Source organism: Mercenaria mercenaria, chromosome 13 (assembly GCF_021730395.1).
Source record: "Mercenaria mercenaria strain notata chromosome 13, MADL_Memer_1, whole genome shotgun sequence".
Taxonomy (NCBI): domain Eukaryota; kingdom Metazoa; phylum Mollusca; class Bivalvia; order Venerida; family Veneridae; genus Mercenaria; species Mercenaria mercenaria.
The window spans coordinates 52,408,527-52,480,615 of NC_069373.1; the positions used below are offsets into that span (position 1 = coordinate 52,408,527).

At 34.8% G+C, this 72,089-nt stretch overlaps 1 protein-coding gene across 1 annotated transcript; it reads left to right on the forward strand.

Annotated features, from left to right (window-relative positions):
* Nucleotides 1-8,883: 8,883 nt before the first annotated feature.
* Nucleotides 8,884-27,694, forward strand: LOC123530320 (NXPE family member 4-like). Its single transcript, XM_053520897.1, has 7 exons — nucleotides 8,884-8,927; nucleotides 9,885-10,064; nucleotides 12,452-12,597; nucleotides 12,903-13,180; nucleotides 21,342-21,616; nucleotides 24,883-25,067; nucleotides 26,114-27,694. The coding sequence occupies exons 1-7, from the start codon at nucleotides 8,884-8,886 to the stop codon at nucleotides 26,761-26,763; spliced, it is 1,758 nt and encodes a 585-aa protein (XP_053376872.1). The 3' UTR covers nucleotides 26,764-27,694.
* The last annotated feature ends 44,395 nt before the right edge of the window (nucleotides 27,695-72,089 follow it).

Here is a 72,089-nt window from a genome sequence, read left to right on the forward strand (position 1 = left end):
TATAGCATTTCTCTGCAGTGTGTCCACTTATTTCCCAGCTGATTCTTATTATGTCTACCATATATATACCATAACTGTGTCTCATATATAATTATATTATATGTGGGCCGGTAGTCTAGTGTTAACACACTTGACTGTCAATCCAGAGACACTGGACATTTCTGAGATTCTCTTGAGTGTCTCCCACCTAACTAAGACGCCTGTACTGGATCTTCGCAGGGAAGACGGCTTCGCGTGTATCGGTGCTGTACACCGGGCACGTCAAAGTACTTGACTGTCTATTCGCAAAGAGCTAGGCAGGCATGTATCTAGAAATGATTTCTCTCTGTCTGTTCTGGGGGCTTTATCTCACTCTCTCTGTCCCTCTGTCAGATCGCTCTGTGTCTGTGCTAGTATAGCATAATTTCGCGCTATGTGCGGCTACGTTTTTTTATGTAAAGCGCCTTTGAACGAGTTTATCATGAAAAGGGCGTTATATAAATGTAGTATTTTATAATAACATCGTTTTCAGTCATTTCCTAGATGATTCTTATTATGTCTAGAAATACCGCATTTATCTTTCATAGTAGATTATCTATTATGTCCGCTTATTTTTCATGGGATTCTTGGTATGTCTATTAATTACTATGCTGTGGCTTTTATATGTCAATATGTATATTTCATATCCTTGTATATGCCTGTTGCATGCCATTCTTAGACACTAAAAAATGGATTCTAACACGATCCGATTCATTTTCCTATTAAACAAAGAAGGCAGAAAGCAGTGAATTATCATACAACAAATCACTGTTCTGACGTCACAATTATTACGTCATGGCGTCGGACGGCATAGCGGCGCGCTGGGAAAGAAACCGATTGAAAACGGCCAAATATTTAATGACTGTCGTCAAGGATGTACTTAAAAATGCTTGGTAACGTGTTAGAATCGAAATAATATATCTCATTTAGTGATTTGCTCTTGAATAAATCATTGTTTGTCGTTCAGATGCGTATTATTATATCACTCGGGCTACGCCCTCGTGATATAATTCCTTCGCATCTGAACTCCAAACAATGATTTATTCAACGACAAATCACTGGCTGAGATATATTATTTCTTAAATATAGCTCTTAATGAACACCTGATACCCACTGGGCAAAATCACCATTGTTTGAAATAAAAAATGCTGTAAATGTCATGCAAAATGCCAGCGCTCTAGTAGACCACTCAATCACAAAGAGTATGTAAAATGCAATGTCGATAAGAAAATATGTCCCGAAACAAAAACAAACAGAAACTATTTTTAGTCAGTCATACTAGTATATTAGCCCAATTTATTCAAGGAAGCTTAGATAAATATCATAAATCCAGTGCAGATTTAGTCGTTACTGGGCGTATTATCAATCGGCGAACTAGTCAATTTAGGTTTTGAGATGTACCCTGAGGTTATATTAAGCTCGCTCCGTCCATTAGCTATATATAGGTTTGCGCATGCGCATATGACCGTCTGTCCACTTTTTTCATGGGTCCACTTATTTCACCCCACACCGGACACGATCAGTTCTGCCTTTGCGACCAATGTAGATCATGATCAGCCTGCACATCCGTGCAGTGTGATCAAGACCTGCACTGCTCGCCATTTATACAGTATCTTTTTGGTAAACACCCCTTTTAATAGTTAATGGCACTGTCCAAATTTGAAAGATGGACAAGTTCATGATAGACATTTAGCAGGGTAAGGGTTAACATTTTATCCCTTTATATGCCAGGCATTTTCGAGATTCTTATATTTTTATCTATGTTGAGTCAAAAAGCAGTTGGATACAGACTTCAGAAGTAAGAAAAGCCTCTTTCTTATATTTAGCAAGAGATTTTTAGTTTAAATAAGTATATATATATAAATATAGGCCTACGTATGATAAACGTAATCATCTGGCTAGTAAGATCAAAGTGTAGTATCATAAGCTTCATTTATTCCCCAATCGAATGTGTATAGTAGCTAGGTAGAATATCTTTTCACTATAGACATTTATTTGATGTTATAAGATACTGCATGAAAAGTTTAGGTGGTAAAGAGAATAAGTACATAAGTAGAATGTACAATGTATCAGTTATTGCAAAATGATTTTAAAAATAATCCAGGAAGAAAAACATTGAGACAAAAATGTTTAATGTTCAACTACATAGACAAGAAATCACTCTCAAAAGTGTTGAATACTGGATCTATGGTGGCATCAAACTGCCACAAATTAACTGTTAGTTTTCACTTTTCGTGAACATTAGTTTGTTTCTTTTTATCGTAAAACTGTTATATGGCTTTGGGATCATGGAGTCCATTCAATATAAGTGATAGAGTTCCGCTTAAGCCGGTGTTAGGGGGCGTGAGAGGTGTTGCCCATTACATTGACTTAAGGAGGTAGGTTACCTTGTTACAAGGGTAAATTCAATTTAGTTGAACCGCAGCATTTTTTGTATTTCGTGTAATATGAAGTTTTAACTGCTACAATCTCAATTTCGTTTGTCTCTGTCTCTTCAAGTTCAGTTTTTATCCAGGTTTGAAGAACATGACCCTCCAAAGGTATTTCATATTGAAAGAAGAAGGAAAATACGGATATTTAACACTTTTCAGTGTATTTTAGTTTCATTGATATCCGTAAAAGTCTGCATAATTGATAATTTTACTAGTATGCACGTTAGCTTTCTAATATAAGCTTAAACTGTACATGTCGCGGGGCTCGTGTTTCCATGGTAACGCATTTTCTCTCATTTTTAAACAACTTTGTATAAAAATACGAGTTTTCGACGGCTTCAGTGCCATTCTGTTAATGACCAACATGGAATATTTGGGTAATATTATCAGCAAAATACCAAGCACTTTACATGATACTCTATTTTTCTCAAAGTTTAAAGTAACCATGGCAACAGAGATGTTTAAAATAGCTTATATCTTGCTTTTTGTAGTAATTTCTTATAAAAAATATTGAATAAGATTATCTTTCTAGTTAATCTAGCTTTAAAACATATTATTTTTAACGTAAATTATATTTGCGTGTTATCTGCATTTATTCAAACAAATTTCACAGCTTACTTACAGCAGTACCCCTCGTCTGGCATTTTTCATGGAAAAATCGTTCAGCATGCTGTTATTATTCTCATGGATATTGTTGAAAATAAAAAGCCGAAGCTGTGTTTCTTAAATAGACCAATGTCAACGCTATTGAATTTCACATTTAGATATATAGATCACGGGCTTCGTTTCCATGGTAACATCAATTTAATTCAAGAAACCACAATTTTCTACTGAAATTTGAACAATTTTAGATCTTAAGGACGGCGTACGATAAGATATGCGAAATAGCCCCCTAAATAATTAGAATATGAAAACTCCATAATTGAAATTTTAACTGTCTAAAACAAAAAAGAAGATCATAATCGTTAAAACTATGGCTTTTAAAAACTTCAAAACCAAGTTATTTGTACGACTCAGACCTTTAAAATACTCGAGGTCCGTGACTTTTACCGTTTTTACACGCGATTTACACACTGCATGCTCGAATTTCATTGTGAGCCGGAGCTGGTGTCAAGCTGAAGTTTTGCTGAGAAAATAAGGTTACTAAAATGTACATTTTCAGAAAAAATCAGCTTCACACTCGGTCCGGCTCATATTGAATTTCCACTTTTTTCGCAATTTTTAGCCTCATTTTTCTTTGAAGGAAACAGGATAACGTGTTCATCTCTAAGCAACCGAGCGCCAAACAGATACGCGGGAGTTTTGTTCTAATTATGAAACTGATAACCAAGAGTTGTTTTTATAAGAAAATTAAATGTTTAGAGACGAGTTTTATGCAAAAGTGAAACTGAAAGTAGATCTAGACATTTTAATGATCAGTTACATGTTTTAGATCTACTTGAACTGTATTTCGGGATTATATTCAAGTTGATTTTGTTTAAGCGACATTTTAAAAGAAAGAATAAAGTGTAGTTAAAAAGAAAATTGTTATTGTTTACATAAATGTTATAGAGACAAGAAAGATAACTCCTGCACACCGCAACTAGAAGACATATAAAGATAGTTCTTTTATGTAAAAATTATATTATAACAAGTCTCAGTGACGCAATCGGTACGCACGACGGTTAAAATGAAATTCTATGCCTAGTGCCAGTGGTATGCAAGATCGATTCCCAACAAATCCTGTAAAACTTTTTTTTCTGTCAAAACGACAGAAAGTACTATTCTTTGATGGTGAGTTGCAAACCATATTTAGATTATATATTTTTAGCCGCGAGTTAAAATATTTTAAACTATTTAACTGCGTTATTTCTATAATTAGTCAATTATTCTTTTACTGTATGTCTGTTATAAAGTTATAAACATGTGTTTTTATACTACTTCTTTAATGACGTATGAAAAATAGTAAGTCAACAACTCAGAATTGTTTCATCAATTTTAAAATACTCCGTTTCATCGCCGTACGATATAGTGTTTCATTAATATGAATGTATTGGTTGAATCAATTAATGTACATCATGAATTACGTCACAATGATATTTTCCGGTGCGAGCGTGAAATATTTTTTACATGATTATGATATAATATAAATTATGAAACTCCTTTGATTATAATCGATTTATTTAAAACATCAAAGACGTATAAGCTATCGATATCAGTTGGTGTTGTAAAATTCTAAATATTCGAAAGACGCGTCACATTGTATTAAAAAATTTTTTATAATATAATATTAATATGAGGTTATATGTTAAAGATTGTTGTTTGGTTTTGTGCGTTTTAACGCAGTTTTTCAACAATATTTAACGGACAATTAACTTAAGCAGAGTTCCTGTATTCCGTACCAGTAAAAACCTGTTCTCCGCAAGTAGTTGTCAACTTCCCCACATGATTATGAGATGGAGGACGAATGATTATAGTCACAATATCCCCTATCAAATCGTCACGGAGAAGAAAAGCCTCGACCGGGGATCGCACTCGCGATCCTGCGATCCGCAAATCTGCGGTGTCCTTATTGAGCTTGCGAAGCAAGTTCTTCAACTTATATAAATCAATTTCGACATTTCATTCCTGATGAATCCATTCATCGAAGCGGGCCCGGACTAGCTAGGCTCTCTGCACTGTTAATGAATACGCTTTTGAATGAAGGCACATATACAGGTGTTGTGTTTTTTCTCTTTCTTTTCTAGAATAACAGTAATGATTTTTAAAAAACCGAGGAATGTATATACATGTAGTTAAGGTATCACAGAGAGGGACATCGATGTTTTTGTCATGCTAAAACGTGCGCACGTATTAGTTACTTCGTGCTCACGTAATATCTATTACTTGCGCACGTAATAAGAATTACGTTACGTGTTACGTGCGCACGTAATTGTATTAAACATCTGCGCACGTATTATTATAAAAAATACCTCTGCGCACATATCATTCGGCATGATGGAAAGCTTACTATAGACATCACTTATTAGCTTATACGTGGGCACGTGCGCAGATGTTTCTTAGACTAACACGTGCGTACTGAGCAACTATGCCGGTTCTTTATCGCTGCAGCCGTTTCGTCTTGGAATATAACAAAATGGACTAAATTAAATAATTTTCTTTCATCTATAATCCAAAATCTTTTGCAGGAAATCGTAAGCATTTTACGTTACATATATAAGGGCATTTTGGCGGGAAACTGCACGTGTCTTTCATGTCACTCCTTCGTAATGATCTTACATACGCTAATGTATACAGTCTAACCTGTCTTAAGCAGCCAGCCTGGGGGAGCAGACAATTTGGCCGCTGAAGCCAGGTGACCGCTGATCGGAGGTGCAGCCAGTATATGTATTTTTCAGACTTCCGACCAGTTTAGCCTTTAGGCCCATTTCTTTTTCAGTTTCCATCATTTTTTTACCAAGATACCTTGACGCGCATTTGCCTTCGTAATACGAATTGTCTTCTAAGCAATCTAAAAATCCAGTGTGATTTTTTTAACAACAAAAATTGTTACAGACAATTTTTTAACATTAAAACAAGTTTGCTTACAATTTTCGCCATTTTGGTAAGGGAAACTACTCTCCGCGCTTACTGTCTACGCTAAAATGTAATATCGCCGTTATGTTCCGTAAAAGGTCGAGGTTTTTTTTTCAAAACGCACAATATTGTGCTCAGTAATATTATATCTTTGAGTGAAAGAATTATTAAAGTAATGCACAATTAATATTTGGCATATCTTATTAGGTATCGAGTATTATCTTTAACCGAGAATCAAACTGTAGAACAACAAAATTGACACGAGGTGACACGCTAATGCTCGATAATTACTGACATTTGATCGGACAAAAGGGATCACACCTTTGGTTATCATTTAATTGATAAGCTACATGTCATTTTGCGTCGTGTGGTCACGCGAGACTTTCAATCAGTGTTTCTCAAACAATCGGTATCAGTTCGGATATCGCCTAAAAATAAATTTGTTTGAAGAAACATGCCGCGAAAGGGGTCAATACGGTGTCACAATTTTGTGCCATGGTCGGACGAGTGGCCGCTGAATAAAGTGATAAAATAAGAAAATCCTGTCAGGGGCGTCATAAATGATAACGGGTGACGTGTCGGAGTGCGTTTTACAGTACTTATTCGCTTCCATATCGATATTATGTTTGTGTCAAAGGAAACGTTTTTGTTATCCAAGAATTAATTTGAATAAATACATAGATATGCTTCAATATTTGTAATACGATCTAATCGTCGCGACATTTACGGGTACGTGTTTTAATTAGTTTCAAGTTTCAAACTTTAATGACTTTATATAAAAATGATCGTTATTATAGTGATGTAATAGGTAACAATTTATAGTACAAACTATAAGTTATCAAACCTTGTGATCTTACTAAAGGTTATTATGCAGTGGTATAGTATGATTACATTTATAGATTTTATAAATGCTCAATAGTTCTGTTGTTGCAACATAATATGTATACTGTTCGACAAATTGTGCTGTAACGTTACAAGTATCAGTATACTAGGTTTACTGCAAATTTTGATGTATGTCATATTGTGACAACTAATGTTTCATACAATTATATTTAGTAGAATTGTAAAATTCAGTGCAAATATGAAATTACATTATATGTACATGTCCGTCATATTTGTATTATTTGTATGTACAATGTACTAAAATTGCCACATGGGTCTATGACCTAATGGATATATGAAATAAACTTTGAAACTTTGAAACTATGCTTCAATAATTGTAATACCGATCTAACTCGTTTCCGGCGACATTTCTACGGGTACATGTTTTAATTATGTGGTAAGGATTTAATAATATTTAACTCGTATATTATTTATTCAAGTAAAATAAACACTGTCGTTTTTTCAACTTACTTGATGAAAATACTTCATTACATATTTAAATAAAAAATCACCGAAAATATTAAAAATGTAAACTTGTAAGACAAAGTCCTGCCTCCTGATTTATTCGACGAAGGTTTTGTTTTATACGAATGTCACACTAGAAGAACATTCCGTATACGAAACAAAAAACACACAAAAAAAAAAACACTGAATTTGTAAGGAGATATAGAACAGAAATGTTTTTTAATATTGTGACGACATACAATTTATTGGGTTCAGCAATATAAAACAAAATATATTGCAAAATACCCCCATTCTAAATGATCAAATATCTTTTCAGCGTAAGTCTTAGGTAGGTGCAATAATCAATTATTTTTGGTACATTACCGACGTCAGGTCATTATATTTTATTGGATTTTGAAAAATATAGTTAATTACCAATGGAATGGTGTTGTTTTAAATGCATATTTAGTGGGGGCCATTTTTGGTCCTTATCATATCCCGTCCTTTAAGTATATAAGTAACAAATTATCAACGGAACCTGAAAAATAGGTATTACAAATCAAACTGCTAGATTTTTTATTTGAAAATGGCCGTAACAAGTAACCTTTCACCCAACTATATTCCAAATAACATTGGTTACCATCGTCCATTTTCTTACATTCCTCATAACATTTCAATATAACTACACAAAAGAAGCAAAATATTGATTATTATTCAGAGCAATAGACTCATAAAAATATTTCAGCAAATAATGGTTATTTGAAAATAGTTGAAATAAAGTAAATGCACAGAATTACGTACTTTCAAGATAAAAGCTATTAATTTTGCGCGGTAACTGACACGTAACGTCATGACGTCAATGACGCCATTTTAAAGCAACATTGTTTTGCAGCGTTTCTGCGGCAATTTATTCATCATTTCTGCATTATTAAGCCATAAAGCATCAAATCGAAGACAGGTTCGTGATTTGTTTTCAGAAGAATGAATATACAAACACATTTAGTTTGTCGTAAACGTCGTCGTAAATCGTCACGTAAGCTTCCGGTTGGACATGCGCACATACAAATATGAAGGTAACCTACCTCCTTAATCAAACCGAGTGCTCTATTATTCTGCTTGGTTGCATTCTATGCTTCCAAAGGATCTTTTTACAGATTTTATTCAGTGTTTTATTTCAGTTATTATCAAAACCACCATTTATTTTCATTAAAACTTGTAAGTGGTGTTAGTCCAGAACATCAAAATAGAATAACACATGTAGTTGTAAGGATTGTTACAGTGATAAAATATTGACCACGGTTTGTGCGTCTGAGCCGCCATGTACAATAACATTCATAACGATCAACGAGGACTTCAAATGCTGTTCCACACAAGCGTCTAATCGCTTGGGAACTAAGGTAAAATGTTCAAGATGCCTGACAACATTGGCGTAATTATTTTAAGGAAAAGCCAGGATTCCTTATAAAACCACTTTCTGGGTTATTTCAAAGTTATTATAATGTCAAGTGCTGTAATAATAACTTAAATTATTAGCATACCACTTAGATAATAAATGGGAAAAATCAACACATGTGTAAAATTACATGAGACACGACAGTAAGTCCAGTTTTATAAATCTATTAAATCTAAAGTCCACTCTTAATCACACATGCACCACTACAAACGTCTAAATTATGTCTACGAATAAACTTCCACAACTATCCGAAATAAAATGCACATAAAATTCAGTAATTTTTAAGGAAATAAATTGCACATAGAACTACACCCTATCAGGATATTTCAAATTAAATATAATAATTTAAAAGTCCTTACATTAAGTGTCAAAGAACTGACACACAAATTCTCCCTAAAATATCAAATCAGGTGTTCGCATCTAAGGATTACAAGATAACACGGCTTTTAAAAATCTACAAAATTCAATATAAGTAAAACTTCAGACCTGAAAAATATCTCTGTTAAAAAATATATCTTTGTAATAAATTAGTTTAATTGGTCAGCAGCTCCAGCCGCGCAAGTAATTGACCAGCAAAATGTAAACAAATGGACATTTTTCAAGATTTCTCTAAAACTACAAAATGTCATGTTCTCAAACTTTACAAAAATGTTAAGAAATCTATTTACAATATATTAATATCATCTTGTAAAATAAAAATATGCATTTAGGAACATGTAATAATTTTGGTTTTTACAGCAACAGTGTTTCCGAGCCGGGAAAAATATGCAATATGTTTTTGCCTATAACTTTATCAGTACCAGCCCGATTTACTTGAAACTTACAGTAAATTTGTGTAATAAGATGCTCTCAAAGCTACTGTCCTTTAAACAATGCAAAACAGTGACTTCATAAAAAAAATTCACTGAAAGCAAAATATTTCTTTGCCAAAACACAGGTTTACCACAATCAGTACGTTCTGTCACACGCCTCATTTTTTAAAAATAGTTCCTTTGGTGTCTAGCTATGTTGTAGTAATAATCAGTACTGCAAAATAACCTAACTCTTGTGGCTAAAGTGCTTTATATGTGGACAGTAACAATTGCTTTCTATAATTTCAGAATATCAACAAAGAGAGCTTTGTTCATTTTCATCGCAACCACTCTTGTATTAATACTCACACTGGTAATTGACAACAGAGACAGCTCAGGCTCAAGCTTTTCAATTCATCAAATATCATCATCAACAACAAAAACAACAACAATACCAAGAAGACCAGAAGCGACCGGACGGCTTATAAGGCAAGTATTTGTTCTTTCATGAAGAGATTAATCCTGACCTTCATATATTAGGTTTCTTTGCACATTAGTCGTTAAAAACTAAGGAATGTTTTACTGAAACGTTTTGTTAATTTCTTATCATACTTTTTATCTCACAACTGAATGAAACTTCACACAGATTTCCGCTTTTAGAATTTAAACGCAATGACGTACATATATAACATATAGTATATAAAATAGGGTTATAATTTTACCAAAGCCATTTTTAAAACCATATACATTGTATATGTATATGAAACCCTTTTTGTATGTACACTGATGAGCCGATAGGCGAAACTAGTTTGTATTTTTATAATTAAATACTGTTGGAAAGGCATGTGAAGTGATTTTATTTATTTGATTTATAGACTTCCATCTGGTGCCGAGTCTTTTCATTGTCCCTTATTGATGCCTATAGGTTTTAACATTTGAACATTTTAACATGGAGGGTCACACCTTTACGGATATCCTACTATGTTGCATTGAATTCAATGACAGATGGACGGATAAGCAAAGAAAGGAAAGAGAAACCTACTGGATCCGCCGTCTCAACACCTTACAACCTATAGGCATCAATAAGGGAGACTAGATTAGCCTGCTGAAGCATTATTTTCCCCACTAAGATTAAAAACACAGATACTAGTAGTTCATTTTAGCAGATATTAAATCACTTTAGGCAATCGGACACAGTTTTTAATTAACATCGACCACAACATAGATTTTCTTTTTCCGCTACCTTCTCTGTTGAAAACGGCGTTAAACACAAAACCAATGAACGAAATCCTCAGGAAAAATACAGGGAACCAATCAAAAACGCTCTATTTTTATAAAACCGCTATTTTTATTTATCACTCATTCTGTTGATCGATATGTTCATTGAGCATTTATATATCGAACTATACAGGCGGTATTTACGCCGTTGCTGTGTTGTTTTGATTTATGCTACCCTTGAAAAAGGCTTTTTTAAAAAGCCGAAAGCGCTCGGGTTTATAATTAAACTTTTGACACTGTTTGAACATATATTTTTTCTCATACTCTCTCTCTCTCTCTCTCTCTCTCTCTCTCTCTCTCTCTCTCTCTCTCTCTCTCTATATATTTTTTTTTTTTTTTTTTTTTTTTTAATTATATATATTTTTATTATATATATATATATGCTCTTTTAAGTTGTGATAGTTGTCTATACTCATTTTTATCAAAAATCTGTTCACAAAGAACAAGCCAGTATCTATATCTTCACCTATCTTATATGACACTAACGCCATTACTCTGGAATCATTTTTCATTTTTGAATTTCACGTTAAATTATTTATGCACTTCCACTCTATTTCGGTTAATACTAAATGGAATCACATCACCAGTAGCGTCGAGGGTATCAACTAGTTTGTTTGTTTGTGTGTTCGGGTTTATCGTCTTTTTCAACAATTTTTCAGTCATATGAACGACGGTGTCTACTTGTATCAGTGAGCACAATGCCCAACTTTATAGTATCAGTGAGCACAATGCCCAACTTTATAGTGCTGCCTCACTGGAATAACACGCCGTAGACACATGACATGATACCCCACACAGTCACATTATACTGACACCGGGCTGACCAGTCCTAGCGAGCGCCAAGCGAGGAATCTACCAGTACCATTTTTACGTCTTTGGTATGACGCGGTCAGGGATCGAACCCACGACCTCCCGCACCCGAAGCGGACGCTCTACCACTAGGCTACCGAGGGGGTTAATTAGTTTTCTCAAATATGCCCAATATTATAATCAGGCATCGAAATAATCGAGCGCACTGTCTCCTCTGACTGTTCTTGTTTGTTTTGTTTTTGAGGTTTAAATGGTCTTTAAAATACAGAAGCTATGTTATGTTCCGTCCGTCGCACCGTGTTTTCGCGTATTAGCACAGTATCATCGCAATATCTTCCTTTTCGCTTAAGAACGATATATTACACTTTCGTATCGTTATATCACAAAGAAAGTATTATAGATTATTTTCTATACATAAAAACTTTTACGCTTAAATAGAATTGTGGTATTTATCGTATATCGCAAAAAATATTACAAATGTATTCATAAACAACGTCAAAGCCTTTATGTAAAGGAAATTATCAGGAATTCTACTTAATTCTTGTAATACATAAATATTGTATTTCGCCTTCTTCGCGATAATACGATGCGAAAGTGTGATATTGATATCAGGTCGTCGCATCATGTTTTCGCATTTTCGGATCGTAATATCATGCCATTTCACCGTATCTCCGCGTCTTTGCATCGTATCATCACAGTGTCATTCTTACTAATATACAAAATAACTATGGCTCTAATGGAACCCCGTATGAAACGTCTTAGTAAAAACTGTCTTTATTTTCATTTAGATCACAACCGTTCTACTATGGCGTTGATGGCCCACGTGATCCAAGGTTTTACAATATCATACCTGAGGAGGAAGCATTGACGTTTCCACCATGCAAAGATATAAATCAAGCGGCTTCAACACAGTACTCAAAAGTATCACTAGCAGGTATTGTTTCATTTTCGCTTTTGGTTGATTGAATTGGAGACTGAAGGAGGCGGAGGTGGGATATTGTCATTTCTCATTAGTACATCATAAAAATCTATTGGTCAGTTAACGCGAGCTGTTTATTTTTTATATATTTTTTTTCTTTAGTTTGTGTCCTCTGCAAGCAGATGACAACCTTCCACATAAGATTTTCATTAAATACTGTTAGTTGAAATTTTCATTGGCCTTTCGATAATTCAAAATAAATATATGAATGTAATTTTCGCTCAAATCAGATGCCATTCTAGTCTCGTTTATTTTTCAAGACCATTCCAAAGACACGTACGCTATTGGTGAAACAATACGAGCTGTTGTCACTTTGTTCAACGGCTATGGTAAACGCAAATATTCCGGAGGAGATCAGATTAGAGCTACAATCGAAAGCAACATGTTCTTGGCGTCGGCTCCTTGCGTGATTACAGACAACAGAGACGGGACTCATGCGGTATTTTGTGAAGCACTGTGGAGTGGCGATTCAAAAATAAACGTTTCACTAGCATATACAAGAGAGGTGATAACACGGCTTTATGACAGAAAACTTAAGGTAAGTGGTAAAAGGGACATAATTATGTAACTAGAATTTACGTTCGGTGAAATGATGTTAATGTAAGTGACCTTTATAGAGATTTTTGTCTGATATGTGAACACTGTTGAACTTCTTCAAAAATGAAAGCTCAAATATGTGCATTAATTAAAAATGAGTAATACATTTTATCTACGTGTCTTAAAATGCAAAAACTCCGCTTTGAAAATGCAACCAGATTTTTCTGATATAGACTCACCACGACAAAATATCAACTGGTCTACATAAAACATGAAAGTCCAATTTTAAATGGGAGGTCTGAGGACTATTTTCCGTGCGCAGTTATATATCTGACTAGTCAGGAAGTGCTGCTCGATTAGCTATTTACTACCATGAATAAAATAAGGCTAAATTGGGATATAGGCTATTTACCGTATTTATTTTATTTCATACCACATTTAAATAGCACTCTTTTCATACACATGTACACGTTCAAAAGTGTTTTACAGAATAAATTGCAAACAATACAAACAAATAAGCATACAAAAATAATGCATTCCATATTAACAAAGATCACGAATGTAAAACATAAAGATAAAACAAGACAAATACCGTGTTCAGACTACGTTTTTAATCCTATATTAACTTGGGTTTATTTTTTAAACTTGTTAGCGTCCACACTATATGTGGTGTAAAATGTGAATTATGTAAAGGTCAAGTGGTTTTTGTAATATAGCATGAAAACTACCTCGGGAGGTGGTTTTAATACTATATTAAAAAGTAATACTGCATTATTTTACAAGTATGAACGCAAATGGGAGTTATAACTGGTTTTACAATCCTAAATTCCCAGATTTTACCTTTTGGCGGAAGAATACCATGTGTTTCTCTTTTGTATCAAACAATTGATGCTATGGCTTGCAAAAGTAATTGGAGTGTTGATGAAACAAAAACATTAAATTGCGATATGGAGTCATGCTGGTGCTCAAAATGGACTATAGATGGATGGACAGAAATTCTTAGATGAACACAGAAGTTTAAACATTGATGACTCCTTCTTGTTTCTGTCAGCCTCCTTCTTTGTAACCTTTTTTGCTTATTGCAAAATATTTGTTTACTTGTAACATTGCAAGTATATATTTAAACCACATTTCTTTGCCTAGTGTGGAGGCAAACTAGATTATATTTTGATGGGTTATTAAATGTCAAATACCAATTATAGCCAATTAGCGCCTTATAAAAATAAAACCGATCTGCTAATGTGAACACGGTAGACATACATACATAATATTATTTAAAAGTATTTAAGTGACCCTATGATAAAATACTTTTCTACGATGTTTTATGAAGAAGAAAAAAAGCATCAATGTATCGGTCAGTTAACGAAATATTGTACAAAGAAATGGGTTTTTAGCAGGCTTTAGAAAGCAGCTAGCGTGTGAGCTTCCCTGATCTTGACGGGAAGGGAGTTCCAAAGCTTTGGAGCAGTGAACGAAAAACTGCGATTGCTATACACCATGGTTTTAGTTTTTAGCTCGACTATTCGAAGAATAAGTAGAGCTATCCTACTCACCACGGCGTCGGCGTCGGCGTCATACCTTGGTTAAGTTTTTCGTACCAGTCCACTTTTTGACAAAGTCTTTTGAGATAAAGCTTCGAAACTTTCAACACTTGTTAACCATCACCATGGCCAGTTGTAGACAAGAGCACATAACTCTATCAAGGATTTTGGCTGAATTATGGCCCCTTTTGACTTAGAAATCATTGTTAAGTTTTTCGTACCAGTTCATATTTTGGCAAAGTCTTCTGAGATAAAGCTTTGAAACTTTCAACACTTGTTTAGCATCACCGTGTCTAGTTATAGGCAAGAGTACATAACTCCATCAAGGATTTTGGCTGAATTATGGCCCCTTTTGACTTTGAAATCTTGGTTAAGTTTTTCGTACCAGTTCATATTTTGACAAAGTCTTTTGAGATAAAGCTTTGAAACTTTCAACACTTGTTTACCATCACCATGACCAGTTATAGGCAAATGTACATAACTCTATCAAGGATTTTGGCTGAATTATGGCCCCTTTGTACTTAGAAATCTTGGTTAAGTTTTCGTACCAGTTCATATTTTGTGTAAAGTGTTTGACATATGGCTTTGAAAGTTTTATCACTTATTTATTATAATAGTCTTTATCTGTAGGAAAGAGTACATAACTCTATCATCTATTTTGGCTGAATTACGGCCCTTTTTGGAGTTGGAAATCTGTTCTGTTTTCATACAAGTCCATGTTTTGTCAAAACTATTTGACATATAGCTTTTAAACTTTGAACACTTGTTTATCATTATGATTTCCATCTGTAGGCAAGAGTACATAACTCTGACAACTATTTTGGCAGAATTATGGCCCTTTTTGGACTTTAAAATTGGTTCACACATTGCCATTTAGTGCAAGACTTATTGAAATCCACAAATACTGGAACATTGTTTGTTTAATCTATTTTTTCTTTTGTCTGAATATCTATGTTAATATTTTGACCCCATTCTTCAATCAATTCTTCGAATAGTCGAGCGCGCTGTCATCAGACAGCTCTTGTTGGCATAACCAGTGACAGCGTGTCTTGTGATCTTAAGTTTCTGGCCGGTTTATACACTTCTATCATATCCCTTATATAGGCAGTGGACAGATTGTGTAAAGCCTTAAAGGTGTGGGTCAGAACCTTGTACTGCACCCTGTATTTACTGGCAACCAATGAAGCTCCTTCAGAACCGGTAATATATAACTGCGAGGGGGCATCTTAGTGATGACGCGAGCTGCCGTGTTCTGGACATGTTGCAACTTGTTAAGTGTGCTGTTTGGAAAACCACTTAACAAGGCATTACAGTAGTCTAACCGTGAAGTTACCAGGCTATTGATAAGGGTCTTTGTGGCATCACTGGTAAGATACCATCGGATTTGACCTAGTCTGCGTAGCTGTGCATATCAAGCCCCCCGCACACAGAGTTGACTTATTGTTCCATATCCACACTGTTGTCCAATACTGCACCAAGATTCCTAACACATTTTGTGCATTTTATCACAGAGTCACAGACCTTCACAGAAACGTCATCAATGTACTTGGAGTTACGCTTTCATATGAATAGCATTACCTCCGGTTTATAATTGCATCGACGAGACAATTTCAGCCAGATAGCTCTTAATGCGAAGCAAAGCCTCATTTCTAGCCACAGCCTATATCGGCTTAAATGATAGGTATAATTGAGAGTCATCGGCGTAGAAATGATGAAAAAGCCATGATGTCTGCATATGGCATCCACGGGTTTAGTGTACATGATATAGTTCTTTGGACCAAGCACTGATCCCTGGGGCACACCGTATTTCATCAACATAGGCGTTGACAACTCACCATCAACGCACACAGTTTGATAGCGGTCACTAAGATATAATGACATCCATGCAAGTGTTTTGTCTGTTACTCCAAAATGATGTTCGAGTCGGTGTAAAAATGTTTGGTGGTCAATCGTTTCGAAAGCTGCAGACAGATCGAGTAGCACTAGGATTGTTACAGAATTTTGGTCGAGAGATGTGAGGATGTCATTCTGTACTTTTATCAAAGCCGACTCAGCTGAATGAAACTTTCTGTAAGCAGACTGCAGTCCCTCATGTAGCTTATTTTCACTCAAGTGCCGCTCAAGACGCGCATCTACTACCTTTTCTAAGATTTTAGAAATGAAAGGGAGGCAAGACACAGGCCTATAGTTTTTGTGAATGTTTGGTTCAAGACCTGGTTTTTTAAGCAGGGGTCTTATCCTAGCACATTTAAACTCTTTTGGTACATTACCTAATTCCACTGATGTATTTATGATGTTTGTTATCAACGCAAGATCTCATCAAGACATTTCTTAAAAAGCCATGTTGGCAAAGGGTCAAGTTCAAAGGATTTGTTTGGAGATTTTTGTATGATTTGTTTTACCTCTTCTATCGTTGCAGGAGCCAAATCAATAAGACAGTTTGCTAGTTCCTGATGTTCTGAACAATGCAAGTCTACTGAATCACAATCAGTTTGGCTATGCGAAATAATGTCATTCCATTTTTTCCCAATTGTTTCGATGAAAAAGATCATTAACATCTGCGCAAGTTCCTTTGATGACGAATTAGAGGGACGGGAAGCACCATGGTTGTCTCCTAGTGGATTTTTGGTTATCTTGGCCAAACATTTGTGGTCAGTGTCACACGACTTCTCCTTATCAGAGAAGTAGCCGGTTCGGGCTTGAATTAGGAGTTTATTCACGGTAACAAGTTGATGGTCGATTGCTGGTTGAGACTTACGCTATTTCCGCTCAAACTTGCGTTTTAATTGTTTAGCCTCATGAAGTTCGTCTGTAAACCACGGACAGCTAGGTCTAAGAATGGTAGTTTTTGTGCGTTTGATGTGTATCTATCAGTAAGGATAATCCTTTTGAGTATGCACTTACTAGCTGATCCACGTCTATGCCTTCTGGAAACGTATTTAGTGCAAGGGACGCTGAGAGGTCTTGTTTGAAATAACTTACGTCAATAGAGCGCAATTTCTGAAAAGAAACTGGCTTCCGTATCGAAGCTGGTTTTGTGGCACAGGCGTCGAAATGAATTGCATAGTGATCCTGTGACATTTTAACGGTAATGTCACAAAAACCTGGATCAGTGACCTCGACACATGATATTATTTTGCTGTTGTTCCTGGTTATTACAACATCTAATGTATGACCGCGGGCATGGCTTGGTCCGTTCACTTGTTGATGCATACCACATGACTGAAGTACACTTTTAAATCTGACATCGTCTCGATCTGATGGAATATCGAGATGGAAATTCATATCTCCCACAATGAGGCCTAAATATTCTTTGTTTCCGGTAACATGCTAAAAAATAATTAGGGTAGGTTTGTCGGAATTTTTTTTTTCAATTTTTTTTATTGAATAATTATTTTTGTGTCAAAAATGAGTACAAATAAGGGGGTTATGCCTTTAGAGCATCAGTAAGTTGATTTCTAACATCACCGACCATGTTTAAAGCATAAAAAGTGCAGTTTTGCAACTTTTTGAATAAAAGTTGAAAAAAATATTCCCCAAGTCCAAAACATTTAGGGTCGGGCCAAAAATTTAGGGTAGATCGGGATACCGGAATCAAACATTTGTTTACGCCTGATGATGTCTTTTTCAACTGTAGCATACCTGCCCAGGAAAGTAGGCCATCCTTCCTCTAGAAACACACTAGTCTATAAACCGTTTTGTTTTGTTGTTGTTGGTCTATATATCACTGCCACTCGTGCAGATAACCCATAGATACGCAAATTGCAATCTATGTATTGAAAGTGTTTAAAATCTTTGTCACGCCTAGATGCAACAACACGAAGAGTAAATGCAGATTTATGTATGAGAGCCTCACCCCCTCCACGGCTGTCGCTGCACCGTGCAACATTTTTAATTGGATATTCATTCGGTACAAGTTCGCCAATATACGTTTTATCCAGGGTAGTTCCGAGCAAAGTCACAGTGAGTGCTACCAAGTCAAAATCATTTGAAACTATAATCACACAGAGAAATTGTCTTATTTTTGACAGATCGTGGGTTGAAACTGCATAGTATGAATTTTCTTCTCACTTCTTCCTGTTGTAATGGATTCATATCTAATTTTAGTAACATTTAGTAACATTTTTGATATTTTGCTGCTGAATCTCAAGATTTTAGCTATCCATACAATTTGAAGTGCTTAATATAATATACAGATTTCATTTCGTGGTCGAACTATAATTGTGATTGCTTCAGGCAGTACTTATAGATTATACAAATGGACGTCTATACATATTGACTTAACTTTATAGATACCCCGATACCCCCTCTTGTACCTCTGTATTTCAAAATACCTAACAGTTTTATTGTTGTTAGATTGCTTGTTATATGCAGATGACGTGGTTTTAGTAGCAGAAAATGAAAAAGATTTACAAACGATGTTAGACCATCTTTAGGAATGGATAACAAATAATGGGTTAAGTATTAATGTTACAAAAAGTAATATTTTTCTTTTTAGGACAAGGAGTGTTGAAAGAACTAATTTCAATTTCAAGTATGGGGAAACATCATTGTATATTGTTGATAAATATGTTTATCTAGGTTTAACTTTGGATGCATTCTTAAATTATAATACAACGGCCAAGTTTGTGGCACAGTCTGCCAGTAGAGCACTAGGATTGCTGACCGTTAAATACAAGTTAGTTGGTGGAATGCCTCACAATATGTTTCTAAACTCTTCGACTCTTTAGTTTGGTCTGTAATTGCCTCTGGCACTGCCATTTGGGGTACACGCCAGTTTCCATGTATAGATGCTATTCAAAATAGGGCAATGTGTTTATTTTAGGAGTAACAAAATACACTCCTTCAGCAGCTTTAATCGGGGATATGGGTTGGCAACCAACAATAATAAGACAGTTGTCATCAATTACTAATTTATGGGTCAGGCTTTGTAAAATGTCAGCTACTAGAATAAACCATAGAATATTTGTTTATACTTTTCATGCAAGTATAGATATACGTTGTGCATTCGGGCGTAAATGTATACTTTTAATATTGAACTAATCCAAGTAAAGGGGTGCTATAGTTTACTGAATACATATTTTATAGTAATAGATGTCTATTGTATTGGTGTTTGACACGAAAAGCTACAAGTGATAATTGGTCAGTCATTGTGTGTGAAGAGAAATCGATTGTAAATTTCAACGTGATTCTGAAAAAAGGTACAAATTAATTGAAAAAATACAAACAAAATGCAAGTATTTCACAATATTTCACAAAACTATTTACACCTATCTCCTCACAATCAACTAGTACACACTCAAGACAACTTCCAAATATGAGCCGTGCCATGAGAAAACCAGCATAGTGGCTTTGCGACCAGCATTGATCCGGACCAGCCTGCGCATCCGCGCAGTCTGGTCAGGATCCATGCTGTTCGCTAACAGTTTCTCCAATTCCAATAGGCTTTAAAAGCGAACAGCATGGATCCTGCGCAGTCTGGTCTGGATCCATGCTGGTCGCAAAGCCACTATGTTGGTTTTCTCATGGCACGGCTCATATATATGTGTAGTAATTCTCGAGAAATAATCAAATAAATGTCAGCGAAATGAAATGCAGCCTACACTTGGCGCAATGACATATTATGTAAACAAACTGGGTTATTTAGTCAAATCAAAAATGTACACAACACTATAAACACTATGGCGAATTTGTTAAATGTATTATCCTACATAAATATTCATCACGACTTTCAATTTAAATCCTCTTTAACATATGACAATTAAGGTAGCTCTGTAGAACCGGCGTGCACGATTTATTTATTGCTTTCCCACTAAAACTGACATTTTGCGGGATAATAACCCATGATTATCTTTAGTGTTTAAGAAAAATGGACGCAATGGCTGTGAATTTTATATCTCTCTTAGATCTGCACGCCTAGTGTGAGTGCAAACTAAAATATATTTTGATGTTTTCTTTTTAAAGTTTCAGTTTGTTGTCAGTTGTAATAATAAACTCAGTTACGTAAATCTTTCCACACAATGCAGGTTGTCATTTACGGGTCTTTTTCAAATTAGTGCAAAATTCAAATTATCTTATACTTTAGTTGATGAATAATTTGTTTCCTATGATAATAAATTATATTTATTTTTTTCACAAACAGAAGTAAATGTGTTACTATTCGATCTACGGAATCTGTAACAGGATATTTCATGAGCTATGGCTATAAGTCGTAAGAGCCAGATATAAGGAGTGATACTTTTCCTTACTTTTTAAGATATCTTTTATGATATTAGTTTTTTAACCAAAATCGTTTTTCACTGTTTAAAATTCTAGCTTATAAGACTAGTAGCTTTTGAAAAAGTAAGTTTCATTTCAAAATTTGTAATAAAATTTTGCTTTTATTCTAGGTAAGTTATCCTGACAGTTTTTTATAACACTTCATCGACAAATAAAATCAAAATTGAAAAATTGAGATGCTTTTTGGTGTCCAAAAATGTCTAACATTTTGATCAAGATATTTTGAAAATGAGAATGCTCCTTTAACCGTCCTTAAATTTCCTTGCAATGAAATATGATTTATTATACACTCTTTTTTTTTTTGAAAATCTTGTAACGGATGGTAAATATTTTTTTTTTCAGACTTTACCAAAGAATCTGATATATGGAACGTATATGAAAGGAAATTACACGGAGGACACTCCTTGTCATCCAATCCGTAAAAATCTTCTAATTTTAACCAGTTATACAGAGATTTGTGACTTAACTAGCCAGAACTCCGGAATGCCATTTTTCTGCGGGAGACCAAGCAATGAAAACTTATTGTGTGAAGACTTGCAGGTTTTGAATTTGGATCGACTCGGTTCGAATTCTGTCAAAGGATCTTTAACAGACTGTGAGAGGAAGCTGTTCCAAAGGTATATGTTTTTTTAGTTAGATTATCTAATAACGTAATAAAGCATTTCTAAAATCTGGAAAGTAGATCCCTCGGAAGCACAGAGAACAAGGCAAACAGTGAAAATTGCAGACTCGGTTTGATTGTGTCTGTTCATGAGCAGTAATGGAAAATGCAACACTGCCCAAGCCCCCTAGCACCGGCTTAAGCAGTATTCAATCTTCAAATCTAAATGAGTTGAAATCAATGATCCCGAAGGACCAGAAAATATAACAACACTGAAATGAAGTTAGGGCGACTTTTTAAGCACGTTATGTTGAAAAGCATAAGTTGTCATTTCTTATTTCAATTTCATCTCTGTCAACGTCTATGTACGTCCGATTGACATAACAAGAGTAGAAAATGGACTGTTATGGAGCTACCCATTCAAATTAAATACATTAACAGAAGCAAGAGACTAATGCAGATTTTTTGACTGATATGGTATTAGATGAAAGTTTCTTGCTTTCCTAGCCGGGAAAGTAAACATTTTTTTCCGATCATGTGCCGGGGATTTGATTGATATTCCTGTTTTTCTATAATGGAAAAGTTGTCTTTTATGACGTCATGGAATACAAATATATATAAGGATGATACACGTTTTTCTGTGTATTAACGTCTGTAGAAGATATTCTTATGGTAAAAGTCATTGTTGATCAATATCTGATGATTCTATTTACAAAACGTGTCATTCATATTCTATGTTATATGATTGTATTTGTATATCGCTTCTGTGCTATTTATACCCCTCAGAATGATGTAATTATTTCCCATATTTTGTAATAGGGCTTTTCATTGGCTCGTCATAAACGAAAGTAGACCACGTTTTCGTCGAGAAATGGAGAGAACATAAATAAAAATGATTCTCTTGCTTTTACGGTTTGGTCAGTACCAGATTGTTAAGAATGTTTATCATTGCTGATTTTGTTTTCTTGCCGGTTTGATGCATGTCGGCTATGCGCGGATCCAGCCAATTTTTTCAGAGGGGGTCCGACCGAACCCCTTACTATGAGGTCTAATACGTATCAGTCGTTCCGGCTATGACAAGCAATATATGTGTCTTTATACACTAGATAACTTCGATGTTATTTTTATGCCCCCGGCATCTACTGATGCGGGAGGCATATAGCGATTGTCCTGTCCGTCCGTCCGTACGAGGTTAACCAAATGGGACCGTTTCGTCTTGCATCAATACCGCTTACAAGAATGAATTGATACTAATACAGATGTAACCTGTGACCATTCCTCATCTTCAAACATCACCTGACCTCAGTTTGACCTTGACCTCGTTTTGGACTTAGGTTGCTTTGTATCGACAAGGATGCCACCGGGGGCATCAAGCGTTTATTGAACGCAGCTTCTTGTTTGTGGATGTTAGCCGTTTACAAGTACAGGGTTTTCAATAAGTTTTATATTGAACAGGATGAATAGAAAAGTAGCCGACCAGCTAGGGGCTCCAGGGGCATGCCCATCTGGAAAATTTTGAAATTCAGCGCTTCATTTCCTGCATTCTGGGGCATTTAAGGAGCATTTAAGAGTACCTTTTCCACTGCAATTTTATATACATTATAACCCTTATTCTTCGCGCTTATAAAATGAAGTTTCCTTAAAGGTAAAATTCTTTGTTCATTTGATAAAATTAACATAAATATGAATTAGGTCAGCAGCAACCACACACTTTGAATGCGGTCCTAATGTTGCCTTTTCAAAAAACCACAACCCCTCTGGATCCGTGTATGTCGGTTCCTAAGAGAAGTCAATTTTTCCATCAATTCTATTTTTAGTAACAATAACCTAGGTGACGTTGACCTGACCCCAGCGAAAAGAATTCTCCCAAGGGGTATGGTAAGGACCCAAAGTATGAACCCAATACTCCTTACGGTTTAAAAGTTAATTAAAAATATAAAAATTGTAGATTACTTTTCTTTTTAGAAATATTGACATTGACTTTGAAGTAGGGGTCCGAGTTTCGCACATGAGTCGTCTGATTATGAGGAACATCTGTGCTAAGTTATATTAAAATCCTTTGATGGATGACAGAGTTATGAATTGGACTCAAAATTGCATTAAAAAAAACAATTTTACCTATGACCTCCAAGTGTGACCTTGACCTTTGAGGTAGGGGTATAGATTCTGTGCATGACGCGTTGGCTGATTATTGGGAACATCTGTGCCAGGTAATATTAAAAATACCTTGATGAATGACAGAGTTATGGACCGGTCATAATATTGCATAAAAAAGCCCTGTTTACATATGACCTCCAAGTGTGACCTTGACCTTTGAGCTAGGGGTCCGGGTTTTACGCATGACACGTCGTCTGATTATGAGGAACATCAGTGACAAGTAATATTAAAATCTCTTGATGAATGACAGAGTTATGGACCGGACACGAAATTGCGAAAAAAGCCCAGTTTACCTTTTACCAGTGTGACCTTGACTTATGAGATTGTGGTCCAGGTTTGCGTATGACACGTTGTCTGATTATTTGGAACATTTGTGCCAAGTAATATCAAAATCCATTGATGAATGAGAAAGTTATTGACCGGACACGAAATTGCAGACGGACGGAATGATGGATACAATAACAATAATGAAATATACAAAAACAATAATGACTTTTACCATTAGAATATCGAATATACAATAAGAATAACGACACATTCAACTACAATAGCAAGTTTTAGAATATGAATGACACGACATTGAATTACAATGACAAACATACAAAAACAATAACATACATATGTATTTTAGCAACATCAAACTGATTCAGGCAATCGAGTAATTGTTATTGTATTAAGGTATATAATAAACAATTCATTGAACTGCAATGACGCCCCTTACGTGTTTATTAGCACCCATTTTGGCACTCGAAACGCATATGTTTCAGGTGTAAATGCCTCTCTACTCATGATGTGTTTATTATCTACTGATTAATCGATAAAGCTTGATAAAAATATAGATCGAACAAACAGTCTGACCTTCTTACGTACGCCAAGTCAATTCAGGATATTCCGAATTAGAAATGACATTGTGATGACGGGAGAATTTGGAAGTTGCTACATTTTACAGTGCCGTTCATTTTAAAATTGGTTAAAACAGCATAATTTGCTTTTCAGTACCTGTTTAGAACTCATTTGTTGCAATTTATTTGCTGGACTATCCGAAGAAGAAGGGGACTTCGTCTTTATTATATAAGATATTCAATTAAAGAGTACAATGCCGTGTTTTAACCTTCCATATTTCAGCGCACACCACACATTGGAACCGAGTTTATCTATTTATGTTGCTAACAGGATCGAAGAGAAATATGTGTCTGTGATAGACAAACCGTCTATACCTTGTTCACAGTACAATGTTTCCCTAACTTGGCATTCCAGAAGACCCACTGGCTTCTTTTATGGCGGAAAATGGAACTTACGTAATTGTCTTGGTAACAGTTTTAATTTTTCCGCCATTTCTTTTTTTTTTAAACTATCTTCATAACATATATTTTACATTTTTTATTAGGTGTGGGTTTAATGTATTTATCATTATTTCTAACACTATCATTTTTGATGTAACGATGGTGGTTTAGAAATTAATTTTATGTCTTAGTACGTTTAGAGAACTTAAGTAACTTTCCGGCTTGGGATGAAGACGAATGATCTTAGACATACAGAATTTAACCATAGGGGGCATCTAAACCGGCAGTATTGTGACTTTTCTGTTGAGCTTACTGGAATTTAGACAATAAGCGGTTTGTTAACATTGCAGAATTATAAAGTGCGTTAAAGTAAATCAATGTAACGTTTGTATATCACATCACAATACAGACAAACACACTTTACATACTGATAGGGTGTCGCTTAATATGATAATGAAATGAATTATTGTGTTTTTGAACATAAACACAATGCTGCAAGATATTTGATAAGAATTCCCAATGAATTTCCAGTGAACTTGCACTTATTAACAAGGTATGCATGTAGTAGATCTGTGAAAGCTAAAGAAGTTATTGATCTTTGAATTTTACATATGTTGTGTATTGCACTGTAATAAAAGCGGAAAACTCCCGTCGCCGTTTTTAAGGGATTAACATCTTTTTATACTGAACTGCATTCACTCGAGACATGTATATACTTTAAAAAGTAAAAAAAAATGTTTAATAATTTATGTCCGCTGTCACTCAGGATTAAAGTCTAAACAGCTAGCGTTTTGACCATATTTCACGATTCAAGAAATATGAAACTGATTTTATTATATCATTTGGAATTTTTCCAGGTATCATATTTAGTGTCCGCATGCCGCAGCCAGTGTTTATTCGGCGTTGTCAGGATAGATGACGTTGAACCGTGACTTCATATTTAACGAAAGATATTGATCAAATCTATAAACCAATATATCTTTACAAGATTTCAGAATATCATATTAGGTGTATCTTGCCTTATTGATATTATTTATGTCAGAGGTACATTACAGTATGTTTATCAATTTCAGGTACATCACAACAACGTCTAATGTCGTGTCTTCGGAACAGGCGTTTATATTTGATTGGCGATTCGACAGTGAGGCAATGGTTTACAGCTGTTCTAGACCGTTTTAAATGTAAGATGGCGAATGAAGATTTCTGGAAATGTCCAAAATGTCAGAAAAAGGTACAGTGTACCAATAAAGACATTAATTTCGAAACAGTATGGTACCAGCATGGTCAGCCAAACCGTATGAAAACAGGATGGTACACTAAGAACACTTGGTACTCCACGTCCTATCATATAGACAAAATACCACGAGAAGAACGTGCTATTGTACTGATACATATTTATTTGCATGTGCATGGCTACCACAGTGATGTTTTTAAGCAAAGGATGCAAATTATTCGAAAAAGTGTCGAAAATTACTTATCACAAAGCAAACACTCTATAGTCCTGATTAAAGCACCACATACGCATTTTGATGTTCCTTTGGGTGACTTTTCTGGCTATGTGTTTAGTAAGATTTTATTTGATGTGTTTGATGGTTTACACGACAAAGTCGTGTTGCTTAACAATAGAGACGCAACTCAAGCTCAGCACGAGGTTCCGATACATCCACGGAAAAATATAGTTAATGCGATGGTTGACCAGATGATGAGCTATGTTTGTAATTAGTCAATGTCAGATTACAGTTTTTTGTAATTAAGATGTTTTCAGTGGGTTCGATATTTAAGTAACACCAGTGGCGTTGGTCAAAAGTAGACCCCAATTTTTATTGTTGAAGATCCAAGATTGTATTAAGTACATATAGGTTATGAGTAACACCCGAATGGCTCCATTAGTTTCAAGGAAGAATTTAAACCTTGACGAGGCGTGAAGCTAAATAGGGGGTCGAACGTATATTGGCTAGATAAAATTTTAAACGAGAGCAAAAGGTTTGCGAAACGTAAAATGAAGCACATGAGCGAAGGATAAGACATGTACAATACAATTCAATACAATACACAATACAAATTTTATCTAAAGTCTTTGCATATATAGCTATTTACCGACATAATGTACATATTTGCCTAATTTATCTGAAATTTCTTATTGGCTTGGAGCTACGGCTCCAAGCCTATGTAGTGTTTTCGTTGTTTTTTTTGGTACCCAAGTGTGTGTTAGTATGATACGAAAAGCCGGGAAGGTGCCGCAAACCGAGATCAATATGTTACGAATTCAGTAATAGGTTGCAGCAACAAGCGATTTGTGACGTAAGCGGCGCAATGCGGCAATATTGGAAGTTTTCCGATTGCAGTTGCTCTTTTGTTTGTCTGTTATTGAAATAGGGGTGTACATCAATATGAATATAACTATAAAACGTAAGTCTGTACAATAAACCGACAACTTCTCAATTTTGACGTTTACATTATTCATGACCGAGTTTACATTTATCCATTGTAGTAATTGTTAAGAAGATTTAACGAGCAGTTGTGAAATTTGTTAGAGAACACCCCCTAAAAAGATGTAACCTGCCAAAAGGGCTATTATGGTTGATTCGATTATTGTTGTAGGGGTGCTATTAAAAAAAGTTAAGGAAGTAGCTCTGCAAGGTATATTAAACCAATTTTTTTCACAATACCACCGTATTTTGTATATCAGTGTTTATATTTCTGTGTTCGTATTGTAATTACTGGAGAATGACACGGCAAATCTGGGTTGTTTTTTCGTACGTGCACCCTTTTGTAAGGAATAGACAATACCCTTAGAAATGACGTAGGACTGTCGGACTGTTCATAGACCATAACCTTTCAAGCTGATAACTATAGAACCATTTAACCCATAGTCTTCAAGCTTCATATGATAATTGGTCTCATTGAATAGAGAACCCCTATTGTTTTTGCGGTCACTGGGTCAAAGTCACAAGGAAATTGGTTTCCGCCCAATAAATCTAGAACGCTTTGGGCTAGAGTCTTAAAGGTCCAATACTAAGGAAAGTGAACATTTAAATTTCTTTTAAAAAGCACAGAAACTATTTCATTTTATTGGAAAATGAAAGTTGGTATGTAGAAATTCGAAATAAATCGCAGTATATGTACAATTATTTTTCTATGAAGTATGAAGAAAGTTAAAAAGACCTGGGGGTCATTCTGTCGATTCATTGAAATTTCAACATAATACACATACATTTCTTTGAGTTCCAAAGACCTTCTGTAAATTTTGACCTGCCATTCTCCATTATTTAGTGTCTTGCAGAAGTCTATGCACTGGCTATGAAAAAAATTGCCAACTCACTTTCCCTTAGTAATGGACCTTTAAATTTTTATATGGAGATTGGACACCAGTAGTTCAAAACCCAAAACGCAAAGAATTGTTCAATCTCCTTGCCTCTAAAGTTAAGCCTGGCGTTCCCATGGGAACAGCCGTAGAAAATCGCAATCATGTTTTGCATAGAATCTTATGTAATGACCCCTACCCCCACTTGTCCAGTTATTTAGACTATGCCAAAACCAACCAAACCTTTCCTTTTTAAATGGAAACTTTATTCTAGTATAAAATCGTCCGTACATTGTGTGAAGTAAACATATATGTGTATATTACAGAAAATTACGACGCAGGATGTAACCTATTAAAAAGCTGTTGAAAGAACAAGTTGTACTGTTTGACGTGAAGTCATAAGTTGCGACCCATCAGTGTAACATAAAACGACGTCAAATTCATGTATATTTGTAACAGTGTCATCCCTACTGAAAGGGCCAGCCAAGTTGGCTTATGAGACATCTACATACATTGAACAGCATTACTTCCCATTTTTTTTTAATGCCAGGAACCAGGCAGGTACGCAATCGGTAACCATTGTTTTACAACCTGGCGGCTCACCAACCGGTCTCTTTTTGGTCCCGTCTCTGACAGGGCTTGAACCTTCGACCTCCCGATTGCGGGGCAGGTGCCTGATCCATTAGGCCACGGCAGCTTTATTTCAATTGAAGCTATCTGCATGTCGTCTTAGGGCAAACACTTGTACCAGGTTAGGAGCGGACATGAAATGCTGCCTTAAGGTGGGGGTGGGGCAATAACGTCTACCATGCACCCACAGACTTTTTTCATAGATATCAAATTGTTGGCAGGACCAACTCTTTCAAAATAAAAACTGTTCCATGAAAAAACCTCTTTTGAACTATATATGATTTCACTGTTTCCATGGAAAGGACAACTATATAGAAAAGAGTTTTTCACAGGAACATTTTTTATTTTCAAAGAGTTGGTCTTGCCGAACAATTTGGTACCAATGAAAAAAGTCCAGGGGAGGTGGGGGTGCATGGTAAATGTTATTGGCCTGTACTACTTTATATCATTTAATCTACACTGTACAACAATAAATGTGAACCGACATGACTGAGTGTTGCGTTCCACATGTGGTATGTCATAACATTTGTGGCAATTTACTATATAATCCTTCAAGGGGATAAAATTATACATATGTATAGAGCGGGCACGATTTTGCGACATATGGACAGACAGATAGACGTATGACCGGAACAAAAACAACAACAACATATCTCCCACAAAAATCTGATCAGACATTATCATCACCTCTAGTTAAATAAAGCATGAAGATCAAGAGATCAAGCAGCACATTACAGTTGAATTCATAATGTGAGGAAACCATCCAGCTGGCTTACGGAAGGTCGGTGGTTCTACCCAGGTGCCCGCTCATGATTAAATAATGCACGGAGGGGCACTTGGGGTCTTCCTCCACCATCAAAGCTGAAAAGTCGTCATATGACCGATAATTGTGTCGGTGCGATGTTAAACCCAACAAAATAAATAAAAATAAATATCACATTACAGGGCTTGTGATGTATGTACACAAAAGTGTTTTTTAAAAGAAGACATTTTTGACATACGTACGGACGGATGTACAGACAGACAGATGTTTAACATGACCTAATTTTATGCAGATGCATCACTTGACCCTAGTAGTAACCATGAATCACTTTTCACATAAACGTGTATCAAGAATGAAATATCCTTTCGATTACCGCTATCGTACACCGACGCACTACCTTAGACGCTAAATGCAGACTATATTTTTGGGGTTCTCCATTACCGCTACTGTTTTGCTGGCGGGCTACCGCAGACGACTAATACGTACCAGAAAAATGGGGGTGCTCATTTCCATAGCGCATAATGCAGTATTTGGGTAAAAACTGTATTTGTTCGCAATTGAAAATAGAAAGAATTAACAAAAATATACTACATTTTTATGCTGCGGTAATTTTTATGTAAAACGGTTGCTACACTATGGTAGTTATGTCCATTGTGTGGTTATTGGTATAACTACACTTTGGCACAAGTTATAGTTTCTTATTTCCTGCAATAGTCTACTATGGTATTTATATGCAGATAAAACAAACAGTTAAATGTTATTTATTAAAAGTCACATATTTAAACGGCCACTGCATCACTGTGGCAGTACATGCTATTTTGTGTGAATATGTATTAATACGCTGCGGCACTCTCTTTGGTTTCGCATGCCCTGCATTAAACTACTGTGGTAATCGGGGGAATAAATAATGCCTACAGGATAAGTTTTGATTACTAGTATAATCCTTTCGCAGGGTAACTTTCTCAGCACTGTGGAAGTGCACTTAATTTCATTTAATATGTATAACTACACTATGGCACTGCCTTAAAATTCAAGTTTCTCACAAAAGTCTACTATAGTTCTTAGTAACAGGACGAGTAAAACTACACTGTAGTACTACATTGAAATTCGTTCTTCCTGCAAACGTCTACTGTGGTAATTATTATTTGAAGAGTGGTTTGGTTGCTGTACCACTTCCTTCCAATGTCAGCCCCTCCACCTCCCCAATCCCGTCTAACAAAACATGTGCATCCCCACTCCTATTCCTAGATCCTCACTCCCTGTAATTACTATAGGTACTCTTTTTTCCTGGCACCATAGTGCGTTGGAATTCCCTTCCAGTACAACTTGAACGTACTTTCTTTTACTCCATGTATATAAATTGGGTATGAGTCAACAAGTCCGTCAAATCCAAAAATGTACTCAAATTATCGCTCTGGGTCAAATTTCTCGGAATATTTAAGCATGTCAGAAGAGGAAAAGTCTGTTATTGCATTATATTTTCGACTGCTCTTAACAGGTTAATCTTCTTAATACTGGATAAAATGTTTCGATAAATCCAGCCCTTGAGTACAAAAGCCAGTTCCAGAGAAGTTGTGCAATAATTGTAGTTGAAAATCAAAATGTCTTGCTTACATAAAAATATTTGTCATCTATTTTCAGGGTTAATCCCCGTGATCTTTTAAATAATACTTTCAGGGAATGCTTTCTTTCGTATCATGCGTCCAGAACTGGGATTGGCTAACTAAAGGACAAGTCCATACAAACCTCCAATCCGAAAACGTCCGTAAAACTTATGGCAACAAGAGCAAATGGAAACTCCAGAAAATCGATTTTAGTATATATTACCATTCAAATCACTAAATGTTGTAATTTGAAACGTTTTATTATTGCTCATTATTACTACAGTTTAATAAGAAATCCCTTCCTTCAATTTAGCTACATAACGGTTGCAAAAAATCACCCAGGAAGGTACATATTAAAATAGAAACACCCCGTAAAATGCCAACAAAATTATCTTGGAAATCGACGAAGAAGAAATGACTGTCTGACTAGCAGACATTAAGCACAAACTGGAGAAAGAAACAGACAGTGTCTAAGATTAGTGACAACATTACATGGTGTACACATTTTTACTATGTGTCGTGTGTATATGTACGTTATGTTTTTAGTACGAATGAGAAAGTTTGATTGATTCAACTTTTGATAATTAATTTTCACATGCAATATACTTTTCTAATATGAGCTGTCTCAAGGGAAAAGGTGTTTAGAGTTAAAGTTTTGAAATTCAAGAAAAACATGTTTCATAAAGTTTGGCTTCTTGTGAATTAAGATACATTGTAATATGGTATAGAAATAATAATCATACAACCGGGCATATTAAATATAGACACATAACTAACTTATTAAACAGTTCTACCGATGACATGTTTATCACAGTGAATTTTGGACATTTTATCTTTCTATGCGTCATTAACAATGCTAATTAACCCCCCCCCCCCCCCCCCCACCATTTAGACGGCTGTTAAAAAAATACAGGTATATATAGATTAACGGTTATTGTCGTAAGTTGTTGACAAAATTGTTTCATTCTTACTCAGTTTAAACGAACTACAGTACAAATTCAACAAAAAACAGGAATTATTTCATGACTTTTAGTGAACTTTTTGTGTAACATTACATATGGAGGGCTTGGTGCAAAACTATTGTAAGTGTATATAAATAAAGAACAAGATATAATAGCGCCAAGCCCTCGATATATTATGCTTTATGTTACCTTTTGCGATGATTTGTAAGTAATGAATGATCCTCATCTGTTATAGCTTTTACAACTTGCTTTCGTTTAAATATATTTTTTTTTATTTTCTGTCAAATGTTTTTGTTTGCTTTTAATGTTTTACTTTTAGTCTCCTACCTGTTTCTCCGGATCGGACTATAAGTAGACTGTCTATCATGAAATTTAGTCCAAAATACGTTGTTCAGGTTGTGTAGCATTTGATATATGATTTTCTTACTCATACCCGTTCATAGGAGATTGCCTGTACTGTAGTGTTTTCATTCAGTTGTTAATTTTATTGTTTTATCTTTTTATTTTCTGTTATAAAAATGTTTTTGTTGCATTTTACTTTTAGTCACCGACCTGTTGTGTCAGCGGATCGGACCATGTAAACGCGTCAACTATACGTTATTAAGGTTCATTTAAATTTATTCATATTCATAATCTGTTTTTGTGGTGTATACGATGCAACTCAAAAATGTCGAATGACACTTCGTGGTAAAACTTATAATAGTAGCTAAAAGTGTCTTTTTCTTAGTTTGTTATGCCTTACTGACTTTCAAACAGATTTTAAAATAACTGAATTTATTAATAGCATTATATCTAAATTAGAGCGTATCCCAGTTGCGAGCTGTATTCCGTTGATACTTTTCTTTAAAGTCACAATTAAGGTATCAATTGTTTAATCATATAACGAAGAATTATAAGATCTCATTTCACCGAAAGCACATTCATGTACGGTTTTGGAAACAGATCATTAATTTTAAAGTCTGTTTTTGTTTGAACATACGGCCATTTTCAACATTATTCCAGTTATATCAGGCAGCCAGTTCAACTAACCATCGTTCCTGGGAAGACCAGTACTAGACGCCAAAGTCCGTAAGCAACTGCCTACTTTCTCACATAAAAATCCTAGTCGGTAGCAGAGCTTAAACCTGCGACCCTCCGTCAGCGAGAGGATTCAGAGATTACAAGTGCACGAATGTATCTCCTACATTACGGACCCGGACTATAAATTAATATAATGAGTAACAAAAGCACATGTGAAATACTGAATACTGTACCATTTATAAAGCATTCCAGTGTATCCATGCATTATAATGCATATTGCATGGAGCTCAAAGTCAAAATTACCATTGTGTACTTTGGGATAATTCAAATGCATCCTTACCTAAAGTTTGAGTTTTAAATTTGAAAAGTACAATACTTCCGTAGTGGATAAATTTACACACGTCTAGTATGCAAATGGAAGAAGCGATGTGTTCATATTTATTACCGTTACGGCGTAAAAACGATGAAGCGTTCTGTAGAGAATTACCACAGTGTATATACGTATGTTCCATGTGCAATAACAATTTAAAATATTACTGCCGTAGTGTATAAATGTACACTATTTCTGATTACCACAGTGAAATTTTGTATTTCATGGAATAAAGTTCAGAACTACCGTAGTGCCACAGTGAAAGTAACTGGTGAAAAGTCTACAAAACGCATCAGTGGCAGACCCGTGGTTTTCAGACTTCTAGAATGCCGGAGCCGCATAATGCAGACGTAGTAAAATAGCTTTAAATACCGTAGCGTAGGAATGAGTAATTAATTAAGTTTTAAAAACAGAGTTCGGTAATTACCGCGACGAACAACCATCAAAACTAATGGGTATTTTTGGAGAGTAATGATCCCTTGATTGTCTGAAAAGTATTTTCTTATCAAGATATTGCGATAACAATGATTTTAGAACATTACTGCGCACGAGACGTTTGGTTTTGTTTTTAAATTTTATGGAGACCTTTAATTGTTGCGTAATATTACTTAGTATGTCATATGAATGATTTAACTTATTAGTTTAACTGATTTTATACCGTTTTGTTAACAACATAAACGAAAGTTTACACTTCAGATCAAATTCTGCAATAAATAAAAAGCATTCAGATTCCCCCCAGATACAAAGAAAAAAAATTCCGGTAGTCCTACACTGTACGATGTCGGTAATCTGGACCCTCGTTTTGATGGTACGTTTTAGGCGTCTGCGATAGTCAGTCGGTGTATGATAGCGGTAATAGCGACCCCCGTTTTTATGGTACGTATTAGTCTGCTATGGATGCCGAAAGGATATAAGCTCAGTTTTACTAAAATTGCTACCAGTTTTAATGGCGGCCATTTTGAATGTTCTAAAAATAGAATTCCAAATAGCTTTGACCTTAGCCTTTACACCCAAAGTCTTATATTGTTCCAAGCTACTATTGTACAAAATTTGGTACTTTTGTTTAGCATGTTTAGATCTTTCGAAATTGGCACTTTACTACTAGTTTATACACAGTTGTTGTTACATCACCATCATTTTTGCACGATATTTTATTCATATAAATTCCAGAAGGTCTTAGACCCAAGTGGGCATGGTGATACTTAATATGGCGTCATATATTACATAATATTACACAAAAATTGTGACAAACATTTAACTATCCTATATAATATCGTAATTATCATGCCATTTATATCCACTACAAAATAATATAGATTAAACAACTTTATCACAAGTTTGACGTCTTTGGAGTGAAATAGTCATTACGTAAATTCACACTAGTTTTATAAAGCTTTCACGGTGACGTCGTTTTAAGTATAGCAGAGGTTGGTCAAATGGCCTTGGTCTATAATAGGTAAATAAAGACGAAGGTATAATATTTCAGCAGGATCACGCACATTTGATAAAAAAGAATGTTACATTTGTGTCTTTCCACAATTGAAAATTTATTAAGCTCGTTGACTAAAATTGATAAAATGCTCGGCAGTCTGGCAATTTATCATTTAATTACTCGTTCAATTAATTATGACCAGACACTCATGACGTAATAGTATACTCTATCTATGAAACATTTCTAGAAATCTCTGACAATGATAATGGCTGTTGATAATGACCTTTGGTAATGGATTTGATACCATATATTCATACTTTTGCATTTTGAGTTATTGTGTACATAGTACTTAAAGTTACTAATATATCAGTACAAAATATGATATATAAGATTAAATATAAACAGAATTGTGTCAATAACTGACAATGACTGCTAGCAATTAGATACCAAATAACAGGCTACAGCTTATCTTGTTTTGAGTTGAAAGTAACAAGATAATGTCATACGGTAGATTTGTACATTTTGGCCCCTGTAAGCATCTTTATGTTTCATAGGTCTTTGTGTGAAAAGTATATTTCAACATGTCAATCGTTAGTTTCCGTATTCCAAAATAACCCGATTTATAGCAAGAACAGTGTATTCTAAATAGTTTAATTAGTAAAGTATGTAGTCGTATTTAGGGCTTTAGATAGTCACTCAGTCACTTATCCCATTTTGTTCGATTAATTTTTGCACTCATTAATAACCAATCACACACCAATGCCATTTTGTGCCCAATCAAATAAAAATCCATTACTTGTAATTGTATTTATATATAGGTAAGCATGTGTCATTTGTACCTTTATATGTGTTTCATTGACTTGTATCGGTCAATTGATGCAATATTGTATGTATTTTGTTCATTGTTGATTATATTTGTGTGAACGAATGCGTTGTTATAATTACAGGATCATATCATACAGGATCGTATCTGTTGTATTCTCACTACCAGCCCAAGGGCCCGTATTACAACCCAAAGCTCTACCAATCAAAATATAAAAACTAGTGCGTCAACAGTGGCGCCCAACATAGGACTAACTTGAATTCAAGGAAGGTGTATTGTTTAGATCCGATCAGTACAAACGTCAGACATGCAAACAACTGCTACTTCCATAGGCAGTCAGAAATGAAGTCTTCAATGTTCTTCACGATGACTCTGGACATCAAGGCCGTGACAGAACAACTTAACTCTTCCAACAACGTTTCTTCTGGCCTAGGATGGATGCCTTCATCGCGTAAAAGATCAAACGATGTCCAAAATGTTTTAAGAGGAAAACATTGCCAAGAACAGCATCGTTGGTTTCCGTATCTTCCACCGCGCCTATGGAAATTATATATGTTGACTTTCTTAGTCTGGAGTGGTCCGAAGATTGCTTTAAACATATACTTTTGGTAACAGACCACTTTACAAGATATGCCCAAGCCTACTCTACCAACAACCAAATTGCTAAAACTACAGCTAAGGTGTTATTCGAACAGTTTATTGTCCATTATGGATTTCCCGACATAATACATAGCGATCAGGGACCTAATTTAAAAGAACTATGTATTCTGGGAGGCACAGAAAAATCAGACACCACTCCATACCATACCATGGGAAACGGTATGACGGAAAGGTTTAATTAGACACTTTTAAAGATGCTTGGAACACTAAAAGAAACCACGACAGCTGACTGGAAATTATACGTAGCCCCCTTGGTCCATGCCTACAATTCATAGTGCCGGCTTTTCTCCATATTACATCATGTTTGAGAAACAGTCTAAACTTGCCATCGACGCATTGCTTCGTATTCATTTCGATGAAGACAAAGCCGAGGCAGACCTAGTTTTGGGTATGGAAAAGCAAAGAAAGCCCCAGACGAAAAGGCAAATTCTAACAAGAAAATATATGACCAGAAAACAAGGCCCGCTAAACTACACCCAGGCGATATTTTTTTTCGCAAGAAATGTTACAATCAGGGACAAGCACAAAATTGCCGACAAATGGCAGTCAGACCCATACATTGCACTGTCACAACCAGATAAGAACATCCTGGTTTACCGAGTAAAGAAACAGGTCCGCGTTTCATGGAGAGTCATAAGTCAGTATTGAGTCCTAGGACCTAGGACCAAATTTAGGATAGAATAGGTTTGCAATTAAGATCGTTTCAATAAACAATCCTATATTTAGTCACAGACTTAGTTTAAACATATTTTATTTCAGTAATACATGAAACATTTACAGAACAATTAATTAAGGAATTGGACAGAAAGCTATATCAGCTTACGGTTGTCCGTCTCCTTAGTCACAGACTTAAGTCATAACTTTTGACTTAGGACCAATTTGTTCTCTCAAATAGAAGCTAAACAATATAGCATACAATTACTATATGGCATATAACAATTTGTATTTAGAATTTTGCAAGTAACCGCCATTAAGTAGAAGACATTCGGCATAAGCAGGACGCACTGTCCTTCATTAAAATTCAGTGTTGTGTGAAATTATCAAGTGTATGTGTTTGTGTTCGGGTTGAGTGTCTTTTCCAAAAAGTTCTTAATTATATAAAGGACGCAGTGAGCGCAATGCCAAACTTTATAGTGCTGCCTCATTGGAATATCACGCCATAGACATGTCACATGATACCCCAACCAGTCCTAGTGTACTATCCTCTTAATGCTGAGCATCAAGCAAGGAAGCTACTAGTACCATTTTCAGGTCTATGGTGTAAAGTGAGCAGAGATCAAACACACGATCTTCCTCACTTGAAGCTAGGCTACCGAAGCGGCTGAGGCAATACAATGTCAAGTACAAGACTTAATTTTGAGAAAAGGGAGGTTTTGCGTAGGCTGTTAGCTTAGTGCTCGCCCTGTAAGTAAAGGGTCCTGAGTTCGATCCCTAAACTGACTACACATTTTACTCACCCTGTTGCATTTGGCGCCAAGCGTGGGACCATGACTATATTTACTCCTAGATAATTATGTCTCATTAGAAATTCGAGGGCGAAATTTATTACTTCAAAGGGGAATTTGGAACAACTGCATTTTACCAGTAGGCACATTCAATAAATACTCTCCATTTATTCTTAATGGGGCTATTGCACCCACAATCCCGTTTTTCTGTTTTCTTTTTTTAACAGATTATTGTTACAATTTATCTATGTGATTGTAACAGGCACATCCTGCCTTTAAAAATCCTAGCAGGAAGCGCGTACCGGTAAAGTGCATTCTAGCCGAGAGAATTTATGTAGGCAGCCGGTTAGCTCAGTCGGTAGAGCACTCGCCCTTTAAGCAATGAGTCCCAGGTTTAAGACAGGAACTGACTGGAAATTTTCTTACCCGGAGACAGTAAGTTGTGAAATAGAAATATCTTAATTTTGTTGTGTACTACATGGCCTTAGAATGAATATATTATACTATACTTTTTTAACATAACTGCACACAAGTCACAATGCATCTGTTTTGTTTTTGATGCAGATAGTGTAAAATGTCTATGTAGATGATCAATGTTGTCTTCAAAGTGTTTTAGTAATTAGGACAATAAAAAAACATTAAAGAAACATTAAAAACGTTTGAAAATGCCGTTCATGCGACATATTTTTTTAAAACGTTATCAATGCTCCTAGTCTGTTGCAGCCAATTTAGTGTTATTTGGATTACTTCCCTTAAAATTAAGAAAACTACCGGCTCCTCCAAAGTGTACCATCACCCATGTCATACTTGAAAACTCCAACACGAAACTAACACCGACTAGGGGCAATGGCGTATATTGTACCGTCAGACAATCGCCATTTTGTTTCTTTGAGAAAGAGTTTGAGACAGCCCAACCCTTGTCGCAAGAAATCTGAGAAATATCTCAGTGCGCAAGTTGAGACTTTACTGAGAGGTTTTTTGTGAAAGTCAATCAAGAGTTTTCTCAACACCATGAGGTGGTCATCTTTGATTTCGGAGTGTTTTTGCCTAAAATCAACTCTCGGACTATCGTAAGACTGCTCAATAGCAGTCCTAGACTTAGAATTGGGTCTGGTCATGAACTTAGGACTAAAAAGTTAGGACTGTTTTTAAGACTTTCTTTGAAACGCAAAATTGTCACAGTTTTGGTCTTAAGACTGTTTTAAGACTTAGGACTCTCCATGAAACGCAACCCAGAATCCGAAGTCTAGTAAACTTCGCACGCTTCATAGAAAACTCCTTTTGCCACTTAAAGCTTCATTGCCAGCAAAGGATGATGCTGCACATAGCAATCGCACACCCAAGTATATGGAGAAATCATGACATAGATGAATCCAGCAATGTACCATTCACGCCTAAATGATCCCGGTGAGTTCTACAATAGCATCACACCGGCAAATGGATAAATTAATGAAGTATCTGAAATATCAACTTCATGATGATATTCAACTATATGGTCCGAGAGCTCACGGACCTTTATTGCAACAATTGAGACAAAAAGAAGTTTATACTTTTTTGGAAACAATATTTCATATCCTCTATGAAGACCCATTTCTTAAGTATCAAAGCCCTGCCTATATATATATTGTTCATTTTAGTTTGTGATAATGGAGGTAATACTCGCTTGTAAAATATTAGGGTATAGGGAAATGTTTACATCTACCAGTTTTTTTTTTCACTGTTTGATTACAGTAACTATCTGATTGTCAATTAATGTATATATGTCAAACAATGTCAGCAATAAGACATTCATCAAAAAGGAATGAAAGTCAAACTTGATATTCAAGGTCAAAGGTCAAATTTATGTAAAAATCACAAAAATTGGCATATTTGATATTTATTTTTATTCTTTAAAACTAGTTTGTTTTCACAAGTCACTCATCTTTATTTATGAAATGTGCACATATCAGCCAAAGCCAGCAATGCAAATCTTATCGCAAAAAGACAAGGTCAATCCTAATAATTGAAGGTCAAAGTTCATTTTCATGCAAAAATGTGAAAAATCTTACTTTACTTTTTTCTAATCTGTTTATTATGTCTGAAGACTATTAGTCGCTGAAGTTAAATTTGTTTTAATGTTTGTATGTCAGGAAAAGTCAGCAGTGCAGATGTAACCCCAAAACTGCCAAGGGTAAAGCTAATATCAAAGGTCAAAGGTCGAATTTGTGTGAAAAATCGCATGAAAAGCTTCCTGCTTGCTATATAACAGATATTTTTTGTCATTAATAGTAGCTGCTGGTGATTTATCTTAATGTATAAATGTTCCACAATTTCAGTGATAAATAGATCAAGGTCAAATGTAATATCAAGGGTCATAAGGCATTTTCAAGTAAAAGAATGAAAAAATAGCTCTTTAACTTTTTTGTTAATAATATCTTGTCGATATTAGTCAATGCTATCAATTCATTTTAATGTATAAATATTAGAAGATGTCTGGTATGCACATTTTTATCTCAAAACATTCGAGGTCAACCATAATATCAAAGGTAAAATATCACAAAAGTGTGTTAATCGTTGTAATAATATCATCTTTTTGTAATAACTTTTATTGTGTAAAAGTATTTGTTTTGTCATTTTAGTTATTGATCGTAGTTTACTTTACTGTATATATGTCAGACGATGTCATGGAAGAGATTATGGAAAATAAGTCAAGGTCAAACCTGGTATTAAAGGTCAATGCTAATTTTTGTGTAAAAAATCAAAATGTAGTATAATTTTCGTGTTGGTGTGAACTAGAATTATTATATTTTTGCACACAATGTTTTTGAAAAACTAGTAAAATATCAATAAGACAATGATCCGAAAATTATTTATTTCTGAAATCTCAAATTTATCTTTATACCGAAATAAATTCTGAATGCTAAGATCATAATCTACTACACTAGAACCTGTGTTATCAACAAAAGTAAAACTGCCAATAATTTGTAACTTTAAAACTGCTGATTTGAATTTCGTAGACCAGTTTCCCTGCACAAACCTAGTAACTTTAGGCCATTACTGTTTTGAACGACTTTATCAGCCAAATACAGTCAATTACAAAATCATCTGGTAATACATTCACGTGAATACAGATGTCATCGAAGGTCTGACGTATGAGCATTCATGTCGCCACACAACAGTAAGTTTAAACCGATTACATGTTTTGAATCTAAAGTTGTTATAAAGTCAAATATTGACTCGATCATCGATTGTCGACTGCTGTTCTCAGGGTAATATATATAAACCGTGCTTTAAAGATACAAATGTAGCTTAAAGGCATTTATTTTGATACAAATAATATGATGTCGTCTTGACCTTGAAATACTAAATTATCATTTGTGAATAACTCATACCGAAGCCCTCTTAGCATTATTTTTATTTTCTGTCCTACTTAATCCAAAATATTCAAATTTTCTACATGAAAATCCGATTTCCCTTTTACTTCTTTAGAATTTAATCATTTTAAGTCATTGCAAAACGTGGCGAGATCTTTTTACACTTCATTGTTAAATGGGAAAAACCCATTAGTTTAAACAGTATTTATTTCAATTAAGTAAACATAACATAAACATCGTTTTAACAAATACAGTTAGGATTAGGAAAAAAGTTACATGGTAACTTATCTGAATCCTTTTCCTTGGATTGATGTCTATGAATTGAATGGACGGTTCCAAAACTGTTAATCATTAATGTTTACATAAAACAAATTGTCCAGTCGGCACTGTCAAATACGATTGACCTAGTCTATAAATAAACCACGTGCGTTTTGTTTGTGATACCGCTTGTGAGCACTTGACCATAACAATAGAGGGAGGAGCAAGATAAAATTTATCGACAAAAACTGGAACTATCCACGGTATTTGATGTTGCTATATCATTCATAAGTTAAAGCATAGCAAAAGTTCCTTCTAGGGCACATCTATATAAATATATAATGATCATCTTGTAAAATTTTGGTTGCAATGTTTGTTTTAAATATTGGTCATCAGTGTGTGGAACCATAGGATCGGACACAAGGACAAGACCATTCTACCTTATTGACATCCCGTATTCCCACGTTAAAGCGCCCCCGGGGGCGTTACATTTTGCACCAAGGGTGCGTTTATTTCTGTAACAAATACAAAAAAAACTAGAATTTTGAAAAAGAACTGCATTTTGTATGCTGTTTTCTACTACCGAAAAATGTCGTCCGCTATTTCCGAAGTATTTACGCTAACATACATTGTTAAATCCTACAACAAAGTAAATTCGTTACCACTTTCAGTTGAGTAAATACGACAATTAAGAGTAAATACGGCAATTAAGAGACACTAGCTATAAACATTGACCCGGTCAGTCCATATGTAGTTACCATTCGATGCGTGAATAGCACATATTTTTAGAATGACCTGATAAAACCCAGGTTTATGGTTAAAGGATTCGGACAAACATTGAGAGAGATGTGTGTTATTTATATAGACTCAATTAATCGTGTGATGGTTATACAAGTTAAAGCATAGCAAAAGTTCCTTCTAGGGCACATCTATATAAATATATAATGGTCATCTTGTAAAATTTTGGTTGCAATATCTGTTTTATACTACCAAAAAATGTCAAGTAAGTATTTACGCTACTTATTTAACACAAATTGTTAAATCCAACAACAAACTAGAAAATGCTTTTGTAAAAAAGCCCATGTCTCCCCCAATTCAAAGTCCTATAGGCAAGAAGTCAATAGGGGTCAGGAGCGAAAGTCAAAGAGACACTGATGGTTGGCTGCAATAGGGATTATCTACTTGGCATGTCCAGTCATCCCGCTAAATTTCAACACTCGTGGTTCTCAAGTCACCGTTCAGGCTCCTGTGACCTTGACCTTTGATCAAGTGACCTCAAAAACATAGGGGTCATCTACTCTGCATGTCCAATCATCCTATTAAGTTTCAACATTGTAGGTCAAGTGGTTCTCAAGTTATTTCCAAAAAATGATTTTACATGAACAGGCCACTGTGACCTTGACATTTAATAGACTGATCCCAAAATCAATAGGGGTCATCTACTATGCATGTTCAATCATCCTATGAAGTTTCAACATTCTGGGTCGAGTGGTTCTCAAGTTATTGATCAGAACTGGTTAACAATGTTCAGGCCCCTGAGACCTTGACCTTTAACAGAGTGACCCCAAAAACATTAAGGGTCATTTACTCTGCATGAACAATCATCCTATGAAGTTTCAACATTCTGGGTCGAGAGGTTCTCAAGTTATTGACTGGAAATGGTTTTCCATGTTCAGGCCCCTGTGGCCTTGACCTTTAACAGAGTGACCCCAAAATCGTTAGGGGTCATCTACTCTTTATGATCAATCATCCTATTCAGTTTCAACATTCTGGGTCAAGTGGTTCTCAAGTTACTGACCGGAAATGGTTTTCAATGTTCAGGTCCCTGTGACCTTGACCTTTAATGGAGTTACCCCAAAATCGATAGGGGTCATGTACTTGCATGTACAATCATCCTATGAAGTTTCAACATTCTGGGTCAAGTGGTTCTCTAGTTATTGATCAGAAATGGTTTTCAATGTTCAGGCCCCTGTGACCTTGACCTTTGACAGAGTGATCCCAAAATCGATAGGGATCATCTACTCTTCATGACCAATCATCCTATGAAGTTTCAACATTCTGGGTCAAGTGGTTCTCAAGTTATTGATCGGAAATGGTTTTCAATGTTCAGGCCCCTGTGACCTTGACCTTTGACGGAGTAACCCCAAAATCAATAGGGGTTATCTACTCTTCATGACCAATCATCCTGTGAAGTTTCAACATTCTGGATCAAGTGGTTCTCTAGTTATTGATCGGAAATGGTTTTCAATGATCAGGCCCCTGTGACCTTGACCTTTGACAGAGTGATCCCAAAATCAATAGGGGTCATCTACTCTTCATGACCAATCATCCTATGAAGTTTCAACATTCTGGGTCAAGTGGTTCTCTAGTTATTGATCGGAAATGGTTTTCAATGTTCAGGCCCCTGTGACCTTGACCTTTGACGGAGTGACCCCAAAATCAATAGGGGTCATCTACTCTTCATGATCAATCATCCTATGAAGTTTTAACATTCTGGGTCAAGTGGTTCTCTAGTTATTGATCGGAAATGGTTTTCAATATTCAGGCCCCTGTGACCTTGACCTTTGACGGACTGACCCCAAAATCAATAGGGGTCATCTACTCTTCATGACCAATCATCCTATGAAGTTTCAACATTCTGGGTCAAGTGGTTCTCTAGTTATTGATCGGAAATGGTTTTCAATGTTCAGGCCCCTGTGACCTTGACCTTTGAAGGAGTGACCCCAAAAACAATAGGGGTCGTCTACTCCAGCAGCCCTACAACCCTATGAAGTTTGAAGGTTCTAGGTCAAATGGTTCTCCAGTTATTGCTCGGAAATGAAGTGTGACGTACGGACGGACGGACGGAAGGACGGACGGACAGACGGACGGACGGACAGGGCAAAAACAATATGTCTCCTGGGGGAGACATAATTAAATCTGTCACCACTTTCAGTTGCGTAAATACGGCAATAAGACATTGACCCGGTCAATCCATTATGATTCGATGCGTGACTTTATTGCGCATAATTAGAGGGTCGCAATAGGGTTTGTTTTCACATGTTAACCATGCATCTGAAGGTAACGATAATATTTAGTTGTTTACATGTAAATTTCCTGATATATGTCTATCTTTTGTACATATGTTATGTTCTTCAAGAATGGAGGAAATAAAAGAATTAATCAACCATCCTCGGGTTTAGTAATATATAATCCACGGAACGCGTTCAGTCAGAGAGTCGCCTCAATAAGTAAAGAATAGTTTTAACATCAGAGGTTATTTCTAAGGTCACGGAGTTTAATTGACCAGCTTGTAATGACAACAGCTTTCGATATCAATAGCTCAGTCAAGTGTGACTTACCGAATCATAATGTTCCTTCTCAAGAGAAGGAATAATGATGTTATACACATTATATTTTCTTTTTAAGAACTGTAAATGGGTTTCAGACATGTCCTATAACTCTGTAGACTGATTTACAGAAAACATTTACTTTACCTGATGTTATTATTAACATGCAGTAAACTGTTTTCACACCGAATTAGATTATCTTATCCATGTTGAAATTTACTGATAGCTATGACATTACTTATAAGAAATAATAATTCAAGAAGACTTTAATAAAATAAAATCACATATTGTTCTGTATTATCATTGGTGAAAGTAAACAAAACTGACATCGATAGAAAATTAAAACATCTGTTATTGAAGCGTTAGACTGAAATCTATATCAATCAAAAAGAAAATACATATATATATAAATAAAAAAGAAAAACATCCAATGGGTTTCCTCTATCTGTATTTCTGTCTACCTACCGGTTTCATATCATAATCATCAGGGCAGACATATAAAAAATGTGTAGTTGCTACGCAACGTCACATGTGTACACATGTGTACGCAACGTTATATTATGACGTCATCAATATTTGTTTAGTTTTGGCTTAAATATATCAAAAAAGTAACGTTCCTTAGACAACCTAGCTGAAACATTATTATTATGAAATTTATAAAAAGGAAAAATTAAATACTGTGGGTCCATTTTAGAGCATAGATCTAAATGTTCACTAACAGGCAATTGTCTTGTTGATGGGTCTCTTATTTGCTGATCATGAACTGTCCTTCTGTTTCTTAATTTGTCACCTGTTTGACCAATATAAAACTCTTTGCATCCATTGCAAATAAAAACATACAGAACATTTTGAACAGTACAATCCATGTTTTCTTTTATATGAAAAATTTTATTATTTAATTTTAAAGTAAAACCTTCTACAATGTGTTTACATAACCCACAACGTGGCTCATTACATTTTTTAACTGAAGGTGGGGTGACATTTTCATTAAATTCTGATTTAACAAGAATACGTTTAAGGTTGGGTAATTGTCTTTTGCACTTAATTAATTAATTTGGTATTATCTATTATTTTTTTCATGGTGGAATCAGAATTTAAAATTTCCATGTTATTTTTTATAATTCCAAATAATTCTCTATTTTTAGGATTAAATGTAGAAATATATGGCGTGATTTTTTCTTCTTTATTTTCCTTTACTGATAATAAAGTACTTTTAGGTATTTGCATAGCTTTTATAATTCCTGTTTTTGGTGGCAATGCCCCCAGATTAAACAAACCGTCTTTCAATTTTCTTGTCGAGCTTATGACCAACCTGACAACACACAGAAAACAAGTTCCAAAGTATTTACCAAACATAACTTTAATATTGCATTTAGCAATTATATTTTTGATCCAGAGATGATTAAATAGATCTAAATATTTTATATTTACAACAGTATCTGAAGAAAACTAAACTGCATTATAAATATAAATTATAATAGATCTACTTACGCGTAAGAATAATAAAGACGCTTGATTTGATCACGTGATCGATTCTGAAACCGACACTTGTTTTGATCATGTGACCTATTCTGAAATCCAATAACTAGTTTCAATACGCTCAAAAAAATGTGTTCTTGATTCTGCGTGAAAATAGCAACTACTAAGGAATTGCAACGCCACTGATAAGCCGATAGATTATTGATTTTTTCATCGCCGTGCCTCGACACCGTTGTGGATGTGTATTATGGAGAAACTTTAGCAGTTTGCGGCGATCACTACCGTTTATCAGTAGGCGAATCTATAAATAGGCGGCAACATCCTATAGATCCGTTTAAATATCTTTTCCGTGCAGGTGTTATTTTTAAAATATTATTTCAGAAAATACAGTGCTGAAATGAAATACTTTTCACATGTCTAAGAAAATATTTTTAAGAGATATGTTATTTATAGAAATTAATACTAAATAAAAAAATAATAATAATAAAAAAGAATAAAAAAGGCGTTTTACTTGAAATAGAATAGGTAGAAAAAATTCATTACGTATTCGTCAGTTTGAATTTATGATTTATTTGGTTAGGGGAAATTAATTTGACAGTTTGATCTTTTATAATTATCATATTATCTAATCTAATAATCGGCAGTAGTTTTTTTCTCTCATTGTTTGAATTCGTAAAATCACCTATGAACAGATAACTTCTGTTTTACACCAACTATTAAGAACATTTTAAAGCTTAAAGGCATATTTATGTATTTAGACGGACCGTCCTTATTCGTGATTGTATATTATGTATAATTATATATTTTGATCTCGAAATCAGCTGTAAATCTTTAATCAAAATGTCTTGTCCACACAAGTTGCATAAAAATGAATTGAATTTCAAATAGTTACTAAAATTTAATACACAATTGCACGGTGCATATCCATATCGGCGGACTCTTTGCGAAATATGCTTTATCGGCGGTTTCTTGCGTCGGCACCGGCGATTCTTTGCTATAAACAGGTTGGCAGTTATAAAAAGTCAGATATACACACCAAATTAATTAAGCTATAATGTTTCCAGATAGTCATTAGCATAGAGCCTCTCTGTGCATCAAAAAAACAAACAAAAAAACTGGTATGCAGAGAGACCGCCGGTGCCACGACAAAACCAAAAGTAAGGGGTTTTGAAAAATTCCATTTACATTTCGGCATATTTAACTTTATTATTTGGAAGAATATTGATAAATGAATACAAATAGTGCGCTTGATATGTATTATATCAAAGCAAAAACTGGTTACAGACTGTGGAAAAAGTCGGGCTAGTGCTCCATGTCATTACACCATCAACAAATTTCATCGAGTTGCGAGCAAAATCGCTGGTAATTAAAAAGTAAACACTACAAAACATAGAAAAGACAGTCTAATGTTCTGTGCTCTACTTATTTTTAAGCAACATACCTATGATAATGGATGGCAGCTCGATTTTTCGCCTCCCATACCAACCTGGGCACTGTTTATAGCAAAAAATAGCCGGTGCCGACGCAAAGAAACCGCCGATATAGCAGATTTCGCAAAAAGTCCGTCGATATGGATATACACTGTGAATTGGAGAGAGCATCCTGAATATACATGTCATCTAGGGAAGGTTTGAATCCATAGAGATGCTGTCAAAAGTTATGGCATCAGAATCTTGCGGGCATGCAATAATTTAAATAGCAGCCACCACGCCACCGCAAATCAGGGGAGATATTTTTTTTACTTTTTCCAGAAATCCGACCCCACTAAAGCGCCAATAGAAACGCGCTTATTATGGAAAAGCACAGCATTTCTAAAACTGAATATGTGCCCGATTCTTTAGTCTAAAGATCAGAACATTATGTATATGGCGTGTTTAACATATAATGTTCGGGAAATCCTTGAAAAAGAACCGAAGAAAAAATTCATTCCCAGATTTTTATATAAAAAAACGCCATATACGCTGATCAAATTGGTATTTATCTGCAGGAAAATGATCGTTTAACGCAAAGAGTGCGCTAAATACTGTTATAATTGCGCGTACATATACGTATTTTATCATTTTTCAGACCGAGTAATTTTTGCTATGGGAGGTAATCCGCCATTCCGCGATGATAACTTGCCGCAGGTGCCCGTTATATTTTGGCCTCATTTTCTTGGTAATTATCCCTGAAGATGTACATTTATGTTACCAGTTTAATGTATTTCATCTATCTGAGGGTGCAAATGTTTTCTGATGGTGATATTCGAAGGCAGAACCACCAGAAATCTTGTTCTTTTTCCACGGGCGTTTCGTATCCTTATTTACTCGAACCTAACTGTATACACCAGTTCGGTAGGTTCATTGATATGACGAATCACGGTTTTCATAGTGTTTAATGTATTTCTTATATTATGATTTTGATAGTTTGAAATACAGGTGTATATTAAATAACCTAAAATTGAAACAGACAATGTTATTTTGATCAACAAACATAACAAACAATATGAATAATAATAGCATCATATATCATGTATGTTTTTAAGAAAACAGTTGCTGAATATTAGCAATAGTTGGAATGGAAAAAAGGGAGATCTATAAAAATATTTTTACAGTTGTTTGTGTGTTAACTTATGACGACTTCTTATTAAAATGATGTTTATTTGTAACAAAAAACATTCCTGACTTTTTTAATTGATAAGTATTGTACACATTAGAAAACATAGCCTAGTGTTCTTTAATGTCAGTTCAAGGAAATCCTGTTCCTTTAAACTTTCACATATTGGAATATTTTGACTTTCTTTCCAAACTTTCATAAAGTGTTACAAAGTTAGCCTGTTTCTGTTAGACTGTCAAGAACACATGCTGTCAGGACATAGAGTGCAAACAGAAGTATTGAAGAAATTGAAATACATTGTATAGCTTTATCTTTAACATTTTATCAAACCTGGCAATGAAAGGTTTTTGTTTGTCGATGAACAACTGCTATTGAACAAGACTAGATTTTTTATCTTTACCTTTCGAACAAAATACAGAAGTGTATTGAACACAAAATTAATAAATTTTGTTGTTGTGCACTGCTAAAGTTGTGACCACTCCATTTCTTGCCACACACATGCCTGCATGTACTTCCCTGACATGATGGGGTTACATCAAGTCTTGAAACTGCAAAGCATTGCCCCCATCAGTCCTCTCAGTACTTTGATTATAACTTGTACTGGGTATTTATTTTTAATCAAATTAGAAGCTAATTCTATTAATCTTGTGTTAAGTATATTTTTGTCCGAAATAATAGTACACAGTCTACGAGCTAAAGAAAAAGGAATATTAGTTTTAGTGTGCTTAGGGTAACAAGACTTAAAGTTTAAGAGTTGTTTAGAATCAGTAACTTTAAAGTAAATATCTGTGGAAATTACTGTCCCTTCTTTTATAACTAAAATATCCAGAAATGGCAGACTGCCGGCACTCTGTTGCTTTTTAAAAACTTATATCTTTATGAAGTGAATTCAGCATTTTTTCAAAAGTTCTAAATCATCAAATGATAGTTTCCAAAATATAAAACAATATCCCAAGTCTCTTTTCCACTGTTCCATGATATAATAAGCAAATTGTTCATCCTTTACCTGTTTCGCTTTTTCATATAATTGTTCTTCCAAAAAACCAAGGACCAAAGTGGCATATGTAGGTGCAACTTTTGTGCCCATAGCTGTTCCTTTAAATTGATTAAAAAACAAAGAATTAAAAGAAAAATTGTTATTACTTAAAACAATTTTCAAACCATCAAGAATAAAATGTTTATTGAACCTTTCGTGGAGTAAATGAGGGTGTTTATTCAACCAAAATGATATGGCTTCTAGACCTAATTCATGTGGAATGTTAGAATATAAACTAACAACATCGAAAACAAGAGCTGTCCGTAAGACAGCCAAGCTCGACTATTCGAAATATTGTCCCAGAAGCAGGAAAATATTACCCAAAAAGGTTAAATATCAAAAGAGTTTTAAGTTCAAAAGGGGGAATAATTTGACCAAAATGCATATCAGTTATGGGACTTGCTGCTGTCAACTAGTTTTATAACCCCGAAGGAACATGTGAAGTTTCAATTCAGTATCTGTATTAGTTTTGGAGATAGAAACTTGCATGTAAAACTTTAACCAGAATTTTCAAAGTCCAAAAGGGGGCATAATTTGCCCAAAATACATGCCAGAGTTATGGGACTTGATCCAGTGAGGTTAGTAATTGATCTAGAAAAAGAAAAAATAAGTTTCAAATCTATATGCCTTTTAGTAATAGCTGTATGTACTTGCATGCAAAACTTTAACCAGAATTTGCTAAGTCCAAAAGGGGACATAACTTGGCCAAAATGAAGGTCAGAGTTATGGGACTTGCTGCTATCAACTAGATTTATAACCCCGAAGACACATGTGAAGTTTCAAATCAATATCTGCATTAGTTTTGGAGATAGTAACTTGCATGTAAAACTTTAACCAAATTTTCTAAGTCTAAAAGGGGGCATAATTTGCTCAAAATACATGTCAGAGTTATGGGTCTTGACCCAGTGAGGTTGGTAATTGATCTAGAAAAAGAAAAAATAAGTTTCAAATCTATATGCCTTTTAGAAATAGCTGTATGTACTTGCACGCAAAATTTTAACCAGAATTTTCTAAGTCCAAAAGGGGGCATAATTTGGCCAAAATGAAGGTCAGAGTTATGGGACTTGCTGCTATCAACTAGATTTATAACCCCGAAGACACATGTGAAGTTTCAAATCAATATCTGCATTAGTTTTGGAGATAGTAACTCGCATGTAAAACTTTAACCAAAATTTTCTAAGTCCAGAAGGGGGCATAATTTGCTCAAAAAACATGTCAGAGTTATGGGACTTGACCCAGAGAGGTTGGTAATTGACCTAGAAAAAGAAAAAATAAGTTTCAAAGCTATATGCCTTTAATTGATGGCTGTATGTACTTGAATGCAAAAACTTAACCAAGGTGTGACGCCGACGCCGACGCCAGGGTGAGTAGAATAGCTAAACTATTCTTCGAATAGTCGAGCTAAAAACTAATATAGTGTCTTTTGGCACTGTTTTAGGTAAACCCTATAGGACACAGGAGCACTTCAACCGACTTTACATTAGTATAATTTGCCTTATGGTACACGGTTAGTCCGAAGCTCTATACACGGGAAATGGCATTTAAGAAGGACAAAAAAGGTTTGTGGTGTGGGGAAGCGCATTTGTAATCATAAGTTGTATCTATACTTTGACACGATTTCGCCGGCAATGAATAAATAAGACAGACGTGATTGCTTGCATAAGAAACGCTCTTAAGATACAAACATAATTATCATAAACAACGTTGTTTTGTTTATTTCATCACATCAATACAAAGAAATAAGTCTGATATTTATACAATGATTAAAAAGAAACAGTCAATAAATTAATGAACATACGGGGTAAAAAATAATCATGTTTAATACACTCGTTAACCCATTTACAAAAAAATGAGCTCAATAATTATACAATGTATTTTTAAACGATTTTTATACAATTTTCAGTGATGATGACGCTTGCATTCACATTTGTGTCGGCTATTTTAATCGTTGCCATAGTTTCGCTGACAAACTCCGGTATGTATAGTTCTACATTTGATCAGTGTTAATTTTCTGTGAAATGTGAGGGAAATTGTAATTTATTGATATCTAGGAATAGAATACATCTAAAATTATACATCTTCATCAAAATCACTAAAAACACTTTTTATTTTGATGTTCCAGAGAAAGCAAATAAGCTGTCCATTAGTAAATCATGTGGTTGGGGTATCAGTTATTCGTTATGAAACTGGTGTCAGCCTATTTAAATGCTAAGGACGGAATTATATACTTATAAATGAAAACTTATAATAATAATAATAATAACTTTATTTAAAGAAGGTAACACATAAAGATATATAACAGTATTAGAACATATTAAACATCTTAAGTTTCAATGTGGCCTTCTATAATATTAATAAAATAGTTCAACACACAAATATAGATAAAAACTGATTATATAATTATAATACATGACAGAATTTGAACGATAAACATCTAAATACAACATTCACTCTTGACAAACACTCCATTTAATTAGAAAAAAATATGTATACAATCATAAAAAAGTAAAATCACTCAGATATTCATTCAACCGTTAAAAGAAAATAAATAAATAGCAATTGCAGAAAAAAAGTTGTAGGTTATTCAGATCCTAATAAGTATTTTTTTTATTTGCTTTTGAAAGCAGTAAGTGAATCCACACAACGAATATTCTGTGGAATGATATTCCATACTTTAGCACTATTATAGCCAAATGATCTTTTCATATAATTTGTGCGACATTTGGGTATTAAAATATCATTATGTACAACTGATCTAAGGCCATAATTTTCATTGCAGGAAAATGTTAAAATATCAGATATGTAAGATGGTACAAGATTTTTTGTAGTTTTATATATCATTACTCCAGTATGGTATTTGCATCGTTCAGAAAATTTCATCCATCCGAGTTCTTTTAACATTTCAGATTTATTTGTCTGCAATTCTTTATTCAAAACAATTCTAGCAACTCTTCCTTGAAGTGCAAAAATCTTATTCAATGAGCCTTTACTGCATGTATACCAAATTGTACAGCTGTAATCTAAAACAGACAAAATATATGCATTGTAGAATAATTTTTTTCATATCCTCTGTTAAAAAATAAACAATCCTCTTCAATAGTGCAATTTTTGAGTTAACTTTTAAACATATTTTATCTGTTTGTATATTCCACGAAAGTGTATTGTCGATATAAATTCCTAAAACTTTTTGAACTGTTACATTTTCAATGATAGATCCACCAATAGTTAAGTTCAAATTTCTGCAATTGCGTTTCTTGTGTTTTGTACATATTAGCATACATTTTGTTTTTGATGGGTGTAACAGCATGTTGTTTGAAATACACCATTTTTCGATTTTATCTAAATTTTCTTGGAGTTTAATTTCAACAATTTTCATATCATAATCAGATTCATATATTGTCGAGTCATCAGCGTATAGGTCAATATTACCTTCGTTTGTTGATAATGCTATGTCATTGATATAAAGTAAAAATAGCAGGGGACCGAGAATTGACCCTTGTGGAACGCCGGAACTAACGGTCATTTGTTCGGATCTGAAGTTACCAACTTTGATCAACTGTTTCCTGTTAGATAAATACGACTGGAATAATTTAATTGTACTATCTGTAAATTTATACAATCTTAGTTTATGTAGTAAAATAGAGTGATCAACAAGATCAAATGCTTTCCTTAAGTCAAGAAATACAGCACCTACATATTTACCAGAATCTACGTCTTTTAACCAGGCATCTATTAATCGCGTAAGAGCTGTATGGCATGAATGATTGGGTCTAAATCCTGACTGAGTTTCGTGGATAATGTTAAATTTTTTGAAAAAAGATTGTATTTGAATCGCTATATGTCCTTCAAATATTTTAGATATTGTCGGTAAAATTCAGATAGGGCGATAGTTGTTTGGATCTTCTTTGTTTCCTTGTTTAAATACTGGAACAACAAATGCTTCTTTTAAAGAATCTGGAAACGTACATGTGTCGATACTTTCGTTTATCAAAAATGCAATTGCAGACGTGATATAGTCACCACAATATTTAAGTATATTAGGACCAATGCCGTCTAATCCCGTTGATTTATTTGTATCTAATTTGTCTATAATTTTTTTAACTTCAAATGCCGATATTGGTTCAATATTAAATATGTTAATTTTCAATTTGTTGTCTAGATACTTTTCCAAAATTAAAAAATCATTTGTTACAAATTCTGTCTTTTTAACGATATTTGATATATTAATAAAATGATTGTTCAGTGCATTCAATATATTTGAAGGCTCATCGATTATTTCTTCATTGATAACCAGTTTTGATGGCAATGATATGCCATTTTCTTCTGTATTGTTATTTGATATATTTCTTATATTTTTCCACAAATAGCTCGGATTTTTATTATCTTTTACTGCAATGTTATATATATTCTTTTTACTTTTCTTTATCATGGATGAAATTTTGTTTCGTAAAATCTTGTATTCATTAATTCTTTTATCCTTATGTAGCTTATCCCGTTGAATAATTGCTTCTTTAATATCTTCTGTAAACCACGAAGGTTGTATGACGCGTTTTACCCTTTTCGTTTCATAGGTGCATGTTTTATCAGGATGTTGTTTAAAATAGAATAAAGAAAATGTAGTGATTTATGGGGTCAGAGAATGTTTCTAACAAGTAAAATTGTGCAGTTGATAAGCCGGAACATTTAAACCGTTTCCAGACAATTACTTGAGAACGCTTGGGCCTAGGATCATGAAACTTGATAGGGAGGTTGGTCATGACCAGTAGATGACCCCTGTAGATTTTGAGGTCAGTAGGCCAAAGGTGAAGGTCACATTGACCCGGAACAGTTAAACCCTTTCCGGACGATACTTTAAGAATGCTTGGGCCTACGGTCATGAAACTTAATAGGGAATTTGATCATGACCAGCAGATGACTTCTGTTGACTTTTTAGGTCAATAGGTTAAAGGTCAAGGTCAGAATGAATTAGAACAGTAGAACTTTTGTTTACAGTGAGCATATAATATCTGTTCCTTGTGCAATTACTGGATGCATCAAGGGGGGGCATTTTTTGTTCGACGAGCTCTTGTTTCTACTACACTCAGTACACAGTATAATGCTTTGGGTTTCCGCCATACTGCCTTATTGTAAGTGTTTACTATTTATACCTGAAATGCCTTAACTGGATAAAAGTGTATGAAGAACTATCTTACCGAACTCTAGAATGTGTCTAATTGCCTCATACGTACGAACTGTGTACATGAAATATTATTAAACGTATAATCGTTGAAAAACTGTGGTACTTGGTCAAAAGGAGTTTTTTTTTTCATGCAAGCATGTTTTTACACTATGACATTAGGTAAAGTAAATTTGTGATCCACATGTTCCAATGTAACTTGATCTATGCTGTAAACGCGTTTAATTTATTGGTGGGTGCTAGGGTATTTATATATATATATACAGTCAAACCCGGCTGCAGAAGCTCCCTTGGGGACTGAAAAATGCCGGTATTTGTGAAAACATATATTTTCTCAAGACAGGTGACGTGTGACCATAGTAAGCCAGTTATATTTTTTGGAGGCTGTCTACAGTACGGGTCTGACTGCATAAGGGAGTTCATTGGTTCTAAGACAAAGGTGAATGTACCAAGTAATATAGCAAAAACAACACAAAATTATGTGGGATAAGGCCGTGACTTTATTGTAAATTTTCAAATGAAAATTACGGCATATTGTAAATATATAGCATGGTATATATGAAAATGATGAGAAAATATGAAAGACAAAGCTCCAGCTAAAATGCCTGGAAGCAACATAGCAGCGCGAAGGTGCACAAAACTATGAAAATAAACGCAGAACATACCAGACCTAATAGGAAATTGTAGGTTCTAGTAATTCGCACTAATGAGAAACGAGGCAAAGATGCTCTCACCAATCTCTATGATATAAGATGATAACTATAGATTTCAACGAATGTAATGCATTTTAGATTTTAGTACTAATAAGATTTACAATATGCCATACCGAAATGCACATTACGTGTATTGAGGGCCACTCAACATTTTATGAAAATAAAATTCACCAAAACGAGGTATGCAGTGAATACACGTTTACTCAACAGGTACAGCAGGTCATTGACAAACAGTTAAAGTCTAGAGCTAGAAATTACCTTTTGCTATGTACCTTAATTTTTAAGATGTATCAAAATCTATGAAACTCGCTGCATATTTTACATATTGTATATCTTTAAATGTTACAATGTCATTCAGGTACATGTACATATTATCCAATAGTTCGATTACTATAAGCCAGAGTCATCATGAAACCTCTTGCTGAGGTTTCAGTCAAAATGTATTATCTATTTACTTTGAACGAACATCAGACGAACGGACGGACGGGCGGACGAATAGGAAACCAATAGCCATAAGACTTTCAATTAGAAGAGTCTTACTGCCACTGACTTGTTACGTCATAAACAGAATATGCTTGAACAGTTTCCTGTGACGTCTTCTTTGCATTGAATTTCATATTATTGAAATTATTATTCATATCATTATTGTTATTATAATAATGTCTCCCCCAGGAGACATATTGTTTTTGCCCTGTCCGTCCGTCCGTCCTTCCGTCCGTCCGTCCGTCCGTACGTCACACTTCATTTCCGAGCAATAACTGGAGAACCATTTGACCTAGAACCTTCAAACTTCATAGGGTTGTAGGGCTGCTGGAGTAGACGACCCCTATTATTTTTGGGGTCACTCTGTCAAAGGTCAAGGTCACAGGGGCCCGAACATTGAAAACCATTTCCGATCAATAACTAGAGAACCGCTTGATCCAGAATGTTGAAACTTCATAGGATGATTGTACATGCAAAGTAGATGACCCTTATTGATTTTGGGGTCACTCCATTAAAGGTCAAGGTCACAGGGGCCTGAACATTGAAAACCATTTCCAGTCAGTAACTTGAGAACCACTTGACCCAGAATGTTGAAACTTCATAGGATGATTGGTCATGAAGAGTAGACGACCCCTATTGATGTTGGGGTTACTCTGCCAAAGGTCAAGGTCACAGGGGCCTGAACATGGAAAACCATTTCCGATCAATAACTAGAGAACCACTTGACCCAGAATGTTGAAACTTCATAGGATGATTGGCATGAAGAGTAGATGATCCCTATTGATTTTGGGGTCACTCCATCAAAGGTCAAGGTCACAGGGGCCTGAACATTGAAAACCATTTCCAGTCAGTAACTTGAGAACCACTTGACCCAGAATGTTGAAACTTCATAGGATGATTGGTCATGAAGAGTAGACGACCCCTATTGATGTTGGGGTTACTCTGCCAAAGGTCAAGGTCACAGGGGCCTGAACATGGAAAACCATTTCCGATCAATAACTAGAGAACCACTTGACCCAGAATGTTGAAACTTCATAGGATGATTGGCATGAAGAGTAGATGATCCCTATTGATTTTGGGGTCACTCCATCAAAGGTCAAGGTCACAGGGGCCTGAACATTGAAAACCATTTTCGATCAATAACTAGAGAACCACTTGACCCAGAATGTTGAAACTTCATAGGATGATTGTACATGCATAGTAGATGACCCCTATCGATTTTGGGGTCACTCCATCAAAGGTCAAGGTCACAGGGGCCTGAACATTGAAAACCATTTCCGGTCAGTAACTTGAGAACCACTTGACCCAGAATGTTGAAACTTAATAGGATGATTGGTCATGCAGAGTAGATGACCCATAACGATTTTGGGGTCACTCTGTGAAAGGTCAAGGTCACAGGGGCCTGAACATTGAAAACCATTTCCGGTCAGTAACTTGAGAACCACTTGACCCAGAATGATGAAATTTCATAGGATGATTGGTCATACAGAGTAGATGGCCCCTAATGATTTTAGGGTCACTCTGTTAAAGGTCAAGGCCACAGGGGCCTGAACATGGAAAACCATTTCCGATCAATAACTTGAGAACCTCTCGACCCAGAATGTTGAAACTTCATATGATGATTGTTCATGCAGAGTAAATGACCCCTAATAATTTTGGGGTCACTCTATTAAAGGTCAAGGTCACAGGGGCCTGAACATTGATAACCAGTTCCGATCAATAACTTGAGAACCTCTCGACCCAGAATGTTGAAACTTCATAGGATGATTGAACATGCAGAGTAGATGACCCCTATTGTTTTTGGGGTCACTTTGTTAAAGGTCAAGGTCACAGGGGCCTGAACATTGATAACCAGTTCCGATCAATAACTTGAGAACCTCTCGACCCAGAATGTTGAAACTTCATAGGATGATTGAACATGCAGAGTAGATGACCCCTATTGTTTTTGGGGTCACTCTGTTAAAGGTCAAGGTCACAGGGGCCTGAACATTGATAACCAGTTCCGATCAATAACTTGAGAACCACTTGACCCAGAATGTTGAAACTTCATAGGATGATTGAACATGCAGAGTAGATGACCCCTATTGATTTTGGGGTCAGTCTGTTAAAGGTCAAGGCCACAGTGGCCTGTTCATGTAAAATCATTTTTTGGAAATAACTTGAGAACCACTTGACCTACAATGTTGAAACTTAATAGGATGATTGGACTTGCAGAGTAGATGACCCCTATTTATTTTGAGGTCACTTGATCAAAGGTCAAGGTCACAGAAGCCTGAACAGTGACTTGAGAACCACTAGGCCAAGAGTGTTGAAATTTAGCGGGATGATTGGACATGCCAAGTAGATGATCCCTATTGCAGCCAACCATCAGTGTCTCTTTGACTTTTGCTCCTGACCACTATTGACTTCTTGCCTATAGGACTTTGCATTGGGGGAGACATGCGCTTTTTTACAAAAGCATTTTCTAGTTATTATTATTATTATTAACATTATTCTCATAATTGATTCAATTCTATTTTACACCTATTTTCGATATTTCTTGATTATTTCGTTTTCCATATCAATGCATTTTTATAACTTATTCTTTTACATGCAGGCAGTTAAGTAATGCATGCAACGGACCTAGATAAATCGGATCTAATAAAATTAACCAGGTACAGCAGTTACCTTTCAACACAAGGTGCCCCAATAGCTGCCGATCCCGACCATGCCACGCCGCTCCTATAGCTAAACTGTTTAAAGACATTAGGAGAATAGCCGGTTGACGACATTATTTTTCTGCAGCCCCTTATACCAAAGATTGACCGTGTTAATGCTGGTGTTACAGTTGCTGGCGTAATGGATTATCCGCATCAAAGCGTACAGGCTAGAACTGCGTCTAAAAATAATGTGTATGCATTTCATTAGCGTGTAACAAAATTGATAACCCAAATCCATATTTTAGTCATTAAGAAATACATTTAAAGCTGAATATTGTTCAAAATATAACAATAATCTGTATTAATTTATATAAGTCCTTGTATATGATAATCTTTTGCAAAACGGAACCATGCAAGGTATTAGCAGATTCGGTTCGATTAACTTGGTTCATGGGAAATCACTAGTGGCACTCCCAAGTATAGTGTGGCTTATTCCATTTAGCTCAGAATGTTTGTGTTTTTATTTCTATAGCACCGTTCTCCATAAGTTTCGTTTTTTTGCTAGATTTTATTCTTATGTAAAATACTCTCAGAAACAGTAACCAGACTTAAGTATGAAAAGTACATCTTACCTTACTTCGAACATGTCCGCATTATATTGTTTAACAGATCTGAAAGAGCTTTGTACTTTCATTACAATGAATTAATAATATATATATATAAATCCGTGAATTATTTGATTTAAACATGACGCTTTCGTGCTTTAAGAAATATTTCTACGATTTAGAATTGTGACAGTATGTTATTAATTTTCATAAGCATCACTTACCATTTACTGTTATACATTACAACAGTTGAGATCTAGGTTACCCTGCTGATGTATAAAATGAAAATATATCTTACATTTCTTTCGATATCTAACAAACAGCAGTTAACCAATATGTTACATTATGAAAACATCCAATATACACGTATCTTTCTTGTCAGCTGTTAATGTTTCATGCCATGGTACGAACCCAACTGGAACGCTCTCTTGCCAGTATAGCTAATCAAGTTAATATAGCCAATTTCGTTCCTGGACACGTAAAAAGCGTAAGCTTACATTACCTTATTACATACCAATTTTCCTATGTGCAGTCTCTACGAACACTTCAACCATCTGACTGAAATACTGTTGAAAACGGCATGGAACCAATTAACTGTATGTCGCTCCTTTCTCATCGGATCTGTTAAGCTGTAACTAGACTATGCAGCATGCTTTTTATCATTTGAAGCAAGATATTTAAAGTATAATTTTGACAATTGGTAAGAAACAAACAAATGTATATTTCTATTTGATTTAATGACATAATAGTTTGTACTTTTTTTTTTTTTTTTTTTTTTTTTTTTTTTTTTTGAAATTATATTAGGCTACAAAGCAAAATTCTTTGATTAATCCCAGCGATACTAAATCATGTTACAAAATATTTCCGCAACAATGTACGTTAGAAATGCATAAACCTCAATACACCTCGGGTGAAACCAGTACATGCATATTGTACATATGATTAAAGTCCATAAATAATAATGACAGAGAATAATGTACAGGAACTAACGTACTGCATTTTTGCGCATGTACATGCAAACAAAAAAAAAACGCTCGACCACACCCATGTTTTACCTGTGAGTGTTTGTCAGCTCACTATGTCTGTTAATTTTATTTATTTCTTTATTTATTTTTTATTTTTATAACTAAAATTCACTTCAGACTGATTCAGTCAGTGATTGAATAAAACCAAATAACCAATATCTTGCTGATTGTACGATGAACACGTGTCTCCATTACTTTCCAGAGTACATATTCAAATGCCGTATAAACAGAAAGTTCAGCAATCAAAATTATAAGCGCTGACATCTAAAGAAAATATATAATGTATACTCATCTCAATTGTGAATTCTCAAAACAGTAGCGCTGCAGTTTTCCGTCGTAATCTTCTTTAAATTTTTGTAAACGATCTGTCCTCTACGGATTTCCGATAAAGAATGTACTTGTCACTGCACTAAATTTGCCCATGAAAATCCCGTGGGATTAAAAACTTGTCAGACTAGTATTTGAACTGATACGACTATAAATACAAATACAGGTCCGGATTAGCAGTGAGGCGTTATGTTAGACAAGACGATACCCACCAAAATTAAAACAATTTATTTCATAAGAGAACATAAATTTACTTAATTTAATTAAAATTGTATGGTAATGAGATAACGATTAAAAATGACTACAGACACCGTTTTATTTAAAATATAGACATCATATCCTTTAAAGTTTGAAAACAGTGTAAAAGTTTCAAAGCGCATCGTACAATAAAATATTTTCATATGGTAGGGATATCGTTGTATTTCAAATATCGAGAGAAAGTGGGTTCCATGCAACAGCATGTATACTGATTATACAGTTCTATGACTGCTAACTAATATACGGTGCCATATGTGTTTTTGTTATGATGCGTTGAATCACAAATTACTTTTTATATGAAACCACCGCTACGCACACTTTCTGTTGCTAATGCTGAGCATATTTTAGACTCATTCCGCCTGGTAATTGAAACTTTAATTACGGAAACTTTTGTTGGTGGCAAACAAATGTTTTATCAAAAAGATATAAGTCCTTAGTATTTTAATCATATGTACATATGATAACAGACGTGTCAGATTTCGGCGGAAGGTTTGATGGAGGCTACATACTTATTCAAAGCCTCCATATTTTTTTGTTTCGTATAAGTCGTGTCATTTTGTTTCCCTTTCGTTAAACAATGTACACAAAGCAGTATAAAACGTTTTGCATATTCGAAAGTACAAATGTATGCGCCGTGCATTTTAGTTTTATAAATTTATTTAGCAGTCTAATTTGACAGTGGTAACGCTACTGAAAAGAAATGGTAGGCACACTGCGTAACTGTTCTTGATACAGATTTCAGTCCAGTCCATTAAATCCATCGTGTTGTTATATTTTCTGGTCCTTTGGGATCTTGGAGAACGTTAATTTTTACTATAAATAGAATTCCACTTAAGCTTTTGATAGGGGCCGTGAGGGGTGTTGTATATTTACAGACACAGTCAAAACGAGTCTGCTATTATGTTGCTTGGTTGCGTTCTGTACTAACAAAGGATATTTCTTTCACAGATTTCCTTCTTTAAGTATATGCAACTCAGGTTAAGAAGAATTTTTTAAAAATCCAACGCTATCCCGTACTTTAATATCGCCAAACAATGTTTAGGGTTATAAAGCCGGATCACTGGCGTTGTGGTCCAACCTGCTTAACCAGTGCGCTACATTTACCCCTTATAACAGGATGATATTAAAATTGTTCGAGTTTTTTCCAGGTTTTGAAAATGTAAAGGAACGCTGTTCAGACAAGTGCTTTATGATGACGTCACCGTGGGAAGAGCATCTCATTGAGCCAGATTTAATTTCCAATATGACGGAGTGGGATTTTTCTCAAATGCGAATATGTCCGAACTTTTCTATTGATAATTTGCCAGCGTTGAGATCGAAATTCGGTTTGAATTGTGATGAAAAAATACCTACGATAGTTAAAATAGAGACTTACAATCCAAATGATATTTTTATCATTGGTTTTGGGGACAATTGTTCATCTAAATTTATTGACAGTTGTTGTAAAGATAATAATCCTGTCCCTAATGTTGTACACTATGTTTGGTTTGGAGAAAAACAGCTTGGATTTTTCAATTTTCTAAGTTTAATGAGTGTCATAAGGTAATTATAGAAGCTTACACATTACTCTAGAAATCTTTAAAATAATCATCATACCAAATCTCTGTGCCGTAAGTGTCCACAACATTTTCGTACAGAGATGCAAGTAATGTTCTGGTGATTTACTAATTCAGATAGTTACATATTTCTATGAACCATTGGAAAATGATAAACATTAATTTGTAATTCTAAAGTAAATGTAATATTCCTTACGTCATTGACCATCAAAGAGAGAAGGAAATAATGTGAAATGCTTTTTTCAGGTTTGTGAAGCCCTGTGTCATACTGATACACGGACCTGACTTGCCACATGGTCCTTACTGGGAATATGTTTTGCACATGTCACCAAATATTATTCATGTGTACAGGGAAAGACCCGAATTCATTTTCGGACACAAGCTCAGCTTTATAGAACATTCTTCAGATGTTATGAGAATTGAAGCGTTAACTGGTAAAGTATTGTTGGCTTTTTGTTCAGCCTGATACCATATCGTCTGTTGAAAACCAGAGGTTTCTACCAAAATTTCTGAAATTTGGGTTTTCGTATTTTCTATGTTTGACATCGCAAATACGTACTATCTCAAAATTTGAGCGCTAGATCTTTATTATTTTTCAAGTTATTGATCAGAGATCAAATGTCGTATCTCAAACTATGGATCTTTTCTTCAGCCAGAACCAAGCAGATATAGATACTATGATTTTTTCCAGTTTATGTGACAAAATATCATGCCAGATTGTATCATTTACCCATACAATGTGTTGGCTTTCATTAACATCTAAGTATATGGTACAAACATTTTAACCAGAACATACCATTTGATAGTAATATTCTATGGCATTCACCTGAAAGGACAATATTTCTTTTCTCAATATGCCAGAACCTAGCATCTGGAAATGCAAAATGTTTACTAGTAAAATATTGTCACATTTTATCTGCCAAACTGTGATATCTAGGGATTTTTTTTTGGGTGGTGTGTGGGGGTGGGGTGGAGGGTTAGGAGATAAACGACAATATCTGCAATTTTTGAATGCCATATTGTCTCAATTACCAATGATACATTTTAAAAGCTGTCTTTTGAACTCAGAAGGTGCAATTTTGTGTTGGTAACATGGTATATCAGAATCCAGGGGTGTGTGTTTTGTTTACTAAAATGACATTATCTGGTCATTTTCTGGTTAATACGGGAGAAAAATGTTGTAAAATATACCAGGGAAATGAAAAGGTATGTTTTATATTTCTTATATTTATATTACAAATATACAAGTAAATACATATTTAGTTTAATCATATTTTATTGTATATATATATTCACACATGTATACATCACATTTAATACAAGCATTAAATTAAATACATACAAATGGGTTGGGCCAAAAGTTATTCCAACATTATCTAGGGCCCTCCCCACTACTAAAATAAATGTAATTCATTTAAATAAATAGCACAATTTGTAGATGAAGAGATGGTAAATTTTATTTTCAAAAATGTATTATACAATTAAATTTCAAAAGACATTCACTTAATTTACCGCTCTGTAAATGAATTGTGTCTATTTTGTAATACTTAGACCATTATTAATAAAATGAAATAACCATATAATATAGAAAAAAAACAGAGAACGACATTTTGAATGTTGAAAAAAATAAATGCGGCAGTAAAACAAAGATATTTTAAGTAAGTAAGTAAATATGTAATTAAAGATTTTAACAGAGAAACCTGAACGTACAGCATGGGTGTTTCAGATGTAATGACAACAAAGCAAACATGAATTGAAACTATTAGGGAAATGGCAAGTAGGAAACGAAATAATCGAAAGCGTAAACTAACAAGAAAGAAGTTTATAAGCAATTCTGACGAAGACATTCCACCAAATGTGTATGCTGTCAGATACTTTCAACACGATAACAGCCACAGAGACAAGACCTATATGCTGAAACCGAAATACTTAAATTCTAAAGACACAGAATATTATTCCGAGACGTCAGATTCAAACAAAAAAAAAACGTTATAAAAGGAAAAGCTGGTGAAGAAAACATGAAATGAAACTGTGAAGAAACTAACGTCAAAGAAATAGCCACACACGGCCAGAAAACAGCGCAAAGAAGTATCAAGTATTTAGCATAACTGTAACAGAGAGACAGACGTAGTAGAGCACTTGAAAACGTTGAGCTATAATAAAGAAATAATGAGATAAACCTTAATAGCTGCGAACGAAGGACGTTTAGACTGATTCTTAAATGGTGAAGGATTTAAATGGGATAATGTTCCTGTCCATGGAAACTTTTATCCATGCAGCATGCCATTGAAACCTTATGTCAGAATAAGCTAAGAAACTCACTGTGTACCAACTTGGACGAAAATATAGTGGAATAAATGAGGTTTCTAATAGATAAGCATAGTCCCGAAAAAAGAAGAAGAATTTGTTGCTGAATATCTCTCTGAAATTGAAAATATTAAGAATGATGGATACTGGCCAAGCAAATTAAAGTAGCGGATCTTACCATTGGTACTTACGAACTACGCTAACTGTTCATATTCGATATACACCGGCAAACCAGATCAACAAAACTTTAAAGGCAAATCACAATAATAATGAAAAAGAATTAGCATATATTTCATATATCCGAAATACTCTAGACCATTATGATGCATGTATTAGTGTTGCTCATTGTGACTCGGATCAGTTTGCAGTTTGTACAGTTTGCAGCCTCACCATTGCCATGTGCAAGTACTGACGTACCTGATTCCAGTGTTTGCAGTGTTTCTGTGCATCAAACTCTATGGCTTCAAATCAACAAGAACAAAAGCAATTTCCAAGACTGTAGGTGGCAAAAAACCAAGATGGAAACAAATAAAGTAGATACGATTTGTAAAGTTTAAGACAGAGATGTACTATTTCAAGTACAAGTTTGATGTGGCAGAAGAATTTAAGAAAGTAAAGCTTCTTGGAAAGAAGTTTCCAAATGAGCATATTCATTCTTTATACAAAGGGAAGCTCCCAGTATCAAGTTCAAAGAAAAAGGACTAAGCAAGGTATAATTCCTACTGGATTTCATAGTTGTTATAAAGGATTATCGGATAATCGGATAGACAGACTATTATGGAACGTCTGCCTGAACCAGATACTGAGGAAACAGATGATGTTACTGACATGGATTAAGAATGTTTATACATTTGAAACTGTGGTACCAAGTATAATTTATTTTGAACGTGTACAAGTATCTTAATACTCACACAATATTTCATGTTAGTACAGTACACTTAAACTATTTACAAACATTAACAGCTCTTGTGTTTTACATAATGACTATAACGGCTACAATCTCTTATTATAACAGTTATATAATTTTTAAAGCTGAAACAGAAATATTCGTGTTGTAGCAGAGCCGTTTGAAATAAACAAGGTTGCCACTTACCTTGAAAAGTCAGGGAAAATGATTTTTTCAAGGTCTGTGAATTGTCAGGGATTTATTGACAATGGTTAGTGAAAAATTAAATTTTAGAAAAAGCAGGGGAAAAAAGAAATTCTGAGTCGATGTTTAAAATGTTCAGTGACTATGGTAGTCTTCAAGCAGTATGTATAAGTATTTCCAAACACGTTTTGGTGTAATTGTGTATAAACATAGTTTAAATGTGTTTGAATCAATATGGTTAATGAAAGTTTGTTGTATCTGAAACAAAACAAAATTAAACGGTGGATTGAACAGCTGTAGGGGAGGAGGAGGCCGAACAATATGATGGTATTGGTCAGTGAAAAGCATGGTTTAGTCAGGGAAGTCAGGAAAATATCAGAAATGTCAGGGAATTTCATTTTCTCAACTAAGTGGCAGCCCTGGTGAAACAAAACTCGGAAAAGAAAGCGTGTATTGCTTTTTTGAGGAGATCTACATGGTTACAGTTTATAACACTAGTAATGCCAACAAGTATGATAAAAGATATTTCTGTGTTATGATTATTGAGTACAAGGAGTATGAAATAACAGAGATTTATAATGACTACTGATTACATTATGTATGAATTCAATAGTATCTTTTAATTGTAAATTGTACAGCATAATGTAGTACTTTTTGACGAGATCTACATGGTAACAGTTTGTAATTACTAGTGGAGGAACCGAATATCATAAAAGATATTTCTATGTAATGACTACGGAATGCAAGAAGTATGATATAAATTAAATTTATAATGACTACTGGCTGCAATATGTATCAGTGCAATAGTATCTTTTAAATGACTGCTTACTGTGTGAATATCATAAGATCTTTAGAGGATACCACTGGCGTAAATTACTATTGTGTTTTACTTTAAGTTAGATTTAAGTTCTCTGACACGATATATAATGACACATGCCTATTCACTTATGACAATTTCAAAAATAGTATTTAGAAATCTGTTATACAATATTTTCAAATTCGTTTGAACAACTTTGATCAATATACAGCAATAATAAAGTTTTTGTTTCAAGATAAGATGTTTTAGATCAAATTGTTTTAAGTTTAAATTAATATCTATTACAACCAAAAACACTTTACGCCTAGTTACTCTGTTCTGTCCGAAATTCTATGAATATTTGAAAACAAACTTCATTGCCAAACCAGTGTATGCGTAAATACTATTATATAGCACAATGGAAATACTTGTTATGTCATCTTTTTATCAAAACCAAATAATGGCTTTGGTATATGTAATAGTTTGGCCCGCTCTTTGCAAACAATATTCGCTTAAAATGTAAAACTATAGTATGTTATAACCAGATACTAGGTTCTGGCATATCATTCCTTAGGTGATTTTCAGAAATCACGAATGCCAAAAACATGCATCTTTAACTGCAGTGTTCTGGCTGGAATGGCGCAAAAAGAAAGTTATATCTGCTAAAAGCCAAAACATAATATCTGAAAATGAGATGTTATGCCTATTAGAAAATGCTGATAGATCTCCAGTTATAATGCCAAAACAAAATTGTCCAAATTTGCTTTAAGTTTAAGAGCAAATGAGTAGAAACATTTACTAATTACTAAAGAATGTAATCGGTCATCAAAGTACTAGAAGTGGTACATAAATATACATTTTTATACGTTTGAGGAAGTTTTTTCAAGTTCCTGAAAAATTTCAAATATGTTAGATTCCAGGTTCTGGGTTTCAACAGACGATATAATCTCATGTATGCAAATATTCTACATTCGCCTCTTTATAAAAGGCCTCATGATACACCGATAATGGCCTTACTAGCTACTACACTGCTTTCGTAGACTGTTTTACTCATTATTGCATGTGTTACTGAATTTAAACGTATATGAACAGCGTGAGGCCTTTATTAGTGTTTGTATGAGCTGGTGCGCCTGATATCGATATCAGGCACATTTCCGGCGATATCAGGCACACTTCCGGCTGCGCAGAACATCCGGATTTTTATTTCCACTGGCAAGATGTCAATTACATATATATACAAGCTAACATTTATTTTACAAAAGAATGCATGGTATATTAACATGAATTCGCTAGCTTCCCCTTCTAGCGCGGTTGAATAAGGTTGACACAAGAAACTATGGTCCTAGAATGCATGAATTTATAACAAATGTTTGAAAGGAAATAACGTCAGCGTCATCAGACATATTATTCAAACGATACCATAAAATATCATAACTAGAACCACCACCAAAATACACGATACATGTTTCTTTGAATTTTCACCTCAATAAGAGTTGTTCCAAAATTAGTCATTTGCGACGTACCTTGTTATGTTTTATGAATATTTTAAATTACACCAAGTTAAATCATACAGTTGTTTTTTACGGGATAAAATTCACCCGTCATGCATGTAATTGTTTTAATGCATTCAATAGGTTTTTGCATATGTTTCTAAACGCAGTATTTTTATTCGTTATTATATGTTTACGCTGCGCAGCGTAATTATAGTCATTTCCAGCCAAACTAATCAATCGTAGGCCCAGCGAAATTGAATTTTGAGACCTGTTATCAATTACAGGTGTTTGAAATCATACTTTTTTGTACTGTATATAGAAAAGAGCCCGGATGTTATTTTCACAGAACATGTCTGGGCATTGGTGGAGGTATATTTTGTTTTTAGCTGTTTTTTAGATTTTATTTCCCCGTTAATTCTACCAAATTTCCTAAAATTTAGTTTTGATATTATTGACTGAATATTATGAATTATAAAAATCGTCTATAAAGAGACCCGCGGCGCCCTTCCTGAATCCACGGGACAACTGCCACTGCCATAAACTACCTACACTCTACTTTCTTATTTAGAAATATAATGATATAATATAATTAACAAGAAGTATCTTTAAAAAATACACGGCCGCATTAATCAATGCACACTTTAAGCTTCGAAACTGCATGCACTCTACACTTTTACATAGGAGCAAAACAATATTATTTAGTTTTTAAAGTCAAATTTTCATGTTTTTTATGTAAAACATATTTTACAGAACGCATATTTTACATCATAATTATATTAATCATAATCTAGGAAACTTTGAAAAAATAAAAGACTAAAACAGAGGCGCTGAAAAATGGAGGACGAAATGACCATTCCGAAATCGTCAAGCGATACGAAATGACCAATATGGGTACGAGTTGACTGTAAATCGTTTACGGGAGATTTCTCCGTATCTGAGATTTTGTAGTCGAACTCTGCTGCAGTTTCACTACCGAGGGATTCAGGTTTATTACGTAAGCTATTACCACTGGAGTTTGCAACGGATTATACTGTCTAACAATACAGCTCAGAGCACCTGCACACCCCTTAAGAAAGTATTATCTATTCCATTCGAAAACCTGTGGAAGTTTTTATCCACCAATCAAAATGTACAGTTTTAATCAGCTGTTAAATGACCTTCACCCCAGATATTTACAGGAAGTAAAAATAAAATCCAATCTGACTAAAGTACTTGATCTTCTAAACGAAGATCTGAGAACGACCCATTCACATTCCTCTTCTGTATATTTTGGATTTCCAAGATTGCTATTTTTATTTTCGCAAATCTATTTTTGTTTGAACCAATCAGACAACTTGTTCGAATGTCAAAGAGTAAGAAAAATTTGCAGTTAATCCAGGGCTCGAACCCGGGACCTCTCGATTACAGAGCAAGTGTGCTACCGACTGAGCTAAACGGCTATCTGACATTTTTCTACATAAAAATTGTTAATATCAAATACCAAGGCTTTTTAAAGCTTGCAGAATGTTATAAGTTAACTTTTGATTGGCTAGCGGAAGGGTTGTCAGAACGAGGCCATCAATAGCTCGTTGTCAGATCCTATGCGTAGCGTAATAGGAGATGTACTTTAGTCAGATTGAAATAAAATCAATACCGGCCTGCGGAAAAAAACACAGTTTTATCTAAAACTGTTTAAAAACCGCTACGACGTCATATATTATTAACTTAAAAACCGCATACATTATTTACGTTTTACGTATGTTTACAATACTATCCGCCGCGCTAAGGGCAGTTCCAGAATTAATTGTATAAGTGTTGGGGGTGAGGGTGGAGGGGGGGGGGGAGTCGGAAGGAATTTTTTGAAAAACCCCACCACCCATAATTTTTTATTTTCCTCTAACCCCACTACCCATGATTTTTAATTTTCCTCCAACCCCACTACCCATAATTATGAATTTTCCACTAACCCCCACCACCTATAATTATTAAATGTACAAAAATCGAAACATGGAGAGGTCTATTGTTATAACCGACGGCTGTAGTACTTACCTTTCTATATCTCAAAAACGTCGAAGAGTCACCAAATTGTTTCATTCCGCATCGAAAATTTGCCGTTAGAATAGAAAAATGTCTATACCCCACCCACCTGATTTATTATAAGCTCACCCGTAAAACATGTTCGTTTACCGATTCCGACCCAACACTTCAAGGAATGAGTCGCCAGAACAAGTGAAACTATCGTCATTACATACCTGTTAGTGTTTAAACGTTAACATCCTTTCTTTTTGAAAGTTGAACACATAAATATAATATTAAGAACTCAAATGAAAAAGAAATATTATAAGAGCCTTTGACGGACGAACAGACACGATATAAATTCAAGCTCTTAAGCATGCATTTTCATTTGGTTGTAGAGCATTTTGTTTACAATTACATGAAAGTTTCAACAAGTTTCTTGTTTTTTCATTAGAAACAAAAATTCGTTCTAATGTTCAAAACATCACCAAACTTAAGTGAAAATCTGGAGGTGGCTAATCGCGAAAGTAACGACTTGTGATCTTTTTGTCCACATACTGCTTAACGTATAATGGAAATAATTAAGACAGGTAATGTTTAGGAAAAGATATGAAATAGTTCGCAAGTCACATTTTTTTTTACTTCAACGTAAAATAAGTTTTTAAAAAATGGCTTTGTCATTAATACAAGTACAAATGTACTTTAAACTGCAAAAATGCACCTATTTATGATAGGTCTGTCTATCGTTTGCATTAACCTGGGGGCAAAATATGATCGGAAACTAATAGAAGATAAGTTCACCTTGCAAATCAAATGTACACGTGGCTTTTGTTTTTTTTTATCATGCTCAACATAAATCGTGCAAATATTTTAAAGAAATTGATGTTCACGATTTTTTCCAGTTTGAACAATTCTACAGAAAAGTAGATAAACTGCGTGTGCAACAGTTTGAATAGTTCAAATACATATTAGACAACAACATATGCATAATACTGCAGTAAGTATGATTAGTGTGCGACATTAGTGACTTCCCATAATTATTAATGAGAATGACTGTCGGGAATATTGTGATGTTGGTTTTCTTAGCGACTTACACATTTTCTTGTAAAAAAAAGGTTTCCGAATCGGCTAGTGCTTCACAGTTATATTGAAATTCCTGAGGCAGATATGTCCTTAATATGGATGATGACGATATCTTATATTTACCTCGGCAGCGGATAATGAAATCGGTACCATTGATTTATTAACATACGATTTTGTGAGGAATTGCACGAGGATTCTGTATGCATGTTTAAGCTCCCCAGTGGTGTTTTTACCACTGACCGTTCCAAGGCGGTGCCCCACTGTGTTCCTTTGTTTGTTCGCTTTGTCCTCGTGTGTTGGCTTTGTGTGTGTGTATGTGTGTGTGTGTGTGTGTTTGTGGTGTGCACGTCTGCGTGCTGTAGGTTTCGTTTTGGGGAGGCTGCGATTTTGGTACGTGGCATTCCCTGTTTGATATTTGTGTTTGTTTTAAAGTATTTGTG

Excerpts from the sequence above, each read along its gene's own strand:
- LOC123530320 (XM_053520897.1), top strand. The coding sequence starts at position 8,884 with ATGGGAAAAATCAACACATGTGTAAAATTACATGAGACACGACA. Across the intron at positions 10,065-12,451 it reads GCGACCGGACGGCTTATAAG|ATCACAACCGTTCTACTATG; the intron begins GCAAGTATTTGT and ends ATTTTCATTTAG. Across the intron at positions 25,068-26,113 it reads GAACTTACGTAATTGTCTTG|GTACATCACAACAACGTCTA; the intron begins GTAACAGTTTTA and ends TATCAATTTCAG.